Source organism: Lathamus discolor, chromosome 2, assembly GCF_037157495.1.
Source record: "Lathamus discolor isolate bLatDis1 chromosome 2, bLatDis1.hap1, whole genome shotgun sequence".
NCBI lineage: Eukaryota > Metazoa > Chordata > Aves > Psittaciformes > Psittacidae > Lathamus > Lathamus discolor.
The window spans coordinates 153,336,188-153,408,276 of NC_088885.1; the positions used below are offsets into that span (position 1 = coordinate 153,336,188).

Consider the following 72,089-nt stretch of genomic DNA (forward strand, 5'->3'; position numbering starts at 1 on the left):
CTTAGGGGCATCTCAGCATCCCACACTTCCAGAGCAACCACACTGTGAATCTAATCTCTCCTCCCCTCTGTCTGAAAGAAGTAGGAGGGAGGAGGCTTATCCAATCTACATCACATCTCCCAGGCCATGAAGGGTTTCTCAAGGTTTCCTTCTGAAAGAACAGTGCTCACAGTCTCACTCACCGCCTTCTTTGCAATGAATGGTGGGTTTCAAGCATCTACATCTTTTCCCCAAGGAAAGAGACTCATTTCTCTTCATAGCTCCCATAAAAGGTGATGGCAAGAGACAACCTCATTTCCTCCTTTGTGTTTGTTCAGCAGCACTTCTTGGGAAGGTCTGGCAGATGATCCTTTGATGTGCTGTATCTGAGATCTGGGTCTGCCCCAGCCCTGCTCAGAGCCTCAGCAATCCCTCCTACTCTCAGTGAAGAGCTATGCAAGACACAAACACAGTGATTAACCAAGATTATATAAAACATGAATGCATGGAGAGGGGCTGGAGTTAAGTTGTTTAAGTGGGTTAAACCCGCAGGGCTGCTTCAGACTCAGGTTTGATTTCTTTGGTCTCTTCCAAACTCTGGAAGGAAGATTCGGCAGTGAAAGGGCTGCTCTGGACATGTTAAAGGTGTAAGCAGTGGAAAAGAAAGGAGAATGGAGGTACTTCTGCTTTGGAGATGCTGCTGCTGCCTTGCATTCCCTGTAGGGATTCAGGGAAATTGTGGTGGTCCTTTACTGTTTTTTTTAATGGAAGGAGAAAGGAATTTATATGGTGCAGCACTCGGTATTTGATTTAGCCTATGCTCCATTGTACTTGCAATGGGCTTTCTTAATGTTTCCTGCATTAGAAAGTATTTTTCTGGCAGTCAGCAGAAGAGAAAAACGCTCTGATTGCACTGATAGCCTCTAGCACATAGTATTGCTTTGCTAAGTGTAGGAAGAGGTCTCCTGGTTGTTTTTCCTTAGGTGAACATTTCTTTTTCGGAAAGAGGAAGCACCTGACTACTAAGCTAGCAGAAATATCCAGCTGCACATCAGAGCATCATGATATGTTTGTTGACTAAAACACCTTGTGGTCTGCCTGACAGTGCTACCTTTCTCTGTGGCCTGAGGTCAGCTAATTCGTAATCATCAAACAGTAATGTCTTGCTCGGGGCTTGTCACTTCCTATTATATAGAAATAAAGATAAGCAAGTAGATGGTATTCAGGAAGTCAGTGAATAACGTTAGTTTCACAACTGCATAAAAACACACCTTTGTGGATGGATACTCTTCTGAGATCAAGATATTTGAGCAGGAAATTAAGAGAGTGGAAGAACTGTTAGGTTGCTGGTCAAGGTTTTTCCAAGACAAGATAGTGTGTTCCTGTGTGGTTTACATATTTCCATGTAAGGAGGAGGAAAATGCTCATCTCCTGGGGCAGTCTTCATCTTTCCAAAAGATCTCAGGCAGAAAATTTATAGTCTTTAAGAATGTCACCCTTAGGTTATAAAGTTAATTTATTTGGACTCCCCAGTCACATATGAGATGTGCTCAGTTTACAAGTTAAAACCTTAGGTGTTTTGTTTTTTTTGTTGTTGCCTCTTTGTTTTGTAAGATGCTGTCTTTGCAAATGCTTCCTGGAGCTGGAAAAGAAACTGTTGCTGCTTCCAACGCTACTTCTAGCAATACCATCTTTTAGGGTGTAAAAGGAATGTAGGTTGTTTCATTGGCAAAATGGGAAGCAGGATAAACTCCCGTTACCTTCTGTTTTGTGGCAGTGGGTGTGTAAAGCTGGCTAGAGAAAAAAACTACGCCTTAAGATAGATCCTATGAAGGTCAAAACTAGCACAATTTATGCCAGCTGCCCAGAGACACTTGCTGTTAAGGTGTCATACTAATAAACATTGAAGTCCTGGAAATAGTTTGGTCCAAAATAATGTAACTCCGCATATCTCTTTGAAAGGGATCTTATTTTGCGCAGTTGAGCATCCAGCCCCATGAGCTGATTTCATTGTTCCAGTTGCAGTCATTATTTCTGTGGCTGTGGGAAGACACTTCCCATGTTTATGCTCAAATCAAGAATGTCGGACTCAGTAGTAATATATATAAACCCTGAGCATTATTGAACATCTTTGTGTTACATAAATATGCCGACAGACCTGAACAAAATCCCAAAGCCCCAGCTTAGTATTCAGTGTGATTTAGTTTATGGTGTGTATTCCCCACACTGTTTTCAGCAGCTTAGCTGAGGAACCTGGAGAAAGCACTGCCAGGTTATATGAATTGTCAGAAATTCACATCTGGAGATGGATGTCCCAGATTAACATTAATAAATGGCATTGAACATTGGCTGCGTAGTGAGTTTTGATAAAGCCAGCTATTTTCCTCACCTTCCTAAAAGCTGGTTTCAATCAGCAACTTCTGTCTGTGAAGTGCAATGAGAAAAAAATTAATGCCAATTGCTATTGAGGCTTGATTCTGACATCAGTGGACATAAAAAATGCCTATTAAACAGGGGAAGTTCAGGTTAGATATAAGGAAGAAGCTCTTTACTGTGAGGGTAGTGAGGCACTGGACTGGGTTGCCCAGGGAGGTTGTGAATGCTCCATCCCTGGCAGTGTTCAAGGCCAGGTTGGACAGAGCCTTGGGTGACATTGTTTAGTGTGAGGTGTCCCTGCCCAAGGCAGAGGGGTTGGAACTGGATGATCTTAAGGTCATTTCCAACCCAAACCATTCTGGGATTCTATGGTTCTATATTCCTCTGTCAGTGTTTATTTTGTCATCAGATCTGGGCCATGACTGAAAGGGTCCCAGGGTCCCATCCAAGAGTTGAAGTTGCCCCATTGTTTGCCTGTAGCTGAAGGAAATTGGTATGCCTTTTACAGACAAAATGTTGTGATTAATAGCGTTGCATTTGCCCCACCTGAAATTCATAGTCCAGCCTGTCCTGAGGAAATTCAGATGGTCCATTTAAAGTTTAGAGTGTGAGGAGGGGCAGGGGACACCAGGTATGTGGTGACATTTTAAAGGTGACATTAAAGCTCTCCTCCCTTTACATCTGAAGAAAGAAAAACACTGTTTTGCTTGCATTTATGGCTGCTTGGTGGCTCTTTTAACAACTGAATTGATACTCCTGATGGAAGCTTGACACAGAGGGGCCATTGCTCCTTGCAATGCTGCTTCATCCCAGGCACGTTGCTTCTTGGTTTTTTGACGTCATGCCTCTGATGACTTGCAAACACATATGACCGAGTGTACAGGTTTTGACTGGGTTAGCATTAAATTTCTTCATAGCATCTAGTATGTGCTCAGCTTTGGATTTGTGACCAAAACAGTGTCGATAACACAGGGATGTTTTCATTACTGCTGAGCAGTGCTTACACAAGCCAAGGGCTTTTCTGCTCCTCGCACCACCAGTGAGTAGCCTGAGAGCGCACAAGGAGTTGGGAGGGGACACAGCCAGGACAGCTGGCCCCAACTGACCCAAGGGATATTCCACACCATATGGTGTCATGATCAGGAATGGGAGAGCAATGAAGGAAGTAGTGGGGCATTCTGAGTGATGGCATTTGTCTTCCCAAGTCTCTGGAGCCCTTTTTCCCTGGGGATGGCTTTACTGGATGATGGCCTGCTGCTGGGAAGTGGTGAATGAATTCCTTGTTTGGCTTTTCTCTTGTGTGTGGTTTTTGCTTTACCTATTAAACTGCCTTTATCTCAACCCATGAGTTTTTTCACTTTCACCCTTCCAGCTCTCTCCGCCATCCCACCAGTGCAAGTGAGTGAATGGCTGTGTGGGGCTGAGCTGCCCACTGGGGTTAAACCACAAACCCAGGTTTCTTGTATAGGCATATCCAGATGTGTTTACAAGCAACAGGCAAGAGCCAAAGCTTCCTGTGACCAAATGTCCTTAATTTTGCCTGTGACTCATTTGCTTTGGCAGCATCTGGAGCAGTAAACGAGCTCTGTGGACACTTCAAGTGATTGATCTGAATTGCAGAAAAGGCATGGACTAGAAAGAGTCAAGCACTGCACCTTGCCTGATTTATGGCTGTGAAGCCAGTGCCCTCTGCAGCAGAAAGTGGAAAGACGAAGATCTACAACCACGTGCATTTTCACCCAAGGAATGGAGAGAGGTAGCTCACATTTCATTCTAGCAGCAGACACACAGAAAAGGGCTCCTCCCTTGCCTCCTACCTTGCTTTGCCTTGTGGTCCTACTGCACTGATGGACTGAAGGACGCAAATGATGAAATCCAGTGGTGCTACTCCCAAGGAGCAGTTTCTGCATAATGGGAGAGCTACACTTTTAAAAAGATTATAGTAAATGATATTAAGAGAAATAATGTCTTATATAAGGACAAAACCAGCCATGCTGTGAATGTTATCGCAGTAATCATGATCTGCCTCATACCTGAGGAATTAGTGTCTGACCTCCCTTAGCTTTTGTGACAGCAGAGTGGATCAATTTTACCTTAGGGTAAGATTTTGTAGCAAAGTTTGAGATTTCTGTATCTTTACTTTTGTTTCATCTTTATTTTTGTTTCCAGCTGTTGGCATTTAGGGATTTTGAGACACAGAGAAGGTTATTTCTGAGGAAAGAAATGTATGTCCTTTCATATGCAGATAAATGATTATTACAGGAAAAAATTAATGAACTGTGAAGTTTACAATTCAGCTTTTCTATTATTATTCTTACAAATATCAATATTTGAATGAAATCTTTAAAACCTCAGAAATCCTGAGACCTTAATCACAGGGAAAACACAATGGCTATTTACAACCTAGACTGCAACTGCCTTACTCAGAGCTCAATGTGGAGTTGAGCGCTGCCGAAACAGCTCAGAAGTGACCATCCAGAGCTGGAGCATGGAACTCATCCACTTGGGTAAAATCCTCATTGCACAGTGATTATGAAAGTAATAAAAGATTTGCAGTTTTCATCTTTGCAAATCCATGCAGAAGATGGACAGCAGCCTATATACAATGTGAGATGAATAGGAAGAGCGTCATGTGCATGCGGGGAGGGGTTGTGCAAGTATAGGGGGTCAGATGGTGGTTTAGGGTCCTTTACATAGAGACCTTGTCACAGGCCTTCTCCAAGTGTGTGGCTCTTCCAAGCAGTCAGTTTACCTTGTGCTGCAAGAACCATTGCTGCTTTTCTACCCCACAGGTGAGTTTGCATGGGGGCATCGTGGCTCAGCCTGCTTGGCTGCATGTGGGACCATGGGGTTAAGAGATCCTGCGTTGCTGCCCTCTAAATGAGTGAGATACCATCCTTGTGGAGGGGACTGTGGAAAAGGAGCCGTTTTGACATTAACGTCAGTGGTGGCAGTGTCTGGTACATGAGCTTTATAAAATCTGTGCAGTTAATTCTCCTATAAGACATAAACCAGTCGTGGTCTTTTTAGCGGGAGGGAGAGTAAAGCTAGGGGAAAATGCATCTACTTGGTTTTAATGGGGTAGTTTTTCACTCACTTATATCTCAGCAGGCTGTAAAAGAGAAAAACAATAGTATTAAGGCACTACATGCATCTGCTGTATTACATTGACCCAAATTCTATATCTTTATGAAGCTGCAGCAAATGGGAGCTCCAACAAGGAATATCTTCCCCCATGTCTGTAATATTTCTCTTTTTTCCTTATTTGCGCCTGTGTAAGCGTGGCTCATTCAAAAGCCAGTGAGGTGGTTATTGTTAACGCAGAAGAGAGCTGAAGTAGTTTACTGGAAAGCCTGTCTTACAGCAAACGCAAAGCAAAGGTTTAGGTGAATCAATTTGCTGTTATTATTGTGTCCTTACATGGTCTCTGGTAGAAAGCTCCGTTGAATTTACAGCCACATTTTGTATCACTTTGAAGTATTAACTACTTAATTCTACTGGTTCTGCTGCTGATGATAAACCAGATGTTTTATCGTGGGCTGTGGGGTTGATTCTTACAGGTACTTATGTGCCAGCTCCTATTCATTTCCATAGGAGCTGGGTTTATCTGCTCAGCTGTAACCAGAAAATGTATATGCAGCACTTTGAGCACAAGATGCCACCGAGTTGTTTTCATTTTAACTTGCATTAGAGCATGTTTTTCCTTTAAAAGATTTACACATTAGACTCCAGGGATTATTAAAAATAAATAAATCTTTCATTGGTCCCCTACTTTTTAGGCTTTTTTTGGGTTATTTAAAAAACAAGAGGCAAAGTTAGAACTTCCATTATTTGAAGAATTGTCATGCTGCTTTGTTCCACTTACTTCCATGGAACATTAAATCAGCTGAGGATGTGAAAATTTAAAAACGTGACCTGAGGGTATATTAACAGCCAAAAATCCCAATCAAAGATTACATTCTAGACCAGCTACATGCCTTGGGCCTTGTTTTCTTTATGAATCTTGTTAATGGATATTATAAACTAGTTGGTTTTAACTTAAAACATTGATGTTAAGCTCTTTTTGATATTTGGTTTTCATGACGAATTTTTATCTTAAAAGTCGCAGAAATACAGAATATTAAACTTACTATATTTTCCATTTTTGAAACGTTTGTACATAAAACGTTACTGTTGTATTAAAAAATAGACCTCTATGAGCCTTTTGGCCAAGTTTCAGTAGATTTCTTTTCAAATACAATATTAGGTGTGAGCCACGGTCCCTTAACTCAAGTTATTTGTAGCAAAGAACTAGAACTTGTTGGGACTGGCCTGAGGAAAGGGGGATATATTTATTCATGTCTCTTACTGTAAATACATATATGTGGATTTGGGGCTGGCGTGCACAGCAGATGGCAATGGTTTTTCCTGCTTTCTTTACCCAGAGTTAATATGCTCTGCACAGACGGGAAGTCAAAAAGAAGAAAAGAGAAAAAACACATGACTTAGGAATTTGTAAGTGGAGAATATCCACGTGAATTACAACCCTTCTGATTCAAGACAGTGCTGGACTTGTGGTGCTCAAGATGGTTTTCAGGCCAGATCTTGCTTTGAAGGTGTCTATCATTTTCTGTGATTTTATGTTTCTATGCTTTGCATGAGGTTGAAGGAAGTGAATTCTAGAGGTCCCTTTACACCTAAATTATTCTTGTGTTTCTACAGTTTTGTATTAAAGAGAGTGCCCTTATTTCTTTATGAAGTATATTTAGTTTTCCCTTCCACAGGGTTTATTATCAGGTTCAAAAGGCTGTGTTTCATTACACTTTTTTTATGGTTGGATTGAAATGAGACACCTGGGAATGGCGTATCCATGAAAGATATTCTCATACTCATTTGTGTACATGAGGCTCCCAGTGATATGCTTTAGTGATGGTCTTGGCAGTCTTGGAGTAATGGTTGGACTTCACAATCTCAAAGGTCTTTTCCAACCTAGCTTCTATGATTCTATAAGAAGCCCTTTCCAAGAGCAAGACGAAACACAACTTTGTATGTACTTTTTTTTTTGTGAGACTTAGAAAGTTGGAGTAAAGGAAAATGCTTTTTAAAGTCAACTTTTTCCCTATCTCTTGGGTCCAGAAGCGCTGACAGTTTTGATTTTGGGGCTTAAATTATATTGCAGTGGCTGTTAAAAACTGCAGACTGAAATGTCAGCGTGGCTAGAATACAATAGCAACACACCAATAAATATCTCTGGATTTAGCTCTTGCGTAGTCTTTTTTTATTTAGTATTCCATCAATAACTTTGTTGTACATGCTTTCACACAGATAGTTCCTTTCTTTCAAGGTGGTTTAACTGCCTAGCAACCTTATAAAAATAAACTTCAGTGTTCTGTAGTAATGGCTGAGAAGACTGTAGCTTACATTAATGTGACTGCATTGTTTTGAGAGGTAATGACTGAAATGCCCTAGCCCCTTTATACTTTTTTTGTCAGAATTAATTCTAAGAGGAGGCAATGTTTTTAAGGACTTAATGAAGCCAATTGATAAAGAATCAAGTAAAATATGGCTATTAAGTAAATCATCCTACTTAAATGGGGACTTTCAAAGGTGTTAATAATAGATGAGCACGTTCTTTGTGCCTTTGAAAATGCTGTTTTCTTCCTAGGAGAAGTAGTAAATTGAAGCCTTCTGGGAAAAAAAAAAACAACCATAAACTGCTATACATTTATCTCACTCAGCCCCCAGAGATGTAGATGGCTGTTCTAGTGTGAATAACATATCCACTCTTACAACGATTTCAGTGTGAAACTGTAAAGACTTATTAACAATTCCAGGGCTTACTACCCTGAGTAGTTCCACCCAGTACTATTGTATGCATTATTCCCAAACTGAAGTGATGTGCCAAATAGTTTCTAGAAGATCATGCTTGGGTGAAAATTTGGTAGTGCAGAGGTGACTATAGACTGTTTAGGAAGATAACTCCTAAATGAGAGCATCACTAAACTGTCTGATCATTTGTAAGCATGTAATGAGGTCAAACACACTGAAACACATAATTCTAAGAATTTTATTGTGAAGCTTGTGATACTGAAGGCTACCAGAGGGAAATCATAGAGTCATTTAGCTTAGAAAAGACCTATAAGATCATCAAGTCCAACCATAAACCTAGCACTTTTTGGCTGCTGCTTCCTTCCACCAGGGCTGCAGCCTCTTACCCATGATGGCTGCCAGGTCGTCAATGAGTTAGGTCTTGGAAGAGCATGGCTCCATCCATGCACTCCTAATGCACTGTCATGAAGCAAGATGTACATCAAAACTGAATGCTTATTTTCCAAAAGAGTGTCAGTAAGGGAACTGTAGGCCCCTGCTGGAAGCTGTTGGTTCACCCTGCACTTGCCATCAGGAATGTTCAAGGCCAGGTTGGATAAAGTCCTGGGTGACATGGTGTAGTGTGAGATGTCCCTGCCCATGGCAGGGGGGGTTTGGAACTGGATGATCTTTAGGTCCTTTCCAACCCTAACTCTTCTACGATTCTATATCAGAAAGCAGTAAGGCACTTTTTCCTTACCAAAAATGAGACATCTTCCAACCCTGACAGACCCCTCTCAGAGCGTTGTTTATGGGATTTCCTTGCATTACAAAAAATAACTAACCTTGTCAATTATTTAGTAGGGCTTTTGGTTTTGCTTGTATATTGTACCAAAATAAGGAATTACTGCCCCACAGATTGTGTGAACCTGACCACCTCTGTCTCATGCACAAACCTCTTATAAAGGCTGAAAAATGCTTTTCAAAAAAGCTGTTTTTACATTGTCAAGGGAAAGAAACAATAGAGTCAACGTATCACTAATGCAGCACAGCAAAGGTGAAGTCAGCAGTACAGTATTCTACTCATATACACATTTTGCTTTTCGTAGTGTGTATGATCTTACAATTAACATTGTTTTACAAGGGAAAAATAAGTAAATACATCAAGAACCAAAGAGTTTGATCGTTACAGAACACACCAAGAGCTAAGGAAAACAAAGAGTTTGATCATAACATGAAACAAGAACACTTGAAATTAGGCACAGGAATTCCATTTTTAATTGGACCTGAATGTGTATCGGTGCCTCTACATTAGCACTTTAATTAGGATCTGAAATGCCACTTTGAAGCAATTCTTCCAATTATCTCTATTTTCTGCCCTGTGTTTTGAATCCTAGAGCAGTCCTCAAGTGTGAAAATCAGATTCATTTCAGGTGAAACCAAACCAGAAGATTGTGTCTGGAAGGTGCCCTCATGTACTCCTACCATTACTGAGTTTTTCAGCCTTCAGGACCAGACTACATCTGGACCAGAGTAAGCCTTTCTCCCTGCAGAACTGGTGTACAGGTCTGGGGAAGCTCAGTCTTTAGTGTAGGCTGAGCACTGCACTGCTTCCTAAAGTAGAGATAGCATCCAGCTCCCACCAGCCAAGGCACACCATGAAACATAAACCTGTGTACACCAAGAATTGGGAATTCGGGACTACGTCTATGCTGGCAAATTAAATGGAGTCAGGAAATGTCCCTTGGCACTGAAACTCAGTTGCCTACCTTATTAAATTGTTGGAATTGTTCCTGGTATCCTTTCAGTAAACCAGCACTGTCCCAAACCGTTCCTCATCACAGCTCAGTAATTAGCACAGGCAAAACACCATTCCCAATGAGCAGTTTCTATGTGACTACACTTTCCTGGAGGGGGAGAGAGTGAGGTAGTCTGAACACCTTAGAATAGCCCTTTCAATGCCCAGTTGCATCAGTGCCAGAGAATGGTCCTAAGCACGTTTAATTTCTTTGTATAAATCTAGTCTATGTATCCTGATTCCTGGATGTTTAAGCAAAATATTGCCTGAATATTCAGTTCCAAGCTTGGCTGCTGATACCCAACAAATATCCGAGCTGAAACAGAGAGGTCTGAGACTGGAAGGAGTTAAGTGATGAGGTGAACCCTGATTCTAGAAGCTTGCACAAAGGAAGTGCAGACTCATGACTAGAGACAATATACTGCTGACCTAGTGACTATTCTTTCACCAATGTAGCTTTATTTTCTCTAATTTTGCATTACTGTTTTTTTTTGCATTGTTTCAAAAGGGAGATGCTGCTCATGTGAGAGCTTTGCCCCGGCATTAGCAGCTGGCCAGCTTTGGCTCATTAAAATGCACCACTCCATAATGCCAGTAAAGCAGCGATGGCTTGAGCTGTTTGAGATGATGTGAGCTCTGCTACTTCCTGCAATGGGAGCAGCTGTAAACTTGGTACAAGCAGGAGCTGTGCCTGTCTGTGCTAGTGGTTTGTGTGGCAGCAGCTGTGCCAGGGATTGTAATGTGGGAAAACCAACAGCATAATGGAACCTCAAATATGTCATTCTGATTGGGCTGGATAGGTTGCAGACAAATGTTATTCCTTCTGTCCTGGTGCACTGACTCAGATCTTAATATCTCTCTCTCACTCTTGATGATATGAGTCCACTCTTCAGTAAGGAAGAACCAGGAAAGTGAACAGTAATGCTTACACTAGACAATGGGCATCCTTTGGAATCCCTTATACTTCAGAGGGCATTATCACTAGGCTACTTAAAATTAATGTTTCCAGTGCAAATTAATCAGATTTTCAGTTTTTCACAAATCCTGAAGTACTGTTTCTAAGCTGAAAATCATCCATTTTGGGCTGAAAGCCTTTCTATTCCTTTCCTCTCTTCTTCAGCATTATGTATTACATCTTTCACGGGGCTTATCTGTCATACCAGCATTTCTATCTCCTATTGGGGTCTTTTCTTAGATGCCTGATATCCATAGAGGTATGTGTAACCATTAACCTCAGAGGCTGGGTTTCCTTTATGTGTGTAGTAATCAGAACCTGCAGATTTCCTGCTTGAATTAACTCAGCTGGTGACAGGTTTCGCTATTGAAATTGAATTGCTGAGGTGAGCAGCTCGAGAGAGGGCCCCTTCAACACCGGAGGGGGCAGAGATCAGCGCCAGGAGCCCCAGCTCAGAGCGCCCAGAGCCACCGAGGGAGCCTCAAGCCCTCGACAGGCCCTGCCCAGGAGCCGGCAGCTCCGCGGGCGCGAGCCGGGACTCACAGGGGCGGAGCCAGGAGGGGCGGCACCAGCCCTGAGGGGTTCAAACCTGCCCCGGGGAGCGCGGGCAGGCGGGCGGGGCGGGGAGCGCCCGTCGGGTGGGCAGGGCCCGCTCCGGGAGCTCTGCTCTGGCGGCCCCGGCGGTGGCAGCGCAGGCACCAGAGAGAGCCGGTGAGAGGGGAGGCTGCAGGGCAGGGCTCGGGGTGCAGAGGGGGCCTGCGCTGGGCTGGGGAGGGAAAGGAGCGCGACGGGCAGGGCTGCGCTCGGTGCTCCCTGGTGGAGGCCCTCCTGCAGCAGGGGCTGAGCTGCGGGATGCTGTTAGCGGGCTGCGAGATGTCAGGGAGCTGAGAGGGAGCGGGGCTGCTTGCTCCAGCCCCAAACTGTGCGGGGGCCTCAAGCTTCCCCTCCAGCTCATGGAGGAAAGAAGGAGGTCACCAACCCGGGAAGCTGGGAATTGGTGACAAAGAAAACAAAACAAACAACAACAAAAAATATAAAAACAACAAAGAAAAAAAAAAAAGGAGGAAGAAGACAAGGAGCTTCCTCCTAAATCTGTTGTCCCTGCCCAGAACCGCTTTCCTGTCCTGCAGGAGGCTCATGAGGAAACACACTTGCACCAGAAACAGCCGGATGATGCACAGGTAAAGAAGATCTCTACTGGTGCTGCAAGGAAAAAAGCGGCGGGTCGTAGTAATAGGGGACTCTACTTTGAAAGGGACGGAAGCACTCGTCTGTCGGCCTGACCCCGTCTCGAGGGAGGTGTGCTGCCTACCAGGGGCACGGATCAGGGATGTTACAGAGAGGCTGCCTGCTCCAGGAAGTTCCACGGACTATTACCCGCTCCTGGTGATCCATGTGGGTACTAGGGATATAGATAGTAGTAGACTGGGGACCATAAAGAAGGACTACAGAGCCCTGGGAGAGGTGGTTAGGGGCTCCGGTGCTCAGATAGTCTTTTCATCAATTCTCCAGGACACAGGGGAGGACCGAGAAAAAGCTAGGAGGATTGGCCAGGTCAATAGATGGTTAAAAGGGTGGTGTCATAGTCAGGGGTTTGGGTGTCTTGAACACGGGACTGAAGTTCGTAGGCCAGGTCTACTGGGGGCTGGTGGAGCTGCTCTGGTGTCCTGGGTTGAGCAGCAGCAGTCATTTTTCTCCTTCTTAGGAGCTAGTACAGTGCTGTGTTTTGATCTTTTGGCCTTGGAACAGTGCTGATAACGCCGATGTTTTCAGTTGCTGCTCGAATGTTTGGTCTGGCCAAGGATTTTCTGAGCCTCATGCTCTGCCAGGGAGGAGGGGAGGCTGGGAGGAAGCAGAGACAGGACACCTGACCCAAACTAGCCAAAGAGGTATTCCATACCATAGCACGTCATGCCCAGGAGGTAACTTGGAGTTACCCCGCAAGGGCTAGAGGGATGCAGGGTTGGAGGAGGTATCGGTCGGTGCTTGGCTGGGGGGAGTGGGGTGAGTTATTGGTCGGCTGGTGTTGAGGTGTTGTATTCTTTCCTCTTGTTATTTCCTTTATCATTATTATTATTGGTGGTAGCAGCAGTGATTTGTGTTATACCTTATTTACTAAACTGTTCTTATCTCAACCTGTGGGAGTTGCATTATTTTCGATTCTCCTCTCCGTCCCTCCAGGAGCAGGGGGAGGGCAAGAAGGGGGGGGGAGTGAGTGGACGAGGTTTGTGGTTGGGTTTAAAGCACAACATCTGGTAAAGAAGGGGAAGAGCAGTTTTGGTAGGAGGCTTGCCAGACTGGTCAAGGAGGCTTTAAACTAGATGTGTTGGGGGAGGGGGGCATCATTCCATCCCAACACACCCAGTCAGTTGCCAGCATCTACAACAAATGCTCGGAGTAATGTAGATATTCCAGCTGCTCCAGCCAATGAGCCTGCTTCCCTCCCTCCCGAGAGGGAGTTGCCCTTTGTGTTAATGATAGGCTGGAGAGTATGGGACTCTGTCTGGAAACAGTGATCACTTAACAGAGTTTTTGGGTCAGGGTTAAAGAGAGAACAGTGACGGAAGACATTACTGTGGGGATCTATTATAGGCTGCCTGATTAAGAGGAACCTGAGGATGAAGCACTCTACAGACAGATAGGAAAAGCCTCACGCTTGCAGGCCCTTGTTCTCATGGGGGATTTCAACCAGCCTGACATCTGTTGGAGCAATGGTACGGCCCAGCACAAGCAATCCAGGAGGTTCCTCGATTGTGTGGAAGACAACTTCCTTCTGCAAATAATAGAGGAGCCGACAAGGAGAGGTGCCATGCTTGACCTTGTGCTCATCAGCAGGGAAGGGCTCGTTGAGAATGTGGTACTCCAGGGCAGCCTTGGATGCAGTGATCGCGAGATGGTCGAATTTGAGATCCTCAGGACAGTGAGAAGAGCGTGCAGCAAGCTCACTGCCCTGGACTTCTAAAGAGCAGACTTTGGCCTCTTCAGGAACCTGCTTAGTAAGGTTCCATGGGATATAGCCCTGGAGGGCAGGGGAGCCCAAGACTGTTGGTTGATATTCAAGGATCACCTGCTACAAGCTCAGGAGTGCTGCATCCCAACTAGAAGGAAGTGCAGCAGGAGGGCCAGGAGACCTCTTTGGATGGATAAGGAGCTGCTGAGGAAAATTCAAAGGAAAAAAGAGGCTTATAAAATGTGGAAGCAAGGACAGGCGGCCTGGGTAGAGTACAGGGATGTTGTCCGGGAAGCTAGAGACCAGGTTAGGAAGGCTAAGGCCCAGTTAGCATTAACCTTGGCTAGGGATGTTAAGGATAACAGGAAGGGATTCTATAGGTATGTAGCGAATAAAAAGCAGACTAGGGACAACGTAGAGGCCCCCTCTGGAAGCTATCAGGAGAATTGGCTACACAGGATTTGGAGAAGGCTGAGGTTCTGAATGACTTCTTTGCCTCGGTCTTCACTGGCAAAGGCTCTGACTGCACCACCCAGGTCTTAGAAGGCAGACGCAGGGACTGTGAGAATGAAGACCTTGGGCCCACTGTGGGAGAGGATCTGGTTCGAGACCATCTTAAAAATCTGAACGCACACAAGTCCGTGGGACCTGATGGAATCCATCCGCGGGTCCTGAAGGAGCTGGCGAATGAAGTTGCTAAGCCACTGGCCATCATATTTGAAAAATCATGGCAGTCAGGTGAAGTTCCCGACTACTGGAAAAAGGGAAATATAACCCCCATTTTCAAGAAGGGGAAAATGGAAGACCCGGGGAATTACAGACCAGTCAGTCTCACCTCTGTGCCTGGCAAAATCTTGGAGCACATTCTCCTGGAAGGCATGCTAAGGCACATGGAAAACAGCAAGGTGCTTGATGACAGCCAGCATGGCTTCACTAAGGGGAAATCCTGCCTGACCAATTTGGTGGCCTTCTATGATGGGGCTACAGAACTGATGGACATCATCTACCTGGACTTGTGCAAAGCTTTTGACACTGTCCCACACGACATCCTTGTCTCTAAATTGGAGAGACATCAATTTGATGGATGGACCACTCGGTGGATAAAGAACTGACTGGATGGCCGCACACAAAGAGTTGTGGTCAATGACCCTATGTCCGGCTGGAGTCCAGTAACGAGTGGTGTCCCTCAGGGATGGGTGTTGGGACCGGTCTTGTTCAACATCTTCATCGCTGACATGGACAGTGGGATTGAGTGCGCCTCAGCAAGTTTGCCGATGACACCAAGCTGCGTAGTTCAGTTGGTACGCTGGAGGGAAGGAATGCCATCCAGAGGGACCTTGACACACTTGTGAGGTGGGCTGATGCCAACCTGATGAAGTTTAACCATGACAAGTGCAAGGTCCTACACCTGGGTCGAAGCAATCCCAGGCACAGCTACAGGTTGGGCAAAGAAGAGATTCAGAGTGGCCCTGCAGAGAAGGACTTGGGGGTGTTGTTCGATGAGAAGATGAGCATGAGCCGGCTTCAGTGTTCAAGAAACAAATTTGGTGCTTCTTGCAGTGGGTGAAGGCTAAGCCACTCACCTCTGTGATGATTTGCTAGATCCAGTGTACAGGACCCTTCCTTTCATTACTATAGAGATGTGGCATAAAGTCGCTTAGTATCCAGCCATAAACCCCATAGCAAGGTCAGCTACCTGACTCCACAATCTTCCGTATTTCGTCCACCTAGTCAAAGATATAATGCCATTATCTCTTTTACCTCCCAATTTCGGTAGATCAATGTATACATATCTTCATGTCTTCTGGTGAACTCAAAGCCCTTGATGTTTCTTGTGGAGTGTTAGGAGAATCTCAGATAATGGCCCTGGAAAGGTTAGGCTGGAAGTTTACTAGTTAGATGATTCATCTAAGCTAGCATTAGGTGTCTGCCACTTGCTTTTGCTATAGTCAAGAATGACCTGATCAATATAGTTCATGGAGATAAGTTTCTGATTCATCTGGCCAAATGCAGCTCTTTCCTTCAGGGTGACATGAATCACACCACAGACTACATTAACACTACTACCTCTCTGTTGACTGCAAAGATGTCCCAGAGTGACTTGCTTAGAGGTAAAAGTCTGACTACATAAATAGTCACATCTAGTTAAATAGATCCGACTGCACACCTCTTCAGGGCTTTCATCACTTCTGAAATAACTTTGACACCTGCATTTGAACACCTGAATTGGGAAAGTCCATGTTTGAGTAATCATACTTGAGAATCCTGCTAAAATTATGGCATCCCTATTGATGACTAATCCACTTAGCACTGCTAGGAGGACAGAAGTCATGGCTCTTCCTGGTACAGTACGCTGAAGTGTGTTGCAATACTTGCCTAGTTGTGGGGGAGAAGTTTTTTTGTCTTAAGGAAGCATCAAAGATATTATGGGAAGGATTCAGATGATTCAGTTTGAATACATACAGCAAAGTAAATATATCCAGGTGACTCATCTACCTCCTCTCTGGTCTGTTTTAAGCACCTGGATTGAAAGCCTTCCTTGGGTGAGATGGTATTGTTCATGGAGGAGAATAAAGGAGAGGCAACTTCAGAGTTCAGGCAGCTTCAGCTTGTCTCCTGCTACACTGTTCTGTGGGAATAACACCTTGTCCCTGACAAACGCAGAGGGAGTCCTGGCTTTGACTTCAGTAAAACCCAGATTTCATCCCGAAAGTGTAAAGCTGAAAACACAGCATTGAGCTGAGGGATTACAAACCGCACAACAGTAACACTTGGAGTTTGCAGTTGGGATCTAACTTTTGGGGTCAAGTGAAACAACATGTGATAGATATTCTGCTAAAGCCAAATGAAGAGTAATATCTCTGACTGTATAACATCAAGCAATTTTTTTATCTCCGCTTATTCCGTTTTATAACCTGTGATAAGGAGAGTCAACAAAGTTACCCACAGAGTTAGTTAATCATGCCCTGGGCATCATATCATCAGAAGACTTTGTATGGAACCAAATTTTACTAAGCCTGTTGTCCTGGGTTTACCAGGAGCTGTTTTGCTCCTTCTTAGTAACTGGTGCAAGCTCTGTGTTTTGACTTCCAGCCTGGGCAGAGAGCTGATAACACCGATTGTTTTTAATTGTTGCTAAGTAATGTTTATTCTGGCCAAGGACTCTGTGAGTCTCATGCTCTGCTGGGGACGAGGGGAGGCCGTGAGGAAGCAGAGACAGGACACCTGACCCAAGCTAGCCAAAGAGGTATTCCATACCACAGCACGTCATGCCCAGGGAGGTAACTGGGAGTTACCCAGAAGGGCACACTCTCTCTTCGGGGGGGTCGAACTCGTTCAGCGGTGGTGTCGTATTCTCTTGTTATTTTCTCTTATCAATATTATCATTGGTGGTAGCAGCAGTGATTTGTGTTATACCTTAGTTACTGGGCTGTTCTTGTCTCAACCCGTGGGAGTTACATTCTCTTGATTGTCCTCCCCATCCCTCTGGGAGCGGGGAGGGTCGGGGTGGGTGCTGAGTGGACGAGCTGTGTGGATCTGTTTAAACCAAGACACCTGTATATTTATTTGAAGTACAAAATTAGCAGTAAGGCTGATGAAGGCATTGTCAGTAAAGGCAAAACTAGAGCTTGAAAACAAAACAAAATTAAAGGCAATTTAAATCATCTATCTTGAACATGAAAATCTTGAGTCTTGAAAATCATCAGTAATGCTTCAGAATGAGGAAAACCATTATCCTTGGATATGTTCTGCATGTGGCCTCTAGATGTTACTGCAAGCTGCACACTAAAAAGTCTTCAGGAGGTGCCTATGTCAGGGCTTGAAAGAACACACTGGAGATATCGGTTATATTGCATGTGTCATAATTCTCCTTTCTGATTAGCTTTAAAGAAGCATCTGCAATGCCCCTCCTGGCATTGCAGATTTAATGCCAACACAGTACAATTTAATCATGTGCTATAGCAGGTGTTTAGCAGACTATTCAGGACATTAGCAGAGAAAAAGACCAGAGCTGTTGTCCAGGGGAATGAACAACGTGATGTGAGAAACTGTTCAGTAGTTCCCAACAATGGTCTGAATACCTTGATACCCTCCACACATGCACATAATGCTGTGAGAGTATAATGAGGTATTCTGTGCTGGGAGAACACATCTGGGAATTCCTGCAGGAATCTGCAAATGTTTCTTTTGCCTTTGTAATTTCTTGTCCTCTCATAATGACTTAGAAAAAGACTTCTAGGACACACGAATCTCCATTTTCATTGCTGCCTCACCTTTTTTCCTTTTTGGAAAGGAACCTATTATCTTGCACATAAAAATATTCCAAAAAGGTTGCATGAAAAATTAACCCTAATTATACACTTTATTATCTTTCAGGGAATAAAGCAGAAGCTTGAAAGACATTTCATTATATAGCTGTGAATGAGCCACTCCAGGCTGTATAGATGTGATCAATATATTATAGATACGTTATGAACTCCTTTTATTAAATATTCCTACTGTAAAGAAAGGAAGGGTATAAGCTTTTATTTTTTGCCCATAGGATGGGTTGCCTAAGGAAAGGAGAATTCCACCAAGGTGCTGGAGAAGGTATGTCCACATAACTGCCAGAGTACTTCTATTGCAGAAATCAGCAAGGGAAAAGAGCAATCCAAAGGGGAAGTAATTCCTTGCTTATAACTGAAAAAGGCTGAGAGTTTTAATCCCTTCTTTATATTAATTCTTATATTTGGAAATAAGACTAAAGATTTGATTCCTGTATTTTACAGTGTATATTTCACCTAGACAGAGCCATCTTTGGAGCTATTATCTGCCCATGGAGTCAGACAAATCCCTTTATTTCTGTTTAGACTTCCCCCATAGGGTGAGTTTTCCTTATCACAGGTGCCTAGAAGACTCAATTAGATGATTACAGTTAGGTGAGTTGAGCTTTATTCATAGTTCTTTGCTTGTGAATATCTATCATTAATTTCTACAGCACAGGATCAGGCACCCTCTCTGTAAAGTATGAGAAAGGAGGTTGCTCCACTGAGAGTGACTAAAGAGAGATTCTTTGATTAACCTAGACATGGAGAAATGGGTTTCTCCCCTCCTGGTTACCTTTCACTTCTTTCTTCAGTGTTCCCAGAGATGCTGATCAGCTTCATTTCTGTAAAGCATTTCCCTATTCCTTTAGACCCCATTTCTTTAAATGTAGACTCCATTCCTTTAAGAATTCCTGATGATTTTGTTGCACCTGAGCCTTGCAAGATTGGCTTCTTCCATTATAAAAACCAAAACATCACTTTTTTATCTCACCCTGAAGTTCTGAAGAACTATTTTCTCACAATCAGAAAGAAATGCTATGGATTAAAAGAGTGGTGAATTTCTCTCTGTTCTAACTGGGAGTTGGTTCTGAAGTGCATTGGCAGTGATAGCAATGAGAAGCTTTAAACAGCTCCAGTCCAGCCTTTGACAGATCACTGCACCTAGCTGTGATTATAGACTTAGTAAGGATGTTCTTAGCAGCCTCGGAATTAGCATGAGACAGATTGCTGCATCTGAAAATATGATGTATGATGTTGCATTAAAGCTGTTAGGCAACTGAATCTTAAACTTGTGTCATTTCTATAGACACGTGAGTCTGGTTACGGGAGGCAAATGAGTCATTAGCATGCAAAAACATTTCTGAAGAGAACGGTTGCTCCTGAGCACAATATGGAGCGTGGACCCTTTGGATGAACTCCAAGTTGTCAGTAGTAGAGTTGAGTGATTCAGAGCTAGTAATGTGACTGAAGAATTTTTCTTTCTGCTTGTAAAGTGTCTTCAGACACATCAGCATTTCCTGAGACTGATTTGTCTCCAAACAATTTGTGGAAAGGGGAAAAAAGCCCAACACAGAACCAAATGAAGCCTAACTCTATAGACTGATCTTGAAAAATCTCCTTCGGAACACACACTACTCAACCTCAGCAGTTTAAAACAAAAGGAGATTTTTTTTAATTGAGAGAACCACAGAGTAGATGCTTCCTCTTAACATGAAGCTGCTGTTCAGAAGGGTGTGTGGTAGACAAATTCTGGTGAATCTGACTTTGTTGAGATGTTAGGTCAAAATCTGAGGAGGAAGGTGATGTGAGTAGGGAGGAAGGTGATGCAGTGAGCACCACTGCTTAAAAATTATATTTGTAGATTTCCTTTGGAGGTGTTTTTCTCTGTCTGCAGTGATGGGACAGTTATCACACTGGAACAGTTCTTTGAGACTGGTGGAACAGCTAAGTTTCTGGGAATTCCACACTGAAGGACCTCTAAGATTCATTGTTCTGCATGATACCAGGTCAGAAAGACTCAACCAAAGAGTTTTGCAAAGGATGCTCTAAGGTGTGGTTGAGTTCGGTTTCATTCTCTTGCCTACAGCTCATCCGGAAAATCAGAGATCTTTAGATGAAGATCCCAAGCTTCATTTCATATTTCTTAATGGGGAGTTTGATCTGGGAGGTTTCTCACCATTTACAACTAGCTGTGGTGAGAACAGAAATCATCCGTGTGCATAGATAGCCCCACTGCACTCAGGACTTTCCTGTAAATGGGTTGCTGGGAAAAGGCATAATAAATCTCCTTGATGATGGGAAGTAATGCAGTCAGTGGGATATACTGGCAGGTGCCTTGAAGATTTGCTGTTTATCTGTTGCTCTCCTGGGCTACTTTCCTCCTCTCACACCTTGTTGGTTCAGAGTGCAAGCTGGTTGAAGGAGGGCTTGGTTCTGTGCATGCAAGATTCCCATTGCAATGAATATTCTGGCCTCAGAGAAGGCCTCCAAGTGTCTGCACCTCAGAGGCAATACACATGTAAAGTCTTCTTGGCTGTCTTCACACTATCCATGCACTTCTTCTCTACTACTACCCATGCGTTCCTTCCAGAAGATTCGTGGCTCATTGTTCAATGCTTCATGTACCACTTTCTATCTAAAAAAGAAGAAATGTTTTGGGGTATACAAGTCATCTTCAGTGGTTTAGCAAATGCCTTTTCTCTAAGAGCCCAGGAAGAAAACAGCTGTGGAAACAGAAAATGGATTTTTCTTTAATGGTAGAAGTACTCCTGTCACCTCTTCCTAAGCTGATTTCTTTCCCCCATCAATTCCTGTTTAGTTAGCAGTGTTTAAACTGCATCATTATAATCTTTTCCTCTAATAAATGTTTCAGCCTTTCTACTAAAGCAAGGTGGTTTATGTGTGTGTACACTGTAGAGCCAATCTGCACTGCCTTGTGGCAGTGTTTGCAGAGGATGTAATAAGAGTTTAGTGCCATCTCTGGGGAATTGGACCACTATTATTTACGGTCATGTGAGTGTAACTCCTTGCATATCATTTCTGAAATGTCACCCTGATACAGTGCATTTCCAAGTGTGAAATTCTATGCATGTTTGTGCCATCAAATTTTGGCATGGATTTGGAATTTGAAAAGCAGAAACTGGTCCCTCTAAATAAAATGAACTTCGAGGAATCATGCCAGCTGCTTCCTGCTAATGTGACCTTTTTGTCCGTGTTTCTCTTTCCCTGTCTTGTTGATGGATAGGCTGATTTTAAGAGACTTTAGTACATGATAAGGCTGCCAGGTTTGGATCCACATCCAATTATTTCCAAAGGTCAGAGGCACTTGCACTGGGCATTCTTGTCTGTGTTCCTTCTCTTAATTTCCAGGAACACTGGTGACAAAATAAGGCAGGGCATAACGCAACTGAATATATGGACCCTTGGCTAGATATTACTGATATCCTTCTTACTATAACATATATTAAAAAAGAAAGCAATTTATTCTGTACCTGCCTGCTGTAGGGCTTTTTGTACCTTCCTATTCTAGTATTGGGCTTCCCAGGAGATAGAGCTGAATCAGAGAGATTGTTGGGCTGATTCAATCTGGCAGCTCCTGTGTTAATATTGGTCTTCACTTCTGGAGTTGTCAAACAATAAATAACTGAATGCCAAAATAAAACATGCCAGGGTTTTTATTTTTGGCATGGCAGGAGAAAGGAAAACCTGGAACACATGGCCTCTCTAGTTCACTGTAGTTCACAAGTCTGACTATCAGGGATATTTGCCCCTTCTTGGCTGAAATGGTAGATTTGCAATTCTTCTAAGGAAACATAAGTCACTAAACATGCAACTGGAGCTGCTGAGGCCTCCCACTCTGCTACGTCTCTCCTGAGATAGGGAGATACCTGTTTAAACGTTTCCAGATCAATGCCCATGAAATAACTTATGCCTAAAAAAATCAAAATGAGAAAATCATTGACTGAAATCATACTCTGAATGCCTAGAAATTAAAACTCAAGTTTATTTTCTGTCAGCCACATTTTGGTTTTGAGCCCTGCATGCTGGCTTCAGATTTAAAGATTCTGTATCTTTTCTGATTTATTCTTTCATTTTATCTTTCTGTGGATCCAGATCTTTGCTTTTGGTTAGAGGGAACAAAATTCCCAAGGACTACCATGTTTCAGATGCTGTGCAAGCTGTAAAGTTCCCCTGAAACCACTTTCATTAATTTTGCAAAAGTTGCAGCCTTAAGGCTTTAAAAAGTGCTAAGCAATCAACAGTCATTCATTTGGGAGTCTAATTATGGAGTCAGGAAACAAATATGTCTTGGTCTATCACTTGCTTTGCATAATATGTATAATGGGACATAACCTCACACCTGCTTGTACAGATGTGTAAATTCTTGTGACTGCTGAGTACCAACAGAGGTATCTCTTTCCAAGTACGTCATTAAGTGTCATGGGAAAGCATCAGGATCCTGCAACCCATCAACAGAGCTCTCCCAGTGGCTAAAATAAATAGGTATTTTACGATTTCAAATTACATCTGAGGTATTTGAAGCATTCAAGAGGAGACAGTGATGACCTCTGGGGTATACATTCTCACATATCTGTTTAACGTTATATGGGCGAAGTGCAAATGTTGGCCTTTCAGATGTGGAATAAACAGACTTAAGCAAGGATACACTGTTCTCTGAACTCTTTAGGAATATTTCTTATGTTATCCTTACCAACTCACCTCAGTGTTAGCAACACTTTCTTTTTCTCCCATCTTCCATTAACAGTAGCAATAGGCACTTTGGTTTTTGAATGCAAAGCAGAATTACTTTGAATAGACTGGCACTGGTAATCTGACAGAAGGTTTGGAAGAGGAACTAAGCCCTCTTGGATGAACCAGGCAAGCTATGACCTTGGACTCATTTGCTCTTCCCTCCATTTGCTCATCGCAACTAGACTGATTCCCCACCCCATCAGTTCTTCATTTTCCTACTTTTCTTAGCCTGGGGTGATGTTTGCTGCATAGCTTGAGACTATGAGGCTTTTGGAGGAAGGTAAATCAGAATTTTTCTGCTCCTAGGTATGAGATGAATAACACTGTGATGGCTTAGCCCTGGCTAAGGACCAAACTCCCACCCAGCTGCTCTCTCACTGTCTTTCCTCAGCAGGCACAGGGGTACAGATGGGGGTCATGGTCAGCCCAGCACAGCTCCTCTTGGCTGCTGCCCCCTCCTCACCCATCCAGCATGGGGCTCTGCATGGCCGCAGCTCCTGCAGGAAATCCCCCTCTTCCATATTCCTTTTAAATACAGAGCTTCTTTTTGTTTTCATGCCCCATAACTCCTTCTCAATGTTGAAAAACCCCACCATTGATATTCCTGCTACAGCCTCTCTTCTCACGTGCCTACATTGCCAACCTGTTCTTCTCAATGGGACTTAAGAGCAAGCTGTGAATGCTGTATTTCACTAAAATGGTTCAACGTCTTCTGAAAGTCTCAAGCAGAGGGGTTCCTCTGAGGCTGCTAAACACAGCTCTCTTGGAACTCTTGCAAAGAACTGGTAAAGAAGGACAAAAACCAAAGGTGTGAGTTTAAGAAATTGTCCATTACAGCAGTGAAGCAAATGGTAATGGTCCCCAGCGTATATGATTCAGTAACTGGAAGTAAAGGCACCGTAATAAAGTCTGCAGGTGATGTTATATGGGGAGGAATCACGGATGACAGAGAAGACAGGAAGATAATGCAAAGAGCTTGAGGGAATAGTAACATGGGAAGGGAAACAAATGCTATTGAGGAAAATACAGAATCAGAACACAACTGATATTTGCAATTAGAGCTAGCCAGAAGATAAAGCAGCTTAACTTTCAATAACATGAAAAGTCTTGCAAAGAATTGATCTGAGATAGTATTCAGGGTCAGACCTATCACCTCTCTTTTCTGCTGTTTTATATGTGGGACTGCCAGCCCTGCGGGCGCCAAGGATAAAAACTTCACCTCAACCGGAATCTGATCACGTAGCTGCTTTTCCTCCTGATACCTGATATGAAGTAACATCCCCACCAGAAATTGCCAGTTTAAATCATCAATTGCTAATGATCAAATTAGCCTAGGCCTAGTTGCTGTCTAAATGATCAGTCCCTTTTGGAATTACATTTATGATATGTCAGATTAGGGAAGTGGAGGAAAATGCCCTACATCATCTTGTGATGATGAGAAACACTAAATGTTTGTGAAAAACTAAAGCCAATTGCAGAGATTGAGCAAAAAAGTCTGTGTTGAGGAGAGGTTGCTTTTATTTTTATTTGTCAGAGCATGGTGAAATAAAGCCCAAACAAATCCAAACATCAACAGGGCCTGAATATTCAGGAAAAAACTGAAAGGCCATTTTTTTTTTAATGACAAGCAGAGTGAATGAAAAATGTGAACCAGTCCTATTTATAACTGGGGATGGGCAGAGAAGGCGCATTTAAATGTGGATGTGGGAAGTGTTCTTATTTCTGCAGTTTGTGAAGGCTCTGCCTGATTTCTCTGAGATGAAAAACTAGGCAAGCAGGTAGGGTCTAATTCTTTACTGGCATAATCATTTCAGCAACTCTGAAGTCATCGGAGCCGTGGCAATTTATGCTGACTGAGATTTGCTTCCCGATACTCTGAAGTTCCTATCCTTTGGCGCTTAGTAGAAAGTGCATATTTTACCTACTTTATTGCAAACAGCCCAGCTACTGTGTTGGGCCGTGATTGTCCTTTTGTTATACCCAGTCTCCAGCACTGTTCATTGTATTTATCATAGAATCATAGAATAGTTAGGGTTGGAAAGGACCTCAAGATCATCTAGTTCCAACCCCCCTGCCATAGGCAGGGACACCTCATACTAAACCATCTTATTATTAAGTCCCCTCTCATCGCATGTTGATCAGTTCCATTCAGCCTTAACCTAGAAATGCAGATTCTCTGATTCTTAGCTTTCAGTATATGCAGTAATTTTAATGCCAAAGCAGCTTATAGATAGAAATATATAATCAGATGTTTGGCTGTATTAAGCATTATTCTGGCACTAAATGGAAGATAATAATTTACAAGATCTTAGCCTGCTTTGCTTATATTATTTTGTCATGAGGGTCACTTCACTGCTCTGTATGTGTAGGAGAAAGAAGACGTGGATAAACAATATTTGGCTGCAGAAAAATGTGAAATTCAGCTTTCAAGTGAATAATTATTTCTAATTAGATTCCAGTGACTTCTTCCAGCCCACAGAATACTCCAGATACTTTATTTTTCTCTTGGATTTCAAACTTCAAAATGGAATCCATTCCTTAATAGATGATGCCATATCCACACTGATAAACTGGCTGTCATCCCACAAAATCACAATAGTGCAAGCCACTTCGTATGGCCTTATTTTGTGGTGTGAGATCATATGATAATTCTTAATCCTCCCTGTTAACAAGACCTATGTCAGGTACTAAGTTCTTGTGGTTTATGTACAATCAATCATTCATAGAATCATAGAATAGTTAGGGTTAGAAAGGACCTTAAGATTATCTAGTTCCAACCCCCCTCCCACGGGCAGGGACACCGCACACTAAACCATGTCAGCCAAGGCTTTGTCCAGCCTGGCCTTGAATACCACCAGGGATGGAGCATTCACAACCTCCCTGGGCAACCCATTCCAGTGTCTCACCACCCTAACAGGAAAGAATTTCCTCCTTATATCCAATCTAAACTTCCCCTGTTTAAGTTTTAACCCGTTACCCCTTGTCCTGTCATTACAGTCCCTGACAAAGTGTCCCTCCCCAGCATCCCTATAGGCCCCCTTCAGACACTGGAAGGCTGCTATGAGGTCTCCACGCAGCCTTCTCTTCTCCAGGCTGAACAGCCCCAACTTCCTCAGCCTGTCTTCATACGAGAGGTGCTCCAGTCCCCTGATCATCCTCGTGGCCCTCCTCTGGACTTGTTCCAACAGTTCCATGTCCTTTTTATGTTGAGGACACCAGAACTGCACACAATACTCCAGGTGAGGTCTCACAAGAGCAGAGTAGAGGGGCAGGATCACCTCCTTCGACCTGCTGGTCATGCTCCTTTTGATGCAGCCCAGGATACGGTTGGCTTTCTGGGCTGTGAGCACACACTGCCGGCCCACATTCATTTTCTCATTGACCAGCACCCCCAAGTCCTTCTCTGCAGGGCCGCTCTGAATCTCTTCTTTGCCCAACCTGTAGCTGTGCCTGGGATTGCTCTGACCCAGGTGTAGGACCTTGCACTTGGCATGGTTGAGGTTCATAAGGTTCGCATCAGCCCACCTCACAAGCGTGTCAAGGTCCCTCTGGATGACATTCACTACCTGGTTTTACTTACAAGTATTTCATTGCTTTATTCAATCAGTCACTAGTCTGTGTGACAACATTTGGGGCAGCAGAATCATATCTTGAATAACTTAACACAGATAAACCTGCTTCCAACTTGGTTTTGACTTAACCTTTCCCCTCACCAAGTCTTACCTCACCAGCTGCATGATTTTCAGAACATGCACATCTGCAACTGAAGTGAGCAGATGAAACCTTGGCTTCCAGCTGCAAAGCTCTTACTGACCTCAGTTAAAAAGAAAAGGATTTTACCTACTGGCAATCATTTGGCACCTTTTAAACTTTAACAACTAGCCAAAGGTCAGAGTAGAAATCAATGCTGGAAAAATATAGACCCTCTATAGGGTCTAACTCCCAGTGCAGCCCTCAAAGCACAAGGTGCTTTCTTCCCATGTACCATGTCACAGATTTTTGTGTCATTTCTAAGCTTTTTTGTTTCCTAGTACATCCCAGGCTGGGGGAAAAAGCGTGACAATTTAACTGATAAAGCTCCTTTACCCTGCAGGGCAAGGGAATTTCAACATTCTGGGAAGAAAAATGTCTCCAGACAGGAGGGGGAGAAAAAAAAAGAGTAAGTTTTCAAAAACTCAAGCTGTAAAAGAAAAGTGAAAAACAGAAGCTGCTAAGAGTAGGAAAGGTTCAAGAGGGTAGGAGCACTGACACCTTGAGATTTTAAGCAGGGCTATGTTGCCTTAATAGGAACTTAGCCCAGCTTTATTTTCTACTTTTAGAATGGGGAGCATTACCTACAGAAAGAAAGAAAAGAAAGAAGCCTGGCTGCTTTGAAGGCTGCTAAGTGTGCTCACCTATTGGGGAAAGAGAGAAATGAAGAGCCAGCTCAAGAGAGTTGACAGTGCATCAGAAAGTGAACTGCTGTTAGGTCTGGGAGACCAGAAGGATTTTCTTGATGTAGTTTAACAAGTTGTCTTGCTAATACGAAGGTTATATCCTTGTCTTCTGGGCAAATATTAGGCTATAGAAACTGTCTGTTGGGGTTTGGGGCAAGATTGTCAGTAGAGCAGCACAGAAAAGAGATCTTTGATTAGAAGAATATGAAAGATTGAAAGCTGTAGAGAAAACACACCTAATCCAGATCCTGTTTATATCAGCATAAACACTGGTTTGGTTCAGACTGATCCTGTTCCTATCAGCATAACCACTGGTTTGTTTCAGATTAACACTGGCATGAAGACCAGCTTCAGCCTTGATATTTGTCGCTGCCTTCTGCGCACCAAGTGTTTGTGTTTTCTCTTTCCTCCCAGAGTACCTAAACAAAAATGCAGTTCATACTTGCATTTGTGCACTCAAGTGTCCACTTAAAACATGAGGGGCTTTGGATGTTTGCCTTTATTGTTGCCTTAAATAAGAAAGCCTTTTTTTCTCAGTTTGAGCACAGAAAGTCTAAAACAAGGTTGAGGCATTGTGGGTGCTTTACAGGATCTGCACTCAAAGTGAGGAACTGATAATAGGCAGGTAATGAAGTTCCCTATTATCTTCCAGGGAAAAAATATACAGGAAGAATGTAGCAGGTTGGTATCCAAGGTGCTCCAATATAAGGGTTCCTTCCAGTACTTGAGGAGCGTCTACAGGTAAGCTGAAGAGAGACTTTTTACAAGGGCATGTAGAAATAAGACATGGGGGAATGGATTTAACGTGAAAGAGGGGAAATTTAGGTTAGATATGAGGCAGAAGTTCTTCTCTTTGAGGGTGCTGAGGCGCTGGCACAGGGTGCCCAGAGAAGCTGTGGCTGCCCCATCCCTGGCAGTGTTCAAGGCCAGGTTGGATGGGCCTTGGAGCAATCTGCTCTAGTGGAAGGTGCCCCTGCCCATGGCAGGGGTTGGAACTGGACGAGCTTTAAGGTCTCTTCCCACCCAAACCAGTCTGGGATTCTATGAAGGATTGGAAGATGCTTTGGTTTGCTACATTATGCATCCTGCATCGCTTAAAACTCTACAATAATGTACTGTGATGAAAACTGAGCTCCTATAAACTTCATGCTTTGATCACAGGTCCTTCCAGGTGAACATTGTGTTATGCATCTGTAAAGAAACCTGTGCTGTGGGGTTCCTTTTATGGTGTGCATAGACATCTGAGGTATATACAGAAAAATGGGACTGTGGTTAGGACTCGAGCTATCAGCACCCTACAGCTGTGAACTGGACTACCAAAGAGACAGAAAGGTGCCATGGCCATTTGCATGACCCTGGAGACTGGTGCTACCTTAGTACAAAGAGAAGTACTGAATTCTGTAAGATCTACTTATAAACCTGTAACTACTACAACAGAAACCAGGTTTTGTTCTCTCCTGACAAGCTGGATAGGTGCAGGTTATCTGTGCTTTGTGTCTATAGTTAATGATTTAACAGTGATTTAACTCACACATGGTGAGAAGGAATTTTTGGCATTTGCCCTGTGGGCTGGCAGTCTGTCAAGTAACTGCAGGATTCACTGGGTCTGGAAGAGGCTCTGGGCTGACCTGCCGCAAGTAAATGGTGTTGTTTTCCTAATCAGTCCACCAGAACTGGTATCTTGAGTGTCCTTCATCTGATTTTCTTGCATGCTGGAATTTGACAAGTACAATAATGGCATTTTTCACTCACTTGCAGTAGCGCTTTTCTTTCAATGGTATTGAAATACCCCTCAAATGCCAAACTTCTTTGGGAAAATATTCACGTATCAGTTTTAGTAATATAAAACGATTATTGCTGCCTATCTCTCAGGGGTTTTGTGAAGCTTGTTTAATTGAGGTTTGAACTGTCATTATTTGTGAGATGAGATTATCTATCATTCATGAGCTTTCAAATGAATATCAGTTTGTCTGGGAGGAAAAAATGCTGGCAAATCCTAAAAGTTTCATGCTTTTCAGCACAAATAATTATTCCTCCAAATATTCATTCTCTATAGTTTGTTACTTGTTACTTGCTGTTCATTATCCACTTTTGTCATTTGTTACATTCCTGTCTAGAAAATTCAGTCACCCAGTCAGGTACCAGAAGTAATAATATGTGACTTTTAGGACCATTCACCCACCATAAGTAACACATAGAGGAACTTGCCCAACCAAAGCAAACAGTGCATGAATAACACGCAGACAAAATTTGTTTACATGAGCTATTCTGTGAATATTTATGAACTATGAACACATTTGTAGAAATGAGGATCAGAGTGCAAAGAGACAGGCAGGGCCAAATTTGCTGTGATTCGAGTTCTACCCACAATTTGTTACTACGTCGAAGTTACAGATGGGTAAACTCCAACTTTAAGTTCAGATGAGCTGCACGAAGTTGTACAAGAAGTTGGTGGGGCCAGAAGTGAACCAGTAACATGGCAATGCTTCAACCCCACATGGCAATGCCTTCACTGCCTGCCAGCCTGTGCTGTGGTGTCGTGATCCCTGCCAGACCTCATTGTAGGTGTGCAGCCATCACGAGCATGTCATTAGATTCACCTGCAATTTCTTCCGAGCTCTCATCATGGCATAGGAAATGCACCTCATGCACCAAAGAGAGGAAGAGCTATGGAAGGAAATAATGCTATGGACTGTAGGTGCTTTAAATCTGCCTCAAGAAAGCCCTGTGTTTCAAATACCATCTGTGTTTCCAACTAGCGGAGGTCCACTCTGTTGTAAAATACCTACTACTTAGTCCAGAATGGCTGCAATGATTTCCCATTCAAATGGATGGACGTGGAAGTGGGGTTTCCCTCATGCCAACACATCTTTTTTGAATGGAATCTCTTTTGTTTTTTTTTTTTGAAACATAAACAAGCCCACAGCTTTCTCACCTACAGATTTCCTATGCATTTTACATGGCCACAGGATCACAGGGGATAAAGCTGCTATACATTATTTCCTAGTAGAAAAGACATCTTCTTATCCACAAAATTGAGCAGGGACTTAGGTTAAAGACAGACAAGAGCCTGGGAGCCTAAGCAATGAATTCAAATCCCCTTTTGTTTTTCATCTGGCAATAAAATCCTGCCTCATGTTTAAAAACACAAATGTTGAATATTTTAAGGCAAAGATTGTACATATTACACTGACCAGCTGCATAAATCCTGGTGGCCTTGGAAAATTAATGCTTTGTTTTAAGTACAGCTGAAGTTACTCATGTTATTTCACTCTATCAATAGCAAGTACATTAACATTTTCTAGTGTCTGCAAGCACACTATTAATTTACCTTGTACTGTCCCAATAGAGGAAAAAGAATTGTTCAGGGCAATGAGGCGTATCCACTTCCACTCCCTGGGACTCCTTACTTCCAAATAATCAATATTAATGTGGTGAAGGGAGGGTAGAGAGGAAAAGGATCCTCTGACTGATTTATCAGCTAAAGCCACATCACAGTGCAATGAGAGTCTGAAGACTCTTTACTAGACTGAGCAGAGACTAAATGGTTCATCAAGGGTGGAGGCACTGTCACAGTATCCACCAGAAGTCAGGATTAATATGATGCTTGGAAGCCACAAAGCTGACAAATATAACTTCCCTTTTCTAAAATGATGCATTCTGGATCATAGAGAAAAATCCAATGTGTTCTTAAAAATACCTGCTCACCTCAGTATTAGCTTTTTTTTTCCCCATTGGGGAACCTGTATTTTTACAGAAAAACAGTTTCTTTTTCTGTGATAAGAGCTACTTTGTGCCTTCAGGTCAGATGAACAGCACAACACACAGTTCTTAATGATATCTGAGGCAGCTTCAGCAAAGTATGATGGGCAGGAAGTGCAAAATTGAAATACTGGGGGGAAATTTCTAAGTAACATGACCTAAATTTTCCTTTTTAAACCACAGGAAAAGTAACTGCTATGGAATGGCCTTTTGCCCTTTTGACCTCCAGCAAACAAAAAGTTACTTTTAAAATTGCATTATGATAGCAAATGCTGTAATCTTTACATAGGCTGAAGTTAGAGAGGGATGGTAAGCACACTGCAGCAATACTAAAACATTTGTTCCTGGCTATCCACAATAACTCTTGCTTCCGCTTGAAGATATAGGTAACATTCACAAGAAAAGCTTGGCTAAGGGAGAAAAAAAAGATGCTTCAGACTGCCAGGTAAGCCAGTTTATTTTCCCCATATGGCTAACGAGAGTAGAATACAGTTCTGTGCAGTTAATTCACTACAGTAAGATAAAAAACACATGCTTAACTTTCCTTCTTCCTTTACTTTGAGCAACCTGATCTAGTGGAAGGTGTCCCTGGCTGTGGCAGGGGGTTGAAACTAGATGGGCTTTAAGGTCCCTTCCAACACAAACCATTCTATGATTCTATGAAGCTGTAAGATTAAAGAATGCCTGTACACATAGAATCATAGAATCATAGAATAGTTAGGGTTGGAAAGGACCTTTTTATCTGTTGAAACACTACTTAAGTCTTGTCAGACCTGCAGTTTGGGCTTTATAAGATGTCCTAAAGCTAGACCAGGCAAGCTGCAAGTTGTCCACACTGCCCCTTAAACACTGTGAGCCCAGAGGTTACTTCAGTGCCCATAGCTGGATGCTGTCAGGCTGGAATCGGTGGAATTGAATGCTCAAGTTGGATCATGACAATTATGCAGTGATAGGGGTGAGTATCCAGGCTACATAGCAGTGACAATGACGAGGGATGAGGCACTGTTGATCTTTTACCTGTGCTCTGCTTTTATCAGTGCTGGAGAGGACTCAGACCCTGAGACTGCTGTTTTGTGGGATGGTTTGTCACAATGACATGAAGTGGAATAAATCTCACCTCACTTTAGGTACCTGCAGTGTGGACTTTTACACAAGCTAACTAGAGAAGACCTTCCTTATACACAGCAGAGAGAAGTGGACACTTTCAGGATATAGTTTATCAACTTCCTTCAGATACGTATGTTGGGGTGAGAGGATCTGCACCCTGGGCTCCCTTCACTGCATCCACATCTAGTCAAATGCAGTCTGTTAAGGTTTACTCTCTACTTCTTTTCACAACCTGAAGTAAGGACACTGCCCAAAACGTGTGCTGAGCTTTTTGTGTGTTGGATAATACAACATGAATCTGCCTGTAAATGTATGGCAGGTTTATGTAGGCAAAATGTGAGGATTTAAAGAAGTGAATCAAAGGGCTGTAACTAAGAGTAACGGGATGATATTAACTGACGCAAGTGGCACAGTGAGTGTCAGGAAATGCTCCTGGGCACTGCAGGGGCCTGGACTGTGGAAGATGCTCTTGGGAATGAACACTACATAATGTGCACTTAACTATATCTAAAAGGCACAAAAGGTCACTCAGTGATGCCCAGACTAGACAATATCACACTTTTTTTACAGCCCTTTATTCTAGGTACTAGGATCTAAATCATTGTTTAAAAACCATTAGACCTAATTCTTCTCTGGGGTAAGTTCTCTGAAGTTCTCAAGGGTAAAAATGAGCCCTCACAAGTAGGAGAGAGCATTGCAACACTAAGAAACAACTGAGATTTTAGTAAGAGATAAATTCAGTTTAGCTTGAGGTAGGAGGTAATTCCATTCTCCCTAGTTTCATGGAAATTGCACTCTAGAAAAACTCCCCTAAAGGATATCCAGTTGCAAATACTATATTAGCAGAAAAAGATACCATTCACTGAGGGCATATATCAAGCTTTTCTCACCTGAGTCTAAACATACAATGAAGAGGAAAGCCAAAAATTTCAAGGAATATATATTATAAATTAAACACCTATTTAAAATATGTGATTTTAAAATGTGTGTAAAGAGTACCATCTTCTTACAACAGCTGCTGAAAGCTCATTTCCTTACATATTTCTATCACTTTTAATTGTTTCAGTCCTTAGATTGATTGGATTTTCAAATCCTGATTTCTTGATATGACTTGGAGTTACACTTTGGAGAACTTTATATTTTTATCCTCATCCTTCATTGTCAAAGACTGTCTTAGACTCTGAAGGGTGCATTCAATCTGGGTTTATGTATTTACATCTTCAGTGCTAACCAGAAGACTGGAGGAGGAGGATCAGCATGCCTTGGAAACAAACAGAAAAAGACATAAGAGTCAGGTAAATAGAGGTGACTCACTAAAGAATGATTTCTCCCGGAATACCAACATTCTGGGTTTTAACCCTGCTTTCTGGAAAGTTCTGAAAAAGGCATCAGCCATTATGTAATTTTATGTTCTTATTCCTGTTTAGAAGCACCAAAACAAGGACAGCAATCTTCATACTAAGAGCAAGTTCAAAGCTTCTCAAACCCATTGAAAAAATCACATGAGATTTCTAAGGAAATTCTGTATGGAATTTGGAACATGCAGGGATTCCGAAGATGTTGGTATGTGATACTTACTGAACTGCACTGAGATCCAGAAGTGTGAAGGTAACTACAGGCACTGGTTCTTCAGCTCTTCAAATGACAATAGCAGCAGGATCAGGCCCTAGCTGAACAGAAACCAGTTCTTCTTAGTCACTGTGAGTCTTTATTGAACAGTTCTAAGAAGAACGATCTTCTCTTACCCTTGTATGAGCAGTAATTCAAGCTGTACTAGTACGTACAGAAGAGAGGTCAAGAGAGAGGTAGTTTGTGGTTGCTCTGCTTGAACAAAACATCCAAATGCTGTCTTCTGGTTAACATGGTGTGTGTGTATTGTGGACCTAGTCTTACAGAAGAACAGCCATACATGTTTGCAGTCTTTTTCGTGCAATGGCCAGCATGGGGACACCTCCAAGACCCATACTATGCTCTTTGCCTGAACACAAAGTGGAGCACTTCCCTGTGATGCTGGTACTGTGGCTGCCACTCCAACTCTGCACTTTGACTTTGCTCTTCCACCTTCTGCACCTGCAGATTTTATCACTGGTTTTTCTCTAAAAGGGCTGACACTCATTGAATAACTTGGCCTCAGTGCGAGACAGAAAACAGGAGAGATTTCTCTAGCAGCAGCACTGGAGAAGGAATCATAGGATCAAATAGGTTGGAAAAGACCATTAAGATCATCAAGTCCAATCAGATCCCGTAATCTTTCCGCTTCCTCCATACATTTGCAAAGCCAAAAGGGAAGTCAATGCAAGTAACCTCCTGCCTTTAGTGCAGCATCTACTGCTTCATTAGTCCAAGCATGCTCCATCCCTCTTCTTTCAGTGCAAACCTGCATTCGCATCCTCCTCTCAGTTTTTTGCCTCCTATTCACATTCATTATTGATACCTCCTATCAATAATTCTTTCTGCTGCTTCAAGAATTTGGCCTGCCTGCCAGATCCAGACTTTCAAGTGCCCTTTCCTTCACCTCATTGTAATTTTAATGTTATATACTCTGCTGTTTTCTTCCCCTTCTTCACAAAGAGAGGGAAAGAAAGAAGTTGGTTCAGAAAACGGCCAAGGGAACAATATCGATGCTTTAAGCAGTCACACACTGTCCTTCAGCCTACTATTCATCTTACAAGCATTTGGTCCCCTGGAAGAGCAGCAAATGCACTGGTTTGATGCCCTGCTCAAACATGGATGCTTTCTTCGAACCACCACCTAAGAGAGGAAAACCTACTTATTTTCTACAGTTATATTTCCTGCAAATAGCTGTATTTGATCTTCAAAAAGATAGTTCTCTTCATCAGTTTTCCCAGCTTTATAATTTGCAGTCGTCAGCCTGTTTTATCTTCCATTTGTCTCTCAAATCAAGTCATGTCTGCTTCTTTTATAATGGCTAAGGTAATATCCTGTTCCTCAAAAGACACAGCGTCATTAGAATAGTTATACCTGAGAACAGGATTACAGCATCTACCCAGAGACAGCCTGAGTTCCCTACAGAAGCAGGATTAGTAAATTATTCTATATTAGATTTGACAATATTGTATAATTGAGGAACCTGAACACAAAGGATTTGGCAATGCAAAAGAGCAGCTCTGTGGAGAAGGACTCAGGGGTGTTGGTTGATGAGAAAATGAACATGAGCCAGCTTCAGTGTGTGCTCGCAGCCAAGAAACCAACTGTGTGCTGGGCTGCATCAAAAGGAGCATGACCAGCAGGTCGAAGGAGGTGATCCTGCCCCTCTACTCTGCTCTTGTGAGACCTCACCTGGAGTATTGTGTGCAGTTCTGGTGTCCTCAACACAAAAAGGACATGGAACTGCTGGAACAAGTCCAGAGGAGGCCACGAGGATGATCAGGGGACTGGAGCACCTCCCGTATGAAGACAGGCTGAGGAAGTTGGGTCTGTTCAGCCTGGAGAAGAGAAGGCTGCGTGGAGATCTCATAGCAGCCTTCCAGTGTCTGAAGGAGGCCTATAGGGATTCTGGGGAGGGGCTCTTCATCAGGGGCTGTAGTGACAGGACAAGGGTTAACGGGTTAAAACTTAAACAGGGGAAGTTTAGATTGGATCTAAGGAAGAAGTTCTTTACTGTGAGGGTGGTGAGGCACTGGAATGGGTTGCCCAAGGAAGTGGCAAATGCTCCATCCCTGGCAGTGTTCAAAGCAAGGTTGGACAGAGCCTTGGGTGGGATGGTTTAGTGTGAGGTGTCCCTGCCCATGACAGGGGTGTTGGAAGTGGATGATCTAAGGTCCTTTGCAACCCTAACTATTCTATAATGATTCTATAATGATGTAAGAATAGTGCAAGCATACACATTTTGAGGTTTTTTCCCCCTTTACATTTGTAATGACTCTGACTCCAGTCTAATACAAGATTCTGTCTCTTGCTCTGTTTCCGCTGTCTGCTTGCTTTGTGAATCTGTTTGGGTCAAAAGCCACAGATGTTATGTTTCCAGAAACCGAATCAACCAATTATGTCATTTCCCATTATTACAGTTATTTAATTGGATAAGAATAACAAGAGAAGAAAAGCAACAGCCAAGCATGATCCAACTTTCATGTTGAGTGGAGTGATCCTGATATATTGCTTCTGCCCATCTCTGCCTGTTCAGGAATTTAGTGACACTGTCAAACCTTTTAAGCTTTGCCAGCCTGGAGCCCACAGAAGGTAAAAGTACTATGGTCACGTGTGGTCGCTGATCCAAACCACACTGTGACTCCATCCACTAACATGAACTTCAGAGCATTTATAGAAAGGCCATAATGTGCTCTTATGTGGTTGCAAGCATTAATTATCCAGGAGCAGAAGTCAGAAGAAATAGGAGAGTATTGTAATGATATTGTAAGTATCTGAATAAAGAACACACTAAGTCAAGTGCTCTTATGTTGTCTGAAAGACCTGCACACATAACACAGTTAAGCAGACATTCTCCAACCTGCAGACAGTGTGCTTACACTGCTGACTGGGTGTCAGCAATATGTGCATCTTTCCACAGTGCATCAAAGAGCCGCAATCAGAGGTGCGAGGGATGCTCAGTACAGCTGAGCTGTCTGTGAGATGCATCTTGTTGACAGTCCCTTCAGCACAGTCTGTACCTGAATCTGGAAAGGAAGACAGTGAATACTGAAGTACACACAGTTTTATGGCTGCTGCAATGCAAGAGGATGGCTTTGAGTGTTTCTACAGCCTGGCCTAGGACCAGGAATGTTTCTGGGACTCAGGCAGGGCAAGCTTTTTGTTTTGCTGTGGCAGAGCTGTCCCTTTATCTCTAAACAAAGGGGCAGGTAATTTACTGTCTGGTCTTAGGTATCACAATTCCATGGTTTCAGGACACCAAGTAATCCTGACTTTTTACTTTCATGAGCAAGGCACAGCATGAGTGTGACTCGATTTGGTGCCTCTGGGTGTATTATAGAATTTATAGATATGGGAACACAAATACAAGGATTTTTGCCTTATCAGGCTGATGTCCTCTATGCTCATACCTTTGGAAGAACTGTGATAATTGAGATAATCCCCATCCCTTAAAGCAGCTTTTTAAGCTGTGATTATTTTGGCAGCACAGCTCAAGTTTTATCACCCACAGAAATGCAGAGGAGGAAAAGGACAAAACATTTCTTTTTGTTCAGCTTTAACCCAAGTAAGCCCAGACCACTGAAAACAAGAAATGTCTCCCTCTGCACAGCCCTCCTCTGATTGCTGTCCAGGCACTCACACTTGATAGGAAGTACCTCTAAGAGTTATTTTATCACTTTTATACGCTTCAGATATGCTCACAAATAAAAGCATCTCTAAAATGCACAATCCTGTGCTCTGCAGATGCAGCAGTGAAGATGTAAGCAGAAACTTCAAAACCAAATCCAGGTGTCAGGACAAGAAACTTGTCCCTAGCCTTTACTTAGATAAATCATAATAACTGAGGTTCATCTTCCTGTATGGAGTCACGTTGCTAACTCAGATGTACAGGAGATCTAAGACTTGCTACTTTCTTTGAATTTCCTGTTTGCTATTTTAAAATCTCTCCTGTCTCTGCTTACTGCTTTTGAGATGTATTCTCTGCCCTGACAATGTGTGGGAAGACTGAGGGTCTAACTCAAGGCTGCAAATTTATTTAGGCACACATATGTCTGGTGTTCTGACTCCAGCTTCAAACTCTACTCTTGTCATCATTAAAATAAATGTTTATATCACCTTCAATTCTGCCTACTATGTGAGTGCCATAGAAGCACACAGTGAAGTATCAGTGTGGTAAGGATTAAAGTGGGAAATTTAGGTGCTGTAATACCCAGCCGTGTTAGAGGAATTACAGCCCTAATGTCAATGTCAGTGTGTGGTGAGTTCAATATCTAAACCCAGGATTCACAAAAAACAATGGTCGAGGCAAGGATGTGTCTTAAACTGTAACTTTTTCTGTAGGTGCTGAACTGTGGAGTACAGAAGTCCTTTAAAAACTGCAAATCAAACTGCAGGCTGTGCTGCGGATTGCCCCTTGTTGGAAGATATCCCACTTTATAGGAAATCCTTATCCCTGCCATGGTGAAGAGTGCGGAAACTTCTTGTAGTTGGAGTACACATAGCTGAGACCTGCGTCCCAGAGCTTGCCTCACCAGCTACTTTCCAGGGCTTCTTGTTAAAAAGGTATTATACCCAGAAGCTATTTGCAGGCACATGAGGGACAATGTGAGTGGGAACTCAAGAGTCTGGATAAATCATGGGTAATAAATCAGGGTAAATCATGCTTGACCAGCCTGATTGCATTCCATGATGAAATGTCTGCCTCTGTGGACATGGGAAGAGTGGGGGATTAAATAACTTGCATTGTCTTTATGAAAGTGCTTAATGCAGTTTCTTTAGTATCCTTGTAGCCATGATGAGAATATATGCACTGGATGGGTACGCTACATGGTATTAAATTAACGGCGTGGTCAGGCTGAAAGGTAGGACCCTGGGAACTACCGACCTATTCAGCCTTACCTCTGTGCCTGGTAAGATCATGGAGCAGATCCATAGTTGCCTTGACATAGCTTCCAGGATGACAGGGAGGTATTTAGGGGCAGTCAACACGGCTTCAACAAGGGCAAGTCCTGCCTGACCAACCTAGTGGCCTTCTATGATGGAGTGACTATATAAGTGGACAAGGGAAGAGCTACAGATGTCACCTATCTGGACTACTGTAAAGCCTTTGACATAGTCATCCACAGCATCCTTCTCTTTGAGTTGATTGGGTGGTTGAATACAGAAGGCAGTGGTCAACAAGTCAATTTCAGATGGACAAACAATGTCTCTCATGGGTCCATATTGGGACAAGTGCTGTATGGTATCTTCATCTTCATTAACAACATGAACAGTAGGGTCAATGCACCCTCAGCACATTTGCAGACAATATTAAGCTATGTGGTACAGTTGACACACCTGAGGGACAGGATGCCATTCAGAGTGACCTGTGCAAACTTGATAAATGGGCTTACATGAACCTCATGAGGTTTAACAAGGCCAAGTGCAAGGCCCTGCACATGGGGCAGGCCAATCCCAGTATCAATACAGGTGGAGAATAAACAGATTGGGAGCAGCTCTGCAGAGAAGGACTTGGGGATGAAAAGCTGGATATGACCCAGCAATGTATGCCAGCTGGAAGAAACCATATTTTATGAGGACTCTGGTTTCAGGAATACTGTGGATAATCCTAATGCTTCTTAGGGATCATAAGCTGAGAAAAGGCTTAGTTTCTGGATCCCAGACAGGCACAGAATTAGCTCGCATCAGCTCACTCAGCTCTCTCAAGACACACATTTCATGGGAGACTTCAGGCTTTTGAGAAAGTTTCAGAAATAAGTTTGGAGTTTAAGGCCAGGATGGCAAAATCCCTCTTTTTTTTAGACCTGGAGCACCGTGTCCACCTCTTCCTAACGCAGTACTACTGTATTTATTTATCCAGAGAGCATTGTTTCTGTTATGCTTCAGCGAAGATAAACAGTAAGTAGTTGGCTGGTAAGATACATGTGAGGTTCTGCACTGAGTCACTTTGGCTTGACGTAATCAACAAGAAAATAACAGAAACCAGAATCACTGTCATATTGTAAGACTGAATCTGTGTGGGCATTTGGAAGAAAAGTCTTAATCAGTATTTTAACCTCTCTATCCTCTTGGCTTTTTTGTTTATCTGAGCTTTTCCTTCCTTCGTTTCTGTCTAGTGGTTGAGTTCTGTTGTTTTTTAGGTTTGCTGTTTTTCCCCATCACTCTATCTTATCGTTCCACCACTTGCCTTGCCACATGAATTATTAATACTGTTTTTATGCTAAATGTCCCTGCCTCAAACATAATTTGACCTTACTTACTGAATGAGTAACTGTGCAAACCCCGCAGGACATATTATCCACACTGTGTCTATGAAACATTATTTCTTCCTTTTGTCTGACTTAGCCAAAATTCAGACCACTTTGAACACAGTCACATGGTGCTTTTCCCCCCATGATTAGCTCTTTTTCATTAGGGAATAAGAAAGGAAAAATAAACCACTAAACTTTCTGGAAGGTAATTACATTTTTGCGTGCCAGTGGTCGTCCCTGTATTTTCATATTGTCGTCTATCCTTGAGCTCACAGAGACTGTGAAGAAACTAAAACTTGCTTTATAGTACATTAAAAAACTCGATCATCAAGAAATGTTCAGTGCAGCTTTCAAATGTGGTTTAGGAAGGAGCTGTAGCTTGTGTTCACTTCAGGATAATTGGAAAATGCCTCAGTTTATCATATTAGCTCTCTATTCAGCAAAATGTGTTCTTATAACTTTCCCAGCCTACTAATTTTAAGCCTGTACTGTGCTCAGCAGGAGCCATTTTAAACACCTGATGTCTCAGTCATAATGGCCACCATCTTTCCTTAGGGAGTTTGGTTTCATTTCCATGGAAGACTTGAAAGGTAATTCCAAAGTCTTTACTGAAAAGATGTATGTTTACCAACGATCTTGTTCACTTCCAGCAAGAATAACAGTAGATGTCAGACATCCTGAAAAACAAATGTTTGCTAACAAAAATCCATTATGGAATTAATAGTTAACAAGCAACATAAAATATTCATCAAATTAATAATTAGCAATATGATTATTCTGATGACAATTGAAATATCTTTTCTAAACCCTGATATACTCTTTCTTCAATAGTATTCTATGACAAGGAGTTTCATAGTCCAACTAGGAATGCATTTCATTTTTGGAGTAGTATTTTCTCCTCCCATTTCAACTCTCCTGTCTGTTCCTGAACTATTTATTGTGCCTCCCTTGTAAACTTGCTCCCCAGACTAAAACCAAAACACAGCACCATAGCAGCTACTAAGAAGAAAAATACCTGTGCTAGCTGAAAGCAGCACATAACCAAATCCCATCCTTTGCAGTTTTCATTATGTGAGATACTCCTTCCTTATTGCATTATTGCCATCAACATCTGGAATCCCACAGAACTGTTTTTTGTGAAACAGTGAGCAGCACTGCAGACAGCATAAGCCCATCGCTCCAGGTGAGTTTACAGTCACTAGCTCTTAGTCCATCGTTCAACCATTTTTGATTGAAGAGTGTGCATATAACTCACGTTCAATAACTTCCATTCACTGTGCCTTCAGAAGAGAAACAGTAGACAGACTACATCTCAATCCTTTCTGCCTGAATGCAAGTTCGTAATGCAAGAAGAAATGAAGAAATAAATTTGAATGTAGACCAAATCCTTCTTGAAATCTGTCCTGTGACAGGTAGGAGAACTCTGTCAATCTGAGTTGTCTTTAGATATTGCTATTGGGATTTTTATTTGCTTACAGAACCTCTGCTTAGCAGCATGTGATTTCTCATTGTCTTGTCTCATTCAAACCCACTTAATTAGGGCCCCCCCTCCATCTACAACCCAGAGAATATACATTTGTGTATGCCCTTTTGGATGTTGCCTAAGCACTTAAAAGGGGATCATCATATTCTCTATACGGCTTAGTTTCTACTGACATGATATACATTATTTATACGTAACTAAGGAGTCACATTGTTTCAGTCATATCCTTAGATGAAAAAAAAAAACTAGTCTTAACTGCAAAACTACAAATACAAATAATATTTATAATTACTAGATTACCCAAATAATAAATATTGGGTAATTATCTTCAGGACTAATTGTTAAAAGTCAGTCAGAATGTCATTTATTTGCTACCATTTTGACAAAGTTAGCTTTCTCTTTCTTATTATTCTCCATTTGAATAACCTACTAGCTAGAATTTAATTGTACCTTCACCAATTTTGAGGTTTTCACTGGTAATCAAAGTTTGTTTAGCCTCTGTTATCTGGCTCTGACACTTGCTTTACATTGCTTTCATAAGTGTTGCATACTGCAGTCTTATCAGAATATATTCATTGCAAGAAATATAATAGAGTTTTTCTTAATAGACACCTTCAGTGTATAAATGATTTCTGAATGCCTTAAAACTTAGCAAATTTTAACTTCTATTTCTGCCTTTGCACATACCAAATCAGAAGGAAAAAGATAGAACCAGGGCAATGATTACCATCACAACTTTTACAGTAGATGCTTAAATCAAGTCAATTAATTTAAATGTCAGTGTCAGCTTATTGTCGGGTTATGTTCTTAAGAATTTTATTTAATTTTTTTCTTCTTCAAATGTCAGTCTGGCAATAGAATTGATGTAAAACATTAAATTATGCACCCGAATCTTCATCACAAGATAAACCTCTGGCGAGGAGTGCATTGAAACTGTGAACCAAATAAACTCCATATTTGAGAGCGTTTCCTTCCTCTGGTACTGGCATTTCAAACATCTATGTTGGCACTGCAAGCCTGTACAGGTTGAAAACTATTTGGGCATACGTATTTGCATGGGTGGATTGTCAACACATGTTGGAGATGAGCCAAATGTCTTAAATTTCCTTTTTTTTTCTGTCTTTATTTCTCTAAAAAAAGAAGGAGAAAAATACCAGGACACAAAAGAGCTTGAAAATCAGCAGTGCCTTTTTAGTCATCTTAATATCTATTAGTTTTAGTAATGAAAAGTGTATCTCTTAAAGCATATTGAAGTGAAATGGGCAAATCCATGCCATCCACAGTTCATTGACATTGGTAAAGCTGTATCCACTGATACGAGGGGCTTGATTCTAGATATAAGGAGTAGATGTATTATTATCCAGTGTAGTAGCTGTAGTATTATTACGGCTGTTATTATGTTGCACTTATATCAAATATCACTGATACGTGACTGCCGGTTCCCCATGGTTGTAAAGTTCCTTGATCATCTGTGATTAGTACATGAAACAGAAAAGATCTAGTTTATAATGTGCCTCTTGGCCCTGTTTACCTTAATTACAAGACTTTTTTGGCTTGCTTCTTTCCAAATTAATAAATTGCTGTTGTTTCTATGCATTCCTGTCAGAATTAATAAACTTTTGTGCTACTATTTCTACACTTAATAGAGTTTTCAGAGCAAATTAATATACTTCTGTGCTACCAAGGTTATTTATTTAGAGTCCAAATTCTTCTGTGAACTCTAATGAGCTTAGCAAGCAGGATCCTTCAGGGGAAGTTGGCACGGCAATGCGTGGAGCCCTCTGTTGTTTTGACTCTGGCAAGTCACTTCTCCATCTCACACCCAGCATCTGCCCATCTTGCATAGTCGGTTAGCAAATTCTTCATGTCCTGGCCAGCGCCAGCAGTGCCATGTTGTGCCAGTTGCCACTGTTGTAGCTGGCAGTTACTGGAAGACAGGGCTTAGAACTGTGCTAGGACTTTGTTGTAAACCCAGGCACGTCAGCAATGATAAGCAAGTATGTGGGGGAAGGAGGCAATGCTAGATATTCTCTTTCTCCTCAGTCTGCATGGGTCATGGTCAACATCACAGGACGTTTAAGATGAAGTTTCACTTGCAGGGGGCTGCCCTGAAGTCAGGTATGAGCCAATCAGGTCATTTCACCCACATGCTCTGGATTCACATTGCTACCTTAAACATGAATGGAACATACTCTCAAAATTAGATGGACGTAGAGTATCCACTCAGTCTCTGTGAGCTGTCGTTGTTTCACCATTTTTATTCCACTGAAGTGTTCATCATTGCTGTTGTTGGTTTTGTCTTTAAATGATACAGTTTCAGTGTGTGCATCTGTATTCCAAACAAGGAGACTGAAAAAGAGGCAGGAGATTTTACTCTGTGCACATAAATGCTCTAAAGACATCCGTATGGTGTCTATGCTGCTGAACAATGCATTATTTAAGCTGTGATTTGATAGCGATCACTGTCAGTTACCCAAATTCAATATAAACTAATTTTCTGTTCTTTTTTTCCTCCCCCCTCCTCATTTTGGCACCCCTGGCATAGAAGACATATTAATAGTGAAATATTAACAGGAATCTTGTGACAGAAAAGCTCAACTCAAGAGTGTGCTGGGTAATCCAATTGTAATTTCCCTAGTTTCTAATGTATCATGTAATACTAGGTCATTCAGCAACATCAACCCAGTTTTATGCTTGGTATTAACAAGGAAATTTAAACCGCCCCTTTAATCTGAAAAGAACTAATTTTCTTGATTTGACTGGTGGCCAGTTTGTCAGTATGCAGTGGACAAAGATGACTGTGATTTGTAAATCCCCAAGAAATATGCTTTTCCCACAAAAAGGAAAAGCACAGGAAGCTGTTGATGTGGTACAGCTCCAGTTTTTTGATCTCATTACAGTCACTACTTCAGTCTTATTTTAGGTATACCCAAGTTTATTGTAGTTTCATCATCCAGACAGGATGTTTGCCGTGTCACAGCATGCTTAGAACATCCAATAACAAATTGGCACCAATCAGTACTTGTGCAGGACTGAAGTCTAAATTTTTGTGACAAATTCTGTTCTACTAAACTACACTTGCTAAACTAAACCTGGAGACTACTTTGGATCTACAGAAAGAATACTGATGTTCTGGATAACATGGCAGAGTTTTGGCTATTGCTGAACAGTTCTTGCACAGTGTCAAGGTTTTCTCTCTCTCTTCCCCCATTCTCCCAAGCAAGTAGGTTGGGGGTGAGCAAAAGGTTGGGAGGGAGCGTATCCTGAAGATCTGACCCAAACTGACCAAAGAGTTATTCCACACCATATGGCATCAAATTCAGCCCTAAAACTTGAGGAAAAGAGGATGAAGCAGGAATTTCAGAGTTATGGCATTTGTCTTTCCAAACAGTTGTTATGCATGCTGAGATCCTTCTTCTCAGGAAACGGCTGGACATCTGCCTGCTGATGGGAGGTTGTGAATTAATTCCTATTTTTGCTTTGCTTACACACACAGCCTTCATTTTTCTTATGAAACCGTCATTATCTCGATCCACAAGTCCTTTTGCCTTCCTTTAATTCCTTACCCCTTCAAAGAGGGGACAGATGGAAAGGAAGGGTCAGTGTTTATGCCTTGTCTGGGGTAGGCCCACTGCAAACCATAGAATCATAGAATGATTTGGGTTGGAAGGGACCTTTGAAGGACATTTAATCCAAGCCCCCTGCAGTGAGCAGGGACATCTTCAAATAGATCAGCTTCCTCTGGGCCCCATCCAACCTGACCTTGAATGTATAGAATAGAAAAGTAATGGCTTTTATTGATCTAAAGGGAGCATATATTGGCAAAAGCAGAGAACCTTGCATGTTCTGTTTTACTTAACACACCTTATATCACACTTTCAATATTAATCATGTTTCCAAACATAATGGGTGGGGGTAGCACCCAATTTAAGACAACTGCACTTAGAGATCTACTTCTTAATGTCCACTGGGTTCTTACTGTAATTGTTGGTGATCTATGGGCCCTGTTCTGTCACCTAAATGTGGGCATCTATTGCTATCTGAGATTCAGTGGGGTATCTTGCCTGGTCTCTAACTGTTGGTCCAGAAGGTCTGGGTATCTCACAAGTCCTATGTTGTATCTACCAACCTGATATGTCTATGCTATCTCAAATGCCTCCATACCTACCTGAGAATGTCTGAAAATTGCCACTACCCAATACAAGCAGAGAAGGAGATCATATTAGCTAACCCTAAAGTAGGCTGGCTGATCAGCTGAATTGCTCTGTAGGATCCATTGGCTGTGCTGATCAGATGAACCATGCAAGACTACAGGTAGGTATCTGATGGCACCTGAGACACTCAAAGATACCCAAGACTATCCAAGAACCTATGACATAGAAATTCCAGGAGCTACCTGACCCCTGGGAGTGGCAGCCAGAGGAAAAGCAGGGTACATTATGTGTCCTGTGCAATTGGAGATGACATTCAAACACTCAAATCTTGACATTGCAATGAAAACTTTGACACCAAAAGTAGAAGTAATCATCTATTTGTAGACACTTATAACTAGGAGACTTTTAAACTGAATCATACCTGCTAAGGGCAGGACAAAGGTGCCCAGAATGGATGTGCCAGTGCCATTCGATGTGCAGTTCCATTCAATTTCCAGCTGCTGCTCCAGGCGAACACTGTCATCCCACAGGTTCTGCGTAACCACTGCCAGCCCCAGGAAGATGTCTCAGCTATCTGTGGGTGTTGCGGATACCACTTGAAACCTCTGAACAGGCAACTGACTCAAGCGCCAAGATTCATTCAAATAGTCTGTCAAACAGAAAAGGAAATTCCACCACTCTGATGTGTTATGAAATGGTATGTTTGGAATCTGCATAATTGCAAGTAATAGAGCTAAAATGTCAGCTGCCTATGCTTGCTGTGATTACCAAAACTGAAGGCATTGAAGAATCATCAATATTGAAGGAAGATGCTTGTTGTCCATAACCTGAGGGCTATAAGTAGTGCTAAAAGAGCATTGGTGTAATTGAGAACAAAGATTGTCTCTATTAAAAGCAAGCAAACAAAGCTCCACCACAAAAATCCAAACCAACCAAAAGAAACCTGCTGTAAATTTCATAAACAAAACAAGAAACAATCAAACAGATCCCATGGAGAGGATAAACTGTGTGCCATGAAGGGGTGTTAAATTGATGTTATATAAGAGAACAGATTGGCAGCTCCCTCGCTGAATCTCTGAACTCTTCAACTAAGAAGACAGCAGAGTTCAGGTTTTGCTTTGAAGAGCTTGTCTAACTTTAATTAGAACATGTAACGTTGGTGGTATTAGCTGGATTCCGTAAATACTTTTATAACAAAGCTTTCTCCATAAAAATTTTCACTATGACCCACCAGGGCTTTATTCATTGCAAATGGGTAGTAAGTTCTTTTTTCAGAGCAGAGCACACTGAACAGCTGCATGTTTCCTCCTTGCACTATTGAAAAGTAGGTTACAACTTCACATTTGCACTTGCAGGACACATAGGTGTTGTTTTTATGTGTTTGGTTTACTTTGTGAACATAACCATTATGCCTTTCCTAAATGCACAGTCATAGAATCGTAGAATCATAGATTGGTTTGGATTGGAAAGAACCTTAAGATCATCCAGTTCCAACCCCTTGTCGTGGGCAGGGGCACCACACTCTAAGCCATGTCGCCAAGGGTCTCTCCAACCTGGCCTTGAACACTGCCAGGGATGGAGCATTTACCACTTCTTTGGGCAACCTGTTCCAGTGCCTCACCACCCTCCCAGTAAAGAACTTCTGCCTTATATCTAACCTGAACTACGCCTGTTTCAGTTTGAACCCATCACCCCTTGTCCTGTCACTACAGCCCCTGATGAAAAGTGCCTTTTCAGCACCCTTGTATCCCTTCAGACACTGGGAGACTTTTTTCCCTGGAACATCCATAATAGTTTCTGGGGTTGATGACCCTCACATGTTTGTTGCATCCTTTCAACTAACACATGGAAATGGTCACATGAACCCTCCAAATTCCCTTAAGTGCAAACTGAAACAGACTCATGGAAATCAACTTTAATTGTATGTGTTGGGGGAGGGGGGCACCATTCCATCCCAACACACCCAGTCAGTTGCCAGCACCTATAATAAATGCTTGGAACAATGTACATATATTCCGGCTGCTCCAGCCAATGAGTCGGCTTCAATTGGAGCTCGTCTCAGATGCCTCTATACAAACGCCCGTAGCATGGGGAACAAACAAGAGGAATTAGAGATGTGTGCACATCTACGGGGGTATGATATAACAGGCATCACAGAAACATGGTGGGATGGCTCCTATGACTGGAGTGTTGGAATGGAAGGTTACAGGATCTTTAGAAAAGAGGGGCCCGGCAGGTGGGGAGGGGGAGTTGCCCTTTATGTTAGGGATAGGCTGGAGAGTATGGAACTCTGTCTGGGGGCAGGTGAGCAGTTTACAGAGAGTTTGTGGGTCAGGGTTAAAGGGAAAACAGCCGTGGGAGACATTACTGTGGGGATCTGTTACAGACCGCCTGATCAAGGAGAACCTGTGGATGAAGCACTCTACAGACAGATAGGAAAAGCCTCACGCTCGCAGGCCCTTGTTCTCATGGGGGATTTCAACCACCCTGACATCTGTTGGAACGATGGCACTGCACGGCACAAGCAATCCAGGAGGTTCCTCGATTGTGTGGAAGACAACTTCCTTCTGCAAATAATAGAGGAGCCAACAAGGAGAGGTGCCATGCTTGACCTTGTGCTCATCAGCAGGGAAGGGCTTGTTGAGAATGTGGTGCTCCAGGGCAGCCTTGGATGCAGCGATCACGAGATGGTCGAATTTGAGATCCCCAGGAGAGTGAGAAGAATGTGCAGCAAGCTCACTGCCCTGGACTTCTAAAGAGCAGACTTTGGCCTCTTCAGGAACCTGCTTAGTAAGGTTCCATGGGATATAGCCCTAGAGGGCAGGGGGGCCCAAGACTCTTGGTTGATATTCAAGGATCTCCTGCTACAAGCTCAGGAGTGCTGCATCCCAACTAGATGGAAGTGCGGCAGAAGGGCCAGGAGACCTCCTTGGATGGATAAGGAGCTGCTGAGGAAAATTCAAAGGAAAAAAGAGGCTTATAAAATGTGGAAGCAAGGACAGGCGGCCTGGGTAGAGTACAGGGATGTTGTCCGGGAAGCTAGGGACCAGGTTAGGAAGGCTAAGGCCCAGTTAGAATTAAACCTAGCCAGGGATGTTAAGGATAACAGGAAGGGATTCTACAGGTATGCAGCAAACAAAAAACAGACTAGGGACAACACAGGACCCCTGAGGAAGCTTTCGGGAGAACTGGCTACACAGGATTTGGAGAAGACTGAGGTTCTGAATGACTTCTTTGCCTCGGTCTTCACTGGCACAGGCTCTGACTGCACCACCCAGGTCTTAAAAGGTAGACGCAGGGACTGTGTGCAGTTCTGGTGTCCTCAACATAAAAAGGACATGGAACTGCAGGAACAAGTCCAGAGGAGGACCACGAGGATGATCAGGGGACTGGAGCACCTCCCGTATGAAGACAGGCTGAGGAAGTTGGGGCTGTTCAGCCTGGAGAAGAGAAGGCTGCGTGGAGACCTCATAGCAGCCTTCCAGTATCTGAAGGGGGCCTATAGGGATGCTGGGGAGGGACTCTTCATCAGGGACTGTAGTGACAGGACAAGGGGTAATGGGTTAAAACTTAAACAGGGGAAGTTTAGATTGGATATAAGGAGGAAATTCTTTCCTGTTAGGGTGGTGAGGCACTGGAATGGGTTGCCCAGGGAGGTTGTGAGTGCTCCATCCCTGGCGGTGTTCAAGGCCAGGCTGGAAAAAGCCTTGTGTGGGATGGTTTAGTGTGAGGTGTCCCTGGGCATGGCAGAGGGGTTGGAACTGGATGATCTTGAGGTCCTTTCCAACCCTAACTATTCTATGATTCTATGATTCTATGTCTCCTTTGCAAAGGGGAGAATGGATCTATTTTCCTTTGTCTAAAGAAGAATAGGAACCATACATATTTAGTTGTTATATCTTGGAGGGCACAGTGATGAAGAGGTGAACAGTGCTAGCAAACTGTTGCCGTGACTGTAGAAGCCTGTGACTATGTGACTACATCTTAGACTCTGTTAACTATTCATATATTTCCTGAAATAACATGATTTGTTTTTTTACTGATTGTACATGATAAACTGTAAAGATGAAAATCACAATGTGTAATCACTCTGGCAATGTATAATATCACAAAATCTTACTAAAAAGCGAAGGTGCAGATCTTCAGCAAGTAAGCCAGTAAATTTAATCGATACCCATGGTGTTACAGTAATTTACTTCAGCTGATGATCTGTCTGATGGAGTCCATAATCTTTCAGCAGTAGGTGACCAAAATGGTGCTAAATATAACAAAAAATACAGATTAGTTATATTATATTTAAAAGAATTTTAAAATATTATTGCAATTGCAACTCTAATTGTTGCCTTGTGTTCTCCTTTGCAAACCCATCTGCTGTTTCTTACCTTATAACCTAATCAGAAATCTTGCTTGGCAGGACTCATATTCCCACCTGTGAGCATATTTCTAACCATATTTCAAGACAAGTAAAATGATGTAGTGATCCATCATTTGAACTCCTAGCTACTATTAATACCACTATTATAGATAGTTCGTAATTAAGAGGAAAGGCTAATCATTTGAATGAGCTACAGAAGCCAAAAAGAGGACCACATAAAGAGAAAAACCTACTTAAATTTGGAATTTACTTGTACTTTTCAAACAAAGCAAGAAAATAGAAAAAAATTGAGGCCAGTAGTGACTGAAAGCAAGAAGTCTTATTTCTATCTTGCAAATGAGATGTCAGGTCTCAGGCAAAGGTGCTTTAAAAATAGCTGCAACGATAAATGCCTTAAGCCTGTGTCTATAACACAAAACCTCGCAGAAGCCTAAGAAGCTGGTGTCAATACACAGCAGATTCTCAGAAAGACGATTCTTCAGGAAATCCTGAGAAATATCCCTGATTACAAGGCAGTTAAGGGAAGAATGCATGTTTGTAGAAAAGAGAGTGGCCTCAGAAAGATGCATCTAATTCAGATGAAGGCAGGCATAAAGCATAAGAAGCAAGGTGTTCCTCATGTGAGTATATTAAGGAGGTGATCCTGCCCCTCTACTCTGCTCTCGTGAGACCTCACTTGAAGTATTCTGTGCAGTTCTGGTGTCCTCAACATAAAAAGGACATGGAACTGCTGGAACAAGTCCAGAGGAGGCCACGAGGATGATCAGGGGACTGGAGCACCTCCCGTATAAAGACAGGCTGAGGAAGTTGGGGCTGTTCAGCCTGGAGAAGAGAAGGCTGCGTGGGGACCTAATAGCAGCCTTCCAGTGTCTGAAGGGGGCCTATAGGGATGCTGGGGAGGGACTCTTCATTAGGGACTGTAGTGACAGGACAAGGGGTAACGGGTTAAAACTTAAACAGGGGAAGTTTAAATTGGATATAAGGAGGAAATTCTTTCCTGTTAGGGTGGTGAGGCACTGGAATGGGTTGCCCAGGGAGGTTGTGAGTGCTCCATCCCTGCAGTGTTCAAGGCCAGGTTGGACGAAGCCTTGGGTGACATGGTTTAGTGTGAGGTGTCCCTGCCCATGGCAGGGGGGTTGGAACTGGATGATCTTGAGGTCCTTTCCAACCCTAACCATTCTATGATTCTATGATTCTGTATTGAAATGGCACCTGATAGCACACAAAAACCATGTTTGTTTGCTCTCTTAACCATGAGAGTACACTCAGTAAAGAATGGAAGGCATGATGATATTAGACCCACAGTTTACTACTATCCTGCCTGAAAAGGCAGCAGCAGATAGCTACTCAGTTGCTTTCCAGCCAGAAAGTTCATTACCACAACATTGAAACCCTTTATTCAAATGGTGCTTACAGTGCAGTCAAGGTTAACTTCTTCACCTTGTGACCATGGGAACACTGAAGCAGCTGTCTCTACAAGGAGATCCAGGCCCCATAGCCTAGTCTGTGTCTGACTTCTCAATTGACATTCTTCAGCTGTCTGAAAATTTGCTCTTTCACTCAAGAAAAAGTCATGAATATATTTTAAAAAATATTAGATTTTCCCATGGCAGATTTTGAGCTTTTAATGAAAACTTGAAAACATTTTGACTCTGAAGTGTCACTTTTGTGCACTCCTGGTTCATGCAGGAATCACAACTCATAAAGAAGAAAGGGGTCTTGAGACACAGAAAGCATGAGTCAATGTCACAGCCAACCAGCTATGTGTCATCTGAAACTGAAAATCCAAAATGGTTTGAACCTGAGCTTCCACAGGAGACACTTTCATGAACGTTTCATTGAATGTTCCTTTTTCCCTTTGAAGCAGCCTCAGGAGAAAATTTGTTTCCTACTCGCATTGGTTGGATTGTTGGGGAGAGGCTGTAGGTGTAAACCCTCATCCACTGCAGCTCAGCTTGTCTTTTCATAGTGGAACTGATCATTCAGATGTGTGACATATTTCCTTCCACTAATCCTCTGTATCATTCAGTTCATTACTTAAAAACACAACATATTTTTCACTTTCTTTTGCTGCTCCGTATTTGATCTATAGCTATTGATCTAAAACTTCACTATTTTTCTTATCTTCCTCTTTTCTAGTTCTGATAGATCCCAAATACCAACGGGGTACCAGCTCAGTTCTGAAAACAGTATTTATCAGGGTATAATTTCATTGATATTTATTTGGCTATAAATTACCTGAAGAGCTTTTTATTTGCTGATGCTTGCTTCTGTTCACCTGGACTGAGAAAAAAGAATGCTGGTGTGGCTCTGCAGTAAAGCCAAACATGAAGTATTTTAAAAAATAAATATAATATGTACAATATATACAATATATGCAACATGTAATATATATAATTCCATGAACTTCTGAAGTGGTTTTGATATTAAGCTAGCTTGTGCCAGCACTTTAATTAAGACCAATGTTTATCAGTACAAATCAGACAGGCACAGTACTGAACTGCTGTAGGGACTGGAAACAAACAAAAAAGGATGAAGAAGGCAGCCTTGAGAAAAGAAGTCTTGGGGAGACCTTATTGTCATGTTCCAGTATTTAAAGAGTGGTTACAAAGACGCTGGAGATTCCTTTTTTACAGGGAGTTGCATGGAAAAGATAAGGGGTAATGGCCACAAGTTACTCCTGGGGAGATTCCAACTACATGAAAGGAAAATCTTCTGCAATGAGAACAATCAGCCACTGGAATAATCTCCCCAGGGAAGTGGTGGATTCTCCAGTGTTGGACACTTTTAACATTCATCTGGACAGGGTGCTGGAACATCTAGTCTAGGTCACGTTTCGCTAAGATAGATCGGATCAGATGATCAGACCACATTGAGGTCCCTTCCAATGTGGTATCTATGATTCTATGAAACTTCTCAAACTGTTCTGGCAAACAAAGTGTACGTGTACTTTAGCACCATGAATTTGAAGGGGAAGGATGATGTTTTCTTATCATACTCTCTATTCTGCAAGACTTGTCCTGAACAACAGCAGAGCGACAGTGATGGGAGAAAGAGAACCAAGCTGACATATGCTCTTCTTCATTCAGTCACAACCTCTCTGTCTTGGAACCAGGGAGCTCTGTGCTATGGCTGGATTTTTTGGTCAAAGTGTTGCTTCTGACTTGGGACCCCAGGGCATATTTAATGGTATTTCTTGAATGCAATAGCAAATGGAAGAGTAGGCATTTCAGTGCTATGGTATAGAGAAGTGAGACTAGAGTTGAAGATAGTCAATCCCATGATAGATGTGATCTTACTCTGAAAAATAAAGGCAAAAGAAACATCTACTTCCAAAATCTTTTCTCGTGGTTTCAGTTAGGCATAGACACTGTTACTACTCAGGACGGTGCAGGATTCATGTTTGATTAGAGCAGCACTTCAGGAGCAGGAAAAAAATAATGCACTAGCTCTCACTTCTTGCATACATTCAGATGTGAAGGGGGAGATTGGATTCCCTTACATGGTGACAAACAGGGGACCCAACAGCTTAGTTCCTGTATGGGTGTACCAACCCACTGGATATCACACCTCAGCACCCAGGTAGCATGTAGGTTTGGCATATAGAATCATTACTCTGCCATCAAGATATGAAATGTAAAGAGCTACTGCATTAAAGGAAATCAGCTTTCCTTGGATATGTCACTCGTCACTTGAGAGTGAAGATGATTGATTTAGGATAAATGTACCTAACACGTACATTGCTAGAGTCAAATGAAATGAGTCACAGCCCAAGTGCTCAGAAGTGGGACAATGTTGCTTGCTGAGATATGTAACGTAGAACCCATAAACCACCACAACAGATCTCAGCAAGTTAGTTTTTTCAGACACTTGCAGCATGATGACACTTCTTCATTTTGTTCCTTCTGTATGGTTTTGTAATAGACCAACTTCCTAATGCATTAGCATTTATGAAAAGCTACTGTTCTAAGTCCTGAGCAACTTAATTTCCTACAGAATATCTAAACTGAAGTGAAGATTGCTCTCTTTCTATAAAAACACACACAGGCATTATAATGTTATCAGAAAAAGCTCAAATAAATTAGCAGGGCAGAGTTTGAAAGCAAGGTGGAGAACATCAGTACATAGCTCACAAACACTTAGGGATTGAAAAGAATTTTTGCCTTAATTGCTTGGAAATAAATTTCCAATTAATTAAGGAAAAAAAAAAAAAAAAAAAAAAAAGATGAGCCAGATAAGGATTTTCAATTTATAATCCTGAAAACTAAAATTAAATCTCAGTCATTAAACTCTAATATCTCTGGACCTAATTATGATTTCCCTAGAATTCCTCTTACATTTATATCTCACATTATCTGAACTTAATGGCCCTCTTATAATTGGAGAAGATGTAAACTTAGCATTAGCCCTATGCATTGGACAAGTCCTCTGTGAAAACTACAATGTGCAATGTGAGCAATAAGACAAAACTGTGCTGAATAGAGAGGGTGAGACTGTCAACATCTGGAACATCACTAAAAACTACAAGCAGATGTCCTTTTTTAGTTCCTTTCAGATTACTCTTTTCCATGACACCTGCTAATATCCTAAGAAGAATAAAAGAAAACAAGAAAAAAACAACTCTTTGTCTAAAAATATTTTATTATTAAGAGGATATGGCAGGGGGTGGTGGAATATGGTGGGGGGGGGGGGGGGGTTGGAACTAAATGATCTTAAGGCCCTTTTCAACCCAAACCATTCTATGATTCTATGATACCAGTCTCTCCCTGGAACAAGAGTTTTGCCTCAATAATTTTGTGTAACCTTTCCTCAATGGTTAATGCAAGTATATTATTACTGAAAATTGTCCTGCATGGATCCTCATGTAGGCAGCACACAAAAAAACCCAAACAAGCAAACAGACAAAAGCAACAATGCAAGTATGGAATCACAAAGGCTTTTGTTTAGCTATTGAGAGATTCTAGCAGGATTTGTGCTCCCAACAAAAGCATCTGTTTGTAGGATAAATGATCCTAGAGAGACCACTGTTTCAGGTGAGAAGAAAAATGGCAGCAAGAAAAAATATGCACCACAGAAATCACAGGAAAGCAGAGCCCAAGCTAGTATTTTCAAAGGAGCAAAGTAAACCAAAACCCTAGTTCCTATTTTGTTCTGATGGTGGTTTATTACCCCTGTTGTGGGACATGAAGCTTCTTATAAGAGAGGTGAAGTAAGTGGTAAAAGATCCCCACCTTGTTATGTTCTCCACAAGAGCCATCCATGAAAATACCATCCATCTACCTATAGGAACAACCCCAGGAAGACTTCATTCAAGATAAGGGGGCAGGAATCTGTGTCTCCAGGTCACTGTACTGACCCATCACTGCTGGTGGAGGTATCAGTCTTCAAATCATAATGCCCCTTGCTGTAAGTTCAGCTTTTTTTGGAGCATGGTTGAAAGAGTCTTACAAGCTATTGTGGACAGGCACCATCCCAGGTCTCATGACCCTTCTTTTCGAGCTGGGACAATATTCATTATGTCCTGGTATGTAGATATCATGCTAGAGGAAATAAAACAGAAAACCCAAAAGGAAGTACTTCAGTACTCCCTTTCTTCCTGAGAAAGGAATGAAAGAAGAGGCACATCATAAATGGCCATAATGTAAAACATATTGAAAGAATAAACCACAGAAGACCATTTTCTTAATGGTGGTAAGATCAGATGGAGTTAGCAAGGAGAACAGTTTGTCTTTTTCATGTTCCTGAGTCTAGTCATTGCTGCTTGCCCATTTCACCTGGCTGTTGGTTAGAGCTAAAGAAATAATTGGTATTAGTGGTGATATGCAGGTGAGTAGCATAGAAATGGAAATGCAGTTTCTTGTCTCAATGCAGAGGAAAGATGTCAAGCCATTTTAATACATTGTTCTGGATGCTGGCTATGTTTCTCAGGTAAGAAGTATTTTATGCTTGACAATAGCAGATGTTGGAAAAGGATTTGGAGGGCCTCTAATAAAATTCTTTATATGTTGACAGAAGGATTTCATTAACCAGTATCATTAACATCATTTATGCAATACCATACCCTTGCCTACATCAAAAAAATCTGTGTCTGAATTACTACTTATACTTTTACTACTTAGAAAGGCTAAAGTTAGCCTTATGGTGAGTTCCCCATGGGTTTTGTCACAAGTAGTAGAATTGACACTCTACTTTTTACAGCTACAGGCAAGAAATCCAGGATAAGTTTATTCAGTGTTCAGTGGATTGTAATATGTTTGATGGAAGATGGGAAATTATATCCCTTTGGCTGAAGCATGGGTTTGGAGTGACATTATTTACTCATGATTTTCTTGCCAAAATCAGGAATGAGATAGGTGAGACTCACAACTTTGAGATGGAGAACTCTGTAAGATGCCAAGAGCTTCTCAGTAATTCAGTGAGCAGAGCTTAGGGAAACATAGTGATGGATGGATTCAGATTGCCTGGAAAGCCTTTGCCGATGTGTATGATCTGTTCAACAGCACAGGATCTGTCCGTAACGCTCAATTCAATAAGCTGAAGATGCAGTTTGGGTTCATTATAGACTTGAAAGATTTAGCTGCAGCCATCAGAGTCTATTCCGTGTTTTTTTCCTGAACACCATGATCGGGAACGAGGTAGGGTGAGAGGATATATTGACAGCAATAAAAAAATTGCTACTGTGCAGTGTTAAGTACTAACCAGAACCCTTTTTCCCACCCAGAACTAACTCTTGGTCAGAGCCATCGTCCTGGTACGGAATATGTTTACATTCATGCATTTCCATAGAGGTATCTTTTGTGTTTTGGGAGCAGACAAGCTTTGTCAAATGCCTGGCCTCAGTGTGTGACTTTCTGTGGATCTTCTAGGCAGTATAAGAGGGACTGCACTCCCAGTAAAGGTGCTGTAGTTAAACTCCCAACTGAATCAAGGTCACAGTGAATTTGGTAGATCTCACAGCAAGGCTTTCTTTTAACTCTCAGTTGCCTTCTAGAAAAGCTTGCTGATGAAAACAGAGGTCAGAGCTTCACAGGCTGGTATCAGTGAAGATCAATTCTTCTTCTTTGAAACATGGATCTTTAAACACAAACAGATTCTTTGGGTGTCTCAAGATCAGCGTAGCTGCTGTCTGTAACCACAGGTACTGTGAACCGTATTTCTCTTTTTTTTCTTTTAAATTCTTGCAGCAGAGCAGAATATTTATCCTAAAGCAGATGTAAGCTGTTTACTGCTAGATGTGGATTTCTGCAGTTTCTGGCTGCTTTCTGATTTGGAATGCATTTCTAATTACATGCTTGCTGAGGAATTTCTTGATGAGTAATTTCTTTCTTTTTTGTTCAATATAACACCGCATATTTACATATTGTGAAGCAGAAGATAACTGTCTGTGGTTTTCTCTAACTGCACTCAAGAAAACCTTCATCAGAAGAAATCTGTAGTTTCCTACCTTTTTTTTTCTTTAGTTGGTGGTGCTCAGATATCTGCTTCTGTAACTGGTAAACCTAGAGGATTGATTTTGTGGTATTGTGACCTAGTTGAACCGGGAGAAGGGAAAAGGGTAGAATTGAATACATTGTACAGAACATGTGAAAGTCAGATAGTCACATCCCATTACTACTGCGCAGTACAAATCTCTCAATCCACTTACTGACTGCTTGCCCTACTAACGACACCAATTGAGACAAATTAGTGTTTTGTTCACAGACTGACACGCCACCTAAAGGAAGCCTGTTGAAAAGCCTCAAAAAGTCCCACCGTAAAAGCATCGGAATATATAACAGAAGTCAGAGATTTGTCTTTTTTACACCTTTGTGATTTTCAGACTATTTTGACATCAGCATATTCTTTAACAAACAACCATTTTCTACTCAACTTACCTCCTTCATCCCCACTAAAGATGCAGTAGTTTTAGCTAGGACTAGAGGACTCCTTCATCACCTACATTCCCTTTCCAAAACATTTCAAGGGAGCAATCTCAGTTCCCAGCTGTGTGTGAACAATGGCAGAGAAACAGTTAACTCAGCAGGTCCTGAAGTCTGCCTGTAATAACCAGGGATCTGTACCAATATGTATGCTACATATAGAGGAAGGGGAGGCTGTGTTTTGCCTGCCTTATTTCTTTTATTTTTTCTTGCAATGGCAGCATGTTTGTGACTCATGTATTTTGTTTGGTAGAATTGCTTTCATAATTTAACCTTGCCAAAAGCGGCTGCACCTCTCAGTAGTTTTTCATTATAAAAGATCCCCTGTGTCACCCCTAGATAGTCTCAAGCCAGTAAAAAGAACCTGATTATTACTTTTTTTTTTGTTGAATGGAACAAAAAATACCCAACGTGCTATAATAATAATGGCAATAATAAAAGATAGTGATGATGCTTAGAGACTGGCTCAATAAGCCCGTTGACTGCACTATTTTGTTTGGGGGATTCTCATCCCCCTTCCTGATGACACGGTTGGAGTGTAATGTGTTCTGCCTTCCAGATGACACATTGCTTTTAACTTTTGTGTACAATACAGGCTAATAACATCTCATAGCTTTTCAATTGGAAGTTGTTCTTTGATAAACTGACAGTGATATGAGCACTACAGCAAGATGTTATGTTTGGAACAATGGAGAAAGTGTTAGAAATTCTACAATTAATGACAAATCTTCAGTGACAATCAATGTATATTGCCAGTACTGAAGTCAATAGGAGGATTCTAGAAATAATGCTCTGCTCTGTGTGTTTGAAAAGAATATGACTCATCATTAACACCTTCAGGCAAATACGTGATGATTTAGGGCATTTAACAAAAATTCATTCGTCTCTTAGGCTTTTGAAAATGGGGACAAGATTGTAATTACAAGAGTGGGAATATCTTTGAGCACATGGGAGACTCGATATTGAAATTGCTTGTTAGAGTGTTTATACTGAACTTACGACGTACTTTGAAGTTACATCAAGGGCATCCACAGTGGGCAGATCTGCGGTATCTGTCATGCCCTAATATTAAAAAATGAATCACAGAACTATGCTATTACTTTGAACAGATGTTTTAATATCACCATTATAAACTTAAAGAATTAGAGACACCAAAATTAATAAATGCTAATAAAGAATGTCATTAAGATGGTGAACCTCAGCATAAAAATGAAATACAAATAAACACTCTCAGCTTTCTAGCCATTCTCTCACACTCTTAATCAGAATGTGGGCCAGTTAACATATTTCCCCTCTCTTACTACAAAAGAAGCCCAGTATCCAAAAAGAAGGGATGACAGCTCCAAACATTTTGATATATGAGTATTTCCATGTGGCCTTCTTGCTTCAAAGTATTTTATGGAGGGTCTCAAGAGGCACTACGTAACCAAAAGAGGCAAAACCTTGGCAGACATGCATATACTGATTTAAAAGAAGATTGTGTTCTTTCTTCCTTTTTATTTTTTCTCTTTTTGACATTTTTTTTTCTATGAGAAGAACTGAGTTCTTCAGGGGAAGTAAGAGCTTTAGCCTGGCAAGAAAGGATAATTATGTGAACAACCAATAAACTCAATTTAGGACATTTTGGTGTCATATACATCCAGTACTTCACATCTTCTGACAACAGGCAAGGTTCCAGGTCAATATTTTGACTAGAGAAATCTCTTCATATTACTTCCAGCAGTCTTTAGAGAAAGAACATCATTGTCAGCCAGGTGTCTCCATGTATTTGGGATATCTTCCAATAGCACTCTATTTCATGCATGCTTTTAAATTCTGCTGTGTAGATCTCAAGCACTGCAGATATCCTGTCAATACTTCTGAATGCGTTTCTCTATTTCAGCTCCTTCATTTCATACCCATAAATTACATCTCACATTATCCTGTTTTTCTTCTACATAGAAAGTGTATTCTATTCTCCTGCACAGAAAGTGTTTCAAGCCATTAGGTATTTTCCAAGGTACATTAATCATCTCACCAGGGTGTAAGAATGGGCTCACAAGTGCCAGTATTGAAAGCTGAGTGGTGTGCTTGGAGGTGTCCCAGTGCTCTTGAGGAAGGTCAAATAACATACGATAACGTAAATGAGAATGCTTTTCAATTATTCCCCATAATGTTCCATAAAATGAACACTGAAATAGATAGACTGGGTCAGGAGATGATTTCTTAAGTCAGAGTGTCAGGATACAGACCAGTCTCTCCAGCAAATACAAGTGAAGTCCATTTAGATTTATACTTCAGACACTAGCATTCATAATAAACGAAACTGAAATCAAATTCAGGTAGGAGTCTAGGTTCTCTTCAGACTCAGGAAAAGAAAGCTTAATCAGTTTGCATTAAATTCACAATATGAAGCTTCTGATGTTCACAGTGGTGGGATGTTTAACATTTGTAGACAAATGCTTAAGATTCTAAATCTCCTTTGTGATTTGAACTGTGCCAGTCTAACGTCAGCAGACAGCATTCCCAAAGCACGGCATATCTGCAGATGACTTATTTCACTCAGTATGTGAACCCCAGTGATTGTTAATCAGGCAAGCAAGCATGCAGTATGATTGGGGTGCACAACACAAGATGCATCAAAGTACTACCCATCTGTGAGAGAATGCACTTCCTAAGCAAACTTCTTTGGAGTGTGATTCAGGTAGGAGCTCAAAACCATCTCATTCCTCATTCTCCAGGTGGAAGAAAGACTTCAGATTGTCTGCGTCACTGCATACAGAGAAACCTTCCCACTGTGTGTGGTTAAATAAGATGGGATTTAATTGTAATTCTCTGTCTGATGGCATGAGACCTGACAGCTCTGTACATGGGAAGGCAAATTTATCCCTAACCCTGGCATGTCTCTGAAGCTCTTCTCTGGCCAGAATTTTCTCTAATGTAAGACCCAGTGCAAATTCTGCACAGAGAAACCTCCATTCACATCTTTGCCTTCAAGCGTACTACAACTCTTTTTTTTTTTGGTCTTCTTTGTAAGGGCTCATCCATCAAAACACAGACAATTGTAGTCGTGACTCTCTTGACAAGTCTATCTGATCATTACAAAGCAGGAGTGGGAGATGATGACAGCTGTGTATTTCAGAGAGCGGGACAGGAATTTTAGCTCTCATTTGATTCCTCACTTTTACTGGCTATTGCAAACGGTAGGAAGGTTGCAACATCTCCATTCCCAGAACAATATCAATTCTGTAAAGCTTCACATTTCACAGAATTACGTTTGAATCCAGATATCATTCCCAGTCACTATACATAGGATATTAATGCTGGGATTAAACTACAGAATGACATCAGACAAATTAATTTTCTCCCCGTCCATCTCTTATATCTTGTCTGTAGTATGAACGAAAATTAATTTCCTATGGAGGGGGAAAGGATGTGAGAAATATTGAAGTAATTAATTACTGTTGGTTTTATTCTTCTTGTCCAAGACATTTTTATTTTCTTAACACCTCATTGAAGCAGAGTTTTTAAGTAATGCGGTAGCGAGAATCTGAAGTCATATTATGAACAATTGTGTTATTCTCCCTTCCTTCTTGCACAGCAACTGGAATGTTTGTTCATATTCTAGAAAGGAATTTCACAAAGTTCAAAGTTCTAGACCATAATATGTAAATTCTTAAGAAATAAGTGCTGGTTGTTCTCAGGCACCACTGGAGCAGACAACAACTTCACATTAAAATTGTAATAAGTAATGGTCGAAATCTATGGTTAACTTTAAATAGTAGTCAAAAGAGATTAGTTCTTCAAAGGGCCTTCATGCACTTTCTATTGTTACCGTTGCATACTGAAATTGGAATGCAAGATTTCAATATCCTTCACATAGCTGTCAGCATATCCAAGTAAACTCAACTTGTCTCATTTCCTTTTACAGCTGGTTTCTCCTTTTATCCTGTGACCACCAGAATTACAGTGTAAAACGCATGCTTCTATTTGTATATATCTGGACTCTTCATGCTGGAAAGAATAGAAACACCTCAGTTCTTATCCACACATTATAAAACACCGTCATCAAGCAGCACTCCACAGCTAGTAGTATTTCAGCCCTTGGTTTAATAGCTGACTGATCCTTCATGCCTAGTGGAGTGGAAATCTGTAGTCAAACTTGTCCAAACATGGGGATCAGCATAAACTCTTAAGCGTCTCACTTCATAGGACAGCATGTAATTTCTATAAAGGGACTGTATCCTGTACAGAGAGCATAACCAAACCCTTTCTGTCAGTTCTTTTCTCCCACCAAGATAACACCCAGTTTAAAGCAGTTAATTAATAGTTAACTGCAATTTCTACAGCTGTATATTTTGAGCACCCTAGACCTGAAGAAACCCCTGTGGGAAGGACAACAAAACTACACAGGTTTGAAACTCAGAACTGGAGGTGCTAACTTCTTGTGGGCCCATGTTAATCACTTCTGAGTCCATAGAACTGCCCCAGCACTGGTAGGCTGGCTATGATAATTGCTCAGTGCTGTGAACAACAAGTTTTTGGGCAACTCATATTTTTGAGTTCTTTCCAATCCTTCACATCCTTGATTTTGCTAGCAGAATTTTCCTAGCATTTCTGTTGCTAGATACAGGTTGTAACGAGATGCAGACTATAGCGAAGTATGCCTGGCAATTAAGTTAGTACTTATACCCATAGTCTACACACAGAAAGTTTCATACAAGCAGAGTAAAGCCAGATTTTCCAAAAGTTTCATACATTTTTGGACACCCTGCACAATATGCTGAAGTTCTCAAACTTCAGAGCTAGCACTGTTTCTGAGTGACTGACATATGTGAAAACCACGCATGCAATGACAGGCACCAAAAATGAGAAGTTAGTTTCAAAAAGTCTTCTGAGTAAGACCAACTTTAAGATCAGATAGGTAGTGTGTGGAAGAGTTAAAATGCAAGTCTAATACGAGTGCTCATTGCCATGCTTAACGCAACGGAGAGTGCTATTTCCAGTGCTGGTGTCTCCCTTTCAGACAAGAATTACTGACAGAGACATTCCAATCTGACAGACAACATTTAATTAGACTATGAAACTCTGCTGAACTCAAAGGCAGACTGGGTGTTTATGCCGATAACAAAAATATACTGAGTTAATTCTGACAACAGCAGCAGCATATTTCAATATTGGAAAGGAGCAGAAAGAATACCCAATAAAAAGTTAATGATTCAGATGAAAACTCTCAGGTTGGTTTATATACTATGTTTTTTTCCTTATCTAAATAATCTATAGGAATTGAAACTGCTCATATAAACATTTAATATTTTATCCATATTTTATGCAACTCCCGTGTTCGGTGTCTGCCTATGTAGTTTCAAGCCCCAGGTTCCCCATTTGAATTTTGGAGATAGATAAATTTCAAAATGAATTCCAGTCTAAATTTCAAAGTGTCAGTTAAACACATTAATGTCATCATTTTTGTTTTGAAGAGTTTCAAGATAAGCTTTTCTCACCAGCTTCACACACCATCTTCTCAGATCTCTTGCACTGTTGTTGAATTGTCTCTTGTCTTGATCTTGTCCTACGTAGGGCTTGATCTCGTTGTCTGAAGATAAGAGATCTACTGCTGAGGTATCTAAACATCCACATGAAACTGACAAGTCTGACACAGGACCTCTGAGAGACCTGGGTGCTTTTGGAGCAGGAGTGGGAAGTCTTTTCAAATGATGCTTGACTACCCTGTTGAGGCAATCAAATTTCACTCTTCTTTGTGTAAGTAGGGCAGAATAAATAACCTCCCACATCCATGGAAGTTTCAGTTCTGGGCTCTTAATTTTGGTTAAACCATGAAGGACGCAGCTTCTGCCTAGGCACTACTGGTAAAGCAAGTCAGTGAAAGCAAGTCACCATCACTATTACTTTGTGTTGGTGGTCTGATTCATTAAAAATGCACAAATTTTGCTGTAGAACGGTCCTTTGTACCTGTACTGTGATTTAATAGATACAAAGTTGTATAGGAGCTGAACCGTTTATACCAGACCATACAACTGATTTTGCTGCCGCAAATACATGATTAAGCCATGCTTGTATTCTGATGAACAGTAGCTTTTGCAAAAATCACATACACAGGTGGCTCTGTCAGGATCATGGTTAATCCTAGGAATATTCAATAACAGCAGGCAGGAATTTGCTTTATAATTTGCAAACGTGCCCTTGGGAGTTCTAGCTCTGCTTGCCTCTTTGAATCTTTAAATGAAAGAGCTGAAAAATAAACCAGGTTCAAAGATATACCTGCCACACAGGAGCTGTCCTGAAATCTCCCCTCACCCTGACTCCCACCAGAGCTTGCCTGTTGTAATTTTTTGTTATTTAAGTAAAGAAACATCAGCATATCAAATATATAGATGTTGACAACTCCGTGTTTGCCAAAGAAGTGCCTGGAAATTGCCTGAATGTTCAGTCCCCAAAAGATGTCCCTACTGGGAAAGAGAAAGAGCATCAGCAGCTCTCAGCAGTTCAAGGTGATGTCACCAACACTGCCTACCTGTTTCTTTGATGCTGCTGTCCTAAACATGCATTCACCCCTTTCTTGTTGACAATTATGTTTTATAGTCAAGGGAAGCTTTTGTTTAAGTTCCTTATTTAGAACGTATGGAAGAGCTGCCTTTGGCACTGGGCAGGAACTTCTGACATTTCTATAAAAACCTAAGTGCAATCCATAGCTAGATATCGGGGTCAGAAAAGTAGCGCCTGAGAAAGCTGAGTTAGTTACTGTGGTTTACAGAATGAAACCATTTTTCATTTAAATCCACAGACTTATGATAGATGCTAGGGAAGGGCTACAGAGATGACATTATGTCAAAATAAAAATAAACTGTCGGTATAAATCCGGGGAGACACTGTCACAATTTCAGCTTGAAACAAAATGACACCAATGCAAATTTTATAAGAAACAATTTTCAGATGTCAAGACAGTGGTAAATTGATGTCAGTTCAGGTCTGCAGGAAGACTGTTATGGTTAATAAAGAAAAACCTAAACAAACTCAAAACCATTCGCAAAGTGATAGCTATAAAAAGAGCTTCTAATTTTGTCAGTTGAAGCAGAAGTTAGTTATAGCAACACAAAAGTAAATATATCACGAGTATGAGGTCAACGAAAAGCCCCCAAACCCAACAAAAAACTCCAAAAGGAAATACTGATATAAATGCTGTACACACTTGATAAACTTTAAATTGTGTGTGCAGATAGACACAGACATTTGCACAGCTTAGTTTGCTTCTATATTAATATGCATAATCTCTGATGCTCGTTCAGTTAACTGATAAGAAATCTGGAAGCTTCTTCATACCATATCAACATGCTGTAGCTTTTTACTCATGCAAAATGCAACAGAATTTAAGGTGAGTTGAATAGATAAAAAGAGCAGAAGAGCCTGACTTCCAAGATCTCTTATTATCAGGATTTGCTTAATCTCTTTGTCTTGTATTCTTCATGTCTTGTAGCTCAGTATCCCGGTAAATCTCAGCCTAGCCCCATTGATGACCAAGGAAGTTCAGAAACATGATGGGATAGCTATTGACATTCTTACAGGGCTTTCTAGGAGTGTTTTGTAGCGCTGCTTTTGAGCAGTGGGATGTTGGGGGCAGTTGTGAGAACACTTAATGCCTGGTGTCTCCTGAAGTCATTTACATTCAGGCAAAAGTGGGCGGAAATTCTGCCATGTGAAAGCAGCATTTGCAAATGTGTAACTGACTGCACAGCACTCGAAGCAGTCAGCAAGCCAGGCCGCTGTTCAGTATTGTGATTGTGCCATGTGCAGCATTAACCTTTATCATGTTCTGCTTTTCTTGCATACAATAACAGCAGATCCTTGTCAGGGGGTGGTTACACAAGACGGCACATATGCTTCTAGGCACCCAGTCACAGATCAAAAATACATGGCATGTAGCACCGAACTGCTCTATACTCATTCCCCATTCTAAATTGATTTGAAACACTTTAAGGCATACATCTGCCTCTGAAGACTCTTTTTGGCATGAATCCTGCATTATTTGCCCTGGCTATTTAAAAACAGAAGCTAGTATGTGATTAGGACCAAAGTGGATTGGGTTCATACTGCCTGGAGATCTCCAAACCACAGGTTCTTTATTTACCAACAATGTCAGCTTAGTTGAAATTAAGTATGTTCTGTGACCCACCTTTGGATGTATGTTTAGTTGTACAAACCTAAAGAATAACAACAACCACAAGGCATTAATGATGTTGCACCTTTCAAATCATTAATTCCTGAATTTGTGTTTAGAAGCTGACTGAAAATATCACAGGGCCAGATTTCAACACCTTCCGTACTGGAGCCTATCTGAAGTGAAACCATTGACGTCAGTGGAACGATTCCAGATTTATAGCTGCCAAGTTATGCACATCTCTGTATGGATCATTTTATGCTGGTTATTTAATGCATTGATTTGCATACCATAAGCAATTTGCATAGAACCAAAATTTGCATAGAACAGCATGGAACCACACCAACATACCTTAAGAGGTGAGGTTGGTAAGACATCTGGAAGTTGGGACAAAGGTGTTAGTGACTGTATGCGGGTGGGAGATGAGGGTCTGTGGCTGATGTGGATGATGATGTTTTGAATACCTCAATACATCTGAGAGATACTGTGTCTTTCATTTGCTGTTGTTGTGCCACAGTAGCAACCCCCTGCATTCCCTACCCAGGGCACCACTAGTGGGAAAGGGGAACGTAGTTTGACATTGTAGGGAGAGAGGACTAAGGACATAGGAGGGATGCTGGCTACATTTTCTGGTGTCTAAGAGAACATCACCTAGTGGCTAACAGTTGCAGTGCCAAGTTAAATTTGCAGCCAGATGAGAGCAGGTTGGTAAATACACATGTGAAAGATATCATGAAAAAAACACGGATTTACTAAGCCCACAGATGTACTCTAGGGTAAGTTAAGATTGACATGAATCATTGAAGCTCCCGTTAGGAAACCCTGGGATTGTCAACAAGGTCGTAGCTACTCCCTGCTCACAGCACACAAATCAGGTACTGATACTTTACAAAAGCTGACCACTCTTTAACTATTGCAAATCAAGCCTTCAGGAATTTTACTTGGAAAGATCACCCAGAAATTCAGTTTGTATCATGCATGTCCTTGGCCTTCCAGGACAAAAATAACATCTTCCTACTCAGAAATCTCTCTGAGACTAATTTCCAACTGGCAGTTTCCATCCATACACATCTACGCAGCACCAGCTGGGGTCTTTGAAGGGCAATCTGGGAATAGTGCAACACCGGCAGGTTGTCTGGCTGCCTGTATGCCTGATGCTTGTTAGTAGCTATGTTTTTAACAAGGAATTCATGCTTCTCTGCAGATATAAACTTCTGGCTCCTAGCAGCTTGGCTTCTCCAGAAGTTCATCACATCCATCAGGGTGGATGTCTTCTCTAAATGTCCTTCCTCAGTGACTATGAGGACACTTGTTGAAGATGCAGGAATAAAGGCTGCAGCCATATTCATTTCAAAGCCCCGTTAAGGCAGCTGACCCGTGATGAGGAATGGAAGTGTGCTTCAACCTTGGCAGATTCAACCCCAGCCACCTTCCCCCAAAGTTTAAGTGCTGCTTTCTTTGCTGACACCCAAGAGGGGTTTTTTTTTCCAGACATCCTGATGTTGGGACTTAATCAGAATGCAGAGATGTTGCCTATTTCAAGGGCTTAGTAACCAGATCATTTCTGTTGGGAAAGGTGGGGTGCCTGCAGGACAACCCCCATCAGAAATATACCTCACCCCAAGGAATTATCTCAGTGATACTGCAGGATTCCAGCTCACCTTTCCCCAAAACAAACTATATATTTTGTATGAAAGAAAAGGTGGTATATGTCCTTAAAGTCCATCTTCCTTGGGAACAAAGGAGTTCTCCTCATTCATATTAGCTAGCAGAAATTAGTTCATTTGTAAAACCTAGTGTCATGGTTTAAGCCCAGCCAGCAACCACACAGCCACTCGCTCACTCTCCTCTCCTTCCTGCCGCCCGCTCCCAGAGGGATGGTGAGGAGAATCAAAAGAATGTAATTCCCACGGGTTGAGATAAGAACAGCCCAGTAACTAAGGTATAACACAAATCACTGCTGCTACCACCAATAATAATAATGATAAAGGAAATAACAAGGGAAGAGAATACAACCGCTCACCACCTGCTGACCAATACCCAGCCCGACCGGAGCAGTGATCTAGCCCTTCCAGGGTAACTGCCCCCAGTTTATGTACTGGGCATGACATGCTGTGGTATGGAATACCTCTTTGGTCAGTTTGGGTCAGGTGTCCTGTCTCTGCTTCCTCCCAGCTTCCCCTCCTCCCTGGCGGAGCATGAGACTCAGAAAGCCCTTGGTCAGAGTAAACATTACTGAGCAGCAACTAAAAACATCGGTGTTATCAGCGCTGTTCCCAGGCTGAAAGTCAAAACGACAGCACTGCACCAGCTACTGAGAAGCAGAAAAATGACTGCTGCTTCTGAACCCAGGACACTTAGGCAGGTAACAGAGGGGTTTGTAGTTTTAGTAAAGGTTGAGTGTCCATTTACCAGGGGTGCCAGAGATGCCTTTACAACTGTACGGCTGCAAGTGCCCTGTTCAGGTCAGAGCTCTCTGACACTGATACAGTGGCTTGAGCTAAATTCAGTAGGCTTCATATTTTAATTAGACTTGCTATTCTTTATTAGCAACACTCAATGCCTTCTCTTTTGGCCTACTTTTAGGTAATCTGTGTTTGTTTAAAACTAAAGAACCATGACACTACTTTTCTGGCTGAAGGCAGGGCCTTTCAGGGCAAATCCATTCCAGCAACAGTTAAAGGAGGAAATCCAGTTATTATGAACAGTGTCCTGGCTCCCACAGCAACATGAGGTCATTTATTATCATTATTCATTATGAATAAACAGAAGTTATTTAGCTTTATAAACAAAAGTGGATCTCATCTGCGGCTTTCAGTAATTATCATTAGCGAGTTGCTACAATGACAGATTTCAAATGGTCATCTCTGTCTGTATTACTGAAATCTAGACCAGTTAGTCAGCTTGTTAGTGATAATCATTCCTAAGCAGACAAACAAACATCAGACACAGCAGAAAGCCCACACACTTCTTTTTTTTTTTGCATCAAAACCTATATTTAACACTAGCTGGGTGGTTTGCTGCAGTTTCTGCTCTTTCTCTATTGTTCTGCTTCTCTCTGTTTGCCCCCATCTACCGTGTGCTGTCACATTTATTAAAGTTCTTTTCTTATGAAAATACTTTCTAATCACAAAATAACTTCTGCTTTAGCAAGATAAACAAAAGCCACTCATAATACCCAAGGTATTATAATGGCAGTGGTTCTCATAAACTTCTCCCTTTTCGTTTTGGTCACAGTTCTGCTCCAGGGCATCTGAAATACCCTGGTAAATAGAGGTCTGTCAATAAACTGAAAATTGCTGACCTTGTCTTGTTCATCAATTTAGGCATCGAAAAATTTCTGCCTCCTGGGATTAGAGGTGCTTTTTCATCTGAAGTGAAAAATGCTAAGCCTGCCATATTTAATGACAGGCCCGGGAGGGTTAATGAAAGAATATAAGTGGCATTTCACCTTGACTTGCAGCTGCCCTATAACATTGCCTAAGGGTCTAGCCAAGTGTTAGCTCCACCTGAGAAGTACAAGGAAGGAGTGAGGACCTGTAGCGAATTCATACAGGATATCCTCGTTTGCCCTGGTTGTTGCCCTGGTTGGCCTTTTTTTGTGTGTGAAATTTGTAACTAATGAAGCCTCAGAGATTTTGTCTTCATTGGTTACAAAACCTTTGGAAACACTGAGAAACTGAGCAAGACAGAAATGAACAGCAAATGACTAAATGACCTTCCACATTACGCCGGGCTTCTACCGGCATTTCAGATTTTGCTTTCTTTATTGATAGCCCCAATTTTATAAGCTAAACATTGATGATGAGTCTAGACTGCTAATTAGAAGCTATCCTTTTACACGGAGGCTTGGATTAAAAGCTTTTGTGATTTGGTGGACTCTGTTCAGTGTGAATGTCAATTTGATCCTTTCAGTGTGTTTATGCTAAGTATCAATAAACTCCTGGGATTTGTGGAAGTGCAGTGCTGAACCTCTCAGATGCTAAGCAACAGCTGGGGTGCAGCTTCCGCTTGAAAGGCTTTCTTGTCTCCTCGCTAATGGAGGATCAAAAGTCACCCCTTCAATTAAAAACTAAAGAAAGAATCCCATTCTTTGGCATTTTATGTCCAATTAAGGATTTTAGTGGGGAATGTGCAGCAGTGCTCACTGATTAATTTATCAAACACAAAAATCCCCCTTTCCTCTACCAGTCCAATTAGCCAGGCATTTTATATGGCTGGGAGATTGAAACACTGCTACCACACAGAAACCAGAGGCTCTTAGCATTTAAAATTGCGTGGTAAAGAGACTGGAAAATTTCTCATCTAATATCAAGCATATTTAGGGCCTGATCCTGTGAATTATTGAAAATCCCTGCTAAAAAATGTATGCTTTACTGAAGGTCCATTCTGGTATGATATTGAATACCCTGAACACAGAGGAGCATCAGAGAAAAGCAAAGGATGTTGAATACCCTGGAAAATAGAATGTTTACTGTAGAAAATGCCCAAAGGGAAGCATAGTTGCTGCTCAGATCTCAAGCACTGTAGAGTATAATTCACATGTAAGCTGCTGCCTTCTTACCTTGCGCTGAGATCTTTCCACATTTCACAAGCTGGGATTGATCTCTCTATCCACAAGCTGCCTGTCAGAAGCAATGGGGAAATATATTATCAATCATTTGTCATTGCCCTCTAACACAAGGATCATGATTTGTACTCTTGTTTGTCAGCTCAAGTCTCTTTGACTATATCCCCTTCATTTTCAAGAAGAGGAAAATGGATGACCCGGGGAATTACAGACCAGTCAGTCTCACCTCTGCGCCTGGAGAAATCTTGGAGCACATTCTCCGGGAAGGCATGCTAAGGCACATGAAAAACAACAAGGTGCTTGGTGACAGCCAGCATGGCTTCACTAAGGGGAAATCCTGCCTGACCAATTTGGTGGCCTTCTATGATGGGGCTATGGAACTGATGGACAGGGGTAGAGCAGTTGATGTCATCTACCTGGACTTGTGTAAAGTGTTTGACACTGTCCCACGACATCCTTGTTTCTAAATTCAAGAGACATCAATTTGATGGATGGACCACTCGGTGGATAAAGAACTGGCTGGATGGCCACATGCAAAGAGTTGTGGTCAATGGCTGTATGTCCGGCTGGAGTCCAGTAACGAGTGGTGTCCTCAGGGATGGGTGTTGGGACCGGTCTTGTTCAACATCTTCATCGCTGACATGGACAGTGGGATTGAGTGCGCCCTCAGCAAGTTGCCGATGACACCAAGCTGTGTGGTCCGGTTGATACGCTGGAGGGAAGGGATGCCATCCAGAGGGACCTTGACACGCTTGTAAGGTGGGCTGATGTCAACCTGATGAAGTTTAACCATGACAAGTGCAAGGTCGGAGCAATCCCAGGCACGGCTATAGGTTGAGCGAAAAAGAGATTCAGAGCAGCCCTGCAGAGAAGGACTTGGGTTGATGAGAAAATGAACATGAGCCGGCTTCAGTGTGCGCTCGCAGCCCAGAAAGCCAACCGTATCCTGAGCTGCATCAAAAGGAGCGTGACCAGCAGGTCGAAGGAGGTGATCCTGCCCCTCTACTCTGCTCTTGTGAGACCTCACCTGGAGCATTGTGTGCAGTTCTGGTGTCCTCAACATAAAAAGGACATGGAACTGCTGGAACAAGTCCAGAGGAGGCCACGAGGATGATCAGGGGACTGGAGCACCTCCCGTATGGAGACAGGCTGAGGAAGTTGGGGCTGTTCAGCCTGGAGAAGGCTGCGTGGAGACCTCATAGCAGCCTTCCAGTATCTGAAGGGGGCCTATAGGGATGCTGGGGAGGGACTCTTCATCAGGGACTGTAGAGATAAGACAAGGGCTAACGAGTTAAAACTTACACAGGGGAAGTTCAGATTGGATATAAAGAATAAATTCTTTCCTGTTAGGGTGCTGAGGCACTG

The 72,089-nt window shown here is 41.9% G+C and overlaps 1 long non-coding RNA gene across 1 annotated transcript; it reads left to right on the forward strand.

Annotated features, from left to right (window-relative positions):
* Window positions 1–33,416: 33,416 nt before the first annotated feature.
* On the forward strand, window positions 33,417–42,608 carry LOC136009449 (uncharacterized). Its single transcript, XR_010610570.1, has 6 exons — window positions 33,417–33,504; window positions 33,637–33,817; window positions 36,238–36,409; window positions 38,159–38,380; window positions 39,620–39,715; window positions 41,130–42,608. It is a non-coding gene; the product is annotated as an uncharacterized LOC136009449 (long non-coding RNA).
* The last annotated feature ends 29,481 nt before the right edge of the window (window positions 42,609–72,089 follow it).